Here is a 72089-nt window from a genome sequence, read left to right as displayed (position 1 = left end):
AGATTGGAAATTGACTAAATTGAGTATCAAGTATCCTTAATGCCTTATAATCATATCAATAAAAGATCGATGTAGTTTACGGTAGATCGACAGAAAGTTAAAATAAGCATTATACTTTTCAAAAAAGATCAACTCTAGCAAAGTTAGGTCGACAGAACGATAAGCTGAAGATGCAGATCGGTAAACAGCTGACATGACCCAGAAGAATATTCATAATTTAGATAATAAGCTGTTGCCACGTGGTCAAATGATGAGATCGGATTATATGTACCAACAACATCAATGAGAAGTTCCAGACCTTTCCCTCTAGCTCACTGAAATCAAACAACATAGATCGGGAAAAAAGAAGGGCAAACCTCAGACCCTCATGCCGTATGTAGGGCTAAGCAAATAACCGAAATCCAAAGAAATCCACCCAATCTGATCCAATAAACATTGATTTTAGTTGGTCGAAAGATATAAATCGGATGGAATCGGATTGGGATTTGTAAAAAATCGATTATTTATGGTCGAATTCGGTTTCTACACTTTTAACCCGTATAAAACTGAATCCAACCAATGTAGTATTTTATAAAGTCATTTTCATGTGGGGATGGCGTTGTTTAGACTTCAATACTTTATTCTAAAAAAATATCCCATCATCTATTTGGATTCACAAAAACATTAATATTGAATTACTGATGGAAGTACATCAATTTGAGACAATTCTAAAGTGAAAGCTTTCAGATGTAGTTGCTTTCAGATGAGTAAATCTTTTTTTTTCTATTTTATTTTGTACATATTCAAAAATAAGTCTAAAATTCATAACATATAAGGTTTAGACTTTCTTTACATTAAATTGTCAAAAAATAAGTAATCAAGCTTAAATGGGTCAATATTAGACTTAAAATCAATATTGGATCAATATTGTAGTCCAAATCAACACAATCCATCCGAATCTGCTATAAACCATTCACTTCGATTTCAAATGATTTATATATGTTAAACGATCTGTAGTGAATTAAATTTTTTTCATTCCTATTAGATTTGATCGAATAAATTTTTTTTTTCAATCTAATTGAATCCAATCCATACCCACTCTCCATCGTATGTTTTCTTTTGATGTTATAAGTACCTTAGAAAAAGATAAATATTGAAACGCAATTTATGAATTCATGTAGATGCAAAACCCACGTGAGGCTTTGGACGACGTACAAATCCAGCGACTCCACATGAATCAGATTAATGCTTGATGTGTTCCTTCAACTAGACCGCTTGTCTTGTGTTGGTAGTTCTTACCCTCCAGCAAGGGCATCACTCATGACAGGATGGTGAAGTGCCGGGTTCAGCCAGCAGGCTTGCTCTCTGTGCGTGTGGTTGGAAATAACTGCAGGGCATTAAATACTTAATTATCAAATCTAGCCCAGACAACATCTAACAATAATTGCAAGACTTCTTTATTAAAAAAAAAAAAACCATTCATTCACTCATCCATCCATTCAAAAAGACGTCCTAACAAACGTGTCCATAGCTGTGGCCCCTCTGTTTCCATTATCTTCTCCCGGTTTTCCTCGACTCATCATGGCAGCATCCATTGTGCTTCCATTCCTCGTACTTCTCTTGGCCAGCTCTTCCCTCTCTGATAATATCGATTTTACCTACAACGGTTTCAAATCAGCAGCCACCAATCTGAGCTTAGATGGCTATGCTCACATCACATCCAATGGCGTGCTTCAGCTCACCAATGACAGTTACAAAGTGACAGGCCATGCCTTTTTCTCCTCACCGATTCAAATGCTGCTCAATACTCCCTCCGTGACACCCGCTGCGATCTCCTTCAGCACCATCTTCGTCTTCGACATCATCACTGTTGGGAACGGAGGCGGCCATGGCTTCGCCTTCGCAATGGCCCCTACAAAGACTCTTAACGGCAGTTGTTGCCAGTACCTTGGCCTCCTCAATACGAGTAGCAATGGAAATTCTTCCAACCATGTCTTTGCGATTGAGTTTGACACCGTTCAGGGGTCAGATATGTTCAAAGACATCGATGATAACCACGTCGGTGTCGATATAAACAGCCTTGTTTCCAATATTTCGAAGCCTGCCTCCTACTACACTGATAATTTCAAGATGGTGGATTTTGAGCTGGAGAGTGGGCAACCAATTCAGGCCTGGATAGACTACGATGGTATTGCAAAAATTCTGAATGTGACCATTTCTCCCTTCTATGTAGACAAACCAAGCCGACCTCTCATATCACACGCCATCGACCTGTCACCAATTTTTAAGGAATACATGTACGTTGGTTTCTCTTCATCGACGGGAAAACTCTCGAGTTCTCATTACATCATGGGATGGAGCTTTCGGACCAACGGCATGGCGCGCTCCCTTGATCTATCTCACCTTCCCCTTCCTCCACAACCAGCGAAATCTTCGTCAATTTCCAAAGCCACTGGAATCAATATTGGGGTCATATCTTCTCTTGTTACGCTTCTCTTGGTAGCTTTTGCATTCTCTGTTTCCTGGTACTTATGGCGGAGGGCAAAGCTGGCAGAGACTCTTGAGGACTGGGAAATAGATTATCCTCATAGGTTCCCATATAGGGACCTTTACAGAGCAACCAAAGGATTCAAAGAGACAGAGCTTCTCGGCTCGGGTACCTTTGGCCTTGTGTATAAAGGCATCCTACCACGCACTGGAGAAGAAGTTGCAGTCAAGAAGATCTCCAATAATTCCAGGCAAGCGGTGAGAGAATTCGTAGCAGAGGTGGTGTGCTTGGCCCGCATAAGACATAGGAACTTGGTGCCGCTACAAGGATGGTGCAAGAGAAAAGAAGACATTCTTCTGGTTTCTGAGTTCATGCCAAATGGTAGCCTCGACACTTTCCTCTTCGAAAGTGAGAGGTGTGGGCTGTTGAGTTGGGATCAACGGTTTAAGATCCTCAAGGGAGTTGCTATGGGACTCGCCTACCTACATGAAGAATGGGAGCAAGTGGTTGTCCACAGAGACATCAAGTCCAGCAACGTTCTATTGGATGCTGAAATGAATGGAAGGTTGAGCGACTTCGGTCTTGCTGGAGTATACGAGCGTGCCAAGAATCCTAGCACGACAATTATAGTTGGAACCTTGGCATACATTGCACCAGAATTGTCGCGCACCGGCAAATCCATGCCCAGTTCGGATGTCTTTGCTTATGGTATATTGCTTTTAGAGGTGGCGTGTGGTCGGAGGGCAATCGAGTCCACTTCTCCAACGGGAAAGCTGCTTCTGATGGACTGGGTGAGGGAATGCAAAACGAGAGGCCGGCTATTGGAGGTTGTGGATCCCAAGCTTGGTCAGTCCTATCTGAGGGAGGAAGTAGAGCTGGTACTAAAGCTAGGACTGGTTTGTTCTCAGTCCATTCCGGAGGTCAGGCCTACCATGAGACAGGTGATCCGATATCTCAATGGGGATGACAGTCTCGCAGATGATGTGGCCCTTGTGTTCTAGGAGGCTGATTCCTTGGATTCGGCGTCACAAAGCTCATACCCTTCATCCTTTGATGTGGTGTCTTCCAGCTCCCTCCGTGGGGGTATGTAGTAGGTGTGAGAGGGTTCCGTGACCGGTATGTGCAAAGGCTTTCATGGGTACTTTCGAATTCCAATTAGTTCGTGGCGACAGGTAAGGATGAGAGCCGGTATTCCAAATGTTTCTCCTTTCTGTGCCGCCTCTGTCTAGCTTTTCGTGGATCAATTTTCCTTTTTTTTTTCTCCCCTCGATGATGGTAGAAGTTTTTTTTTCTTTTTTTTTTTTTTTTTTTTCATTTTTAAAGTCATCGTAACCATAAACATTGTATCTCATCTCAGCTCGTGACTCAGCTACTTATGTGAATACGTGGATTGGACCGAGCTTCATCTAATAATTTAAATAGTTCATAAATCATAATTATGATTAGAATAAATTAACTCTTGGTGTATAATTAATGTTATAACATTAATCTTCTTTGTTAAGTAGTAATAGCCATTTTCTTTCATTTTAAATGTCACTATGAGAACAAATATCGCATCTTATCTCAGCTAGTCACCCGACTACTTGTATGAATAAGTGGATTAGACCGAGCTTCTTTGAATAATTTGAATACTTCATAACATTATAATTTCGATTAGAATAAAACTCTTGCTGTTTAAGATAATGGTATTATTTTTTTTCAAGTATTGATAGCTGTTTTTTCATTTTTAATATCATCATAAGAATAAACAATATATTTTTTCCCAACCAGTGATCCAACTATTCATGAGAACAATTGGATTGGACTGACTTTCTTCTAATAATTTGAATACTTCATAAAAATCATTATTATGATTGGAATGAACTCTTGGTTTTTAAGTAATGTGGTAATGCTTTCAAAATTTTTATTGACTTCCAAAATTAGATTTTCTTATGTAATGATTCAAAATCTTACCTAAAAAGAGTAGCCGGAAGGTGTTATCAGGGTCCTTGATCTTATATAAGTATTCAAAATCTCTTCAGTACATAATCGATATTGGACTAGCATTAGCCAACTAAACATCCAAATCTTGTATCATTTATAACAATCTAAAATCCTATTCAAAAAAGCTAGCAGGAAAGTATTATGTTGATTTCGTAGCCTACATAGGTACCTAAAATCTTCCTAGCACATAATTAATGTGCAACTAAATAAGCCCACATGGTTTCTCATAACTTAATGCTCCTATTTTAGCATAATATGCGTCATAGGTCATTTTTAAGATTTTGATGATATTTAGAAAATGGAGGGTTGGCATTTCAGTCATTTTCTGGCATTGTCAATCTATATTATTGGTGATTTTTTTTTTTTTTTGTTCGGAGACATCTAACCACCTATTTGGGCACCATCAAAAGTCAGTCTAGGTATTTATCACCTTATGCAAAATCCGATATCGGATAAGATTCTTTGTCCATAAATAAAATAGATTTAGGTCCAAGGGCATATATCCAAACAGACAAGATTTTTTTTTTTTTTAATCATACTATTAGTTATAAGATCATTCAACTATATCTAAAGACTAAAACAGGAAATTTTGAATTTTGCTTATCGCCTACTACTCCAGTCATCCGTTAGTTAGCTTTATTTTAATTGGAAATTCAAGAAAAGTTAGGAAGACTATCTATAAGAAACAATCAATCCCTTCCTCTCTTTGCATTTTTTCCAACTAAGAGGACTAAAAAGAAACAGATCACAAATCCATGTCACTATCTCTTTTTTCCCACCCAAAGAGAGATAGAGATGTATTGAAAGGGAGACTCTTTTTGAAGGTACTCCTTTTCACCTCTTAAATATTATCTTCCTGTAATTTTCTCAAACCTTCTTTGATTTGATTGATTTTCCAAAATAAGCTTTAGTTTTATGATTATTATAGCATTCACCATCAAATTAGCTTAGGGTTTTTATTTTTTATAGTTTGATTTTTATTTTATATAAATCTTGTTATAAATCTTATTGGAGGTAGAAAATGGACATAAGAGGATAGTCTTCATACCCATTTTATGTAAATGAAATGTGCACTAGTTTTTCGACGGGTTCTCAAAAGGAAGAAAGAAAAAGGCAAAAGGTAGCCTTTAAGAATAAAACTAGCAGTTAACCCATATGGATGCATGTTTCATTTAGAAAATACACTATATTTAAAATATTATTTTTATTAATTATATAATTATTAAAAACAATACATATTTTATTAATATCTAAAATATTTTATTTTATTAACAAATATTTTATTAGTTTTTAATAAAATAGTATTTTATTAATGTACTAAAATATTATTATCATTATTAATATTCTAAAATTATTACAAATAATAAAACTATTATTTTAATAAAATATATTATTTTTATTAAAATACTATTAATATTATCAGTATTGTTAATATTGTTAATTTTACTATTTTTACTAAAATTTTATTAATTTCAATTGATATAGTAAAATATAATTCTCTGGACCTGTCACCTATGTACGTCTCTTTGAAGCTATCCAATCCAGCAATATAAATCATCAAACAACAGAAAAATTTGTGCTTTCAATCTTTCATCTAATGCTACTTATAAAAGGATCTATATTTTAGCAGGAGAATGATTTATAAACAATTGGGTGCGATGCCGGATGGACTAAAATATCCTCATTTTATTCCTCATGGCTCTTCTTTGCTCGTCAACATAGTCCGGCCTCCTGTATGGGTAACAATTTCTCCCTTTTATTTTTTTCTATGGAAAAACCAACAAGGAGCAGCACACGAGGAGTAAGAGAACATAAAAAATAGGCATTTGTTTTAAAAGAAATCATCTTCCTCTTCATTCTTTATTAAAAATAGGAGTCATCCCTAATGATTTCTATATATATATATATATATATATATATATATGTATGTATGTATGTATGATGTATACATATATATATATGTACGTATGTATGTACACATACATACATACATATAAATATACATACATATATACATACATACATATACATACATACATACATACATACATACATACATACATATATATATATATATATATATATATATATATATATATATATATGCATGTATGTATGTATGTATGATGTATACATATATATATATATATATATATATATATATATATATATATATATATGTATACATCATATATATATATATATATATATGTATACATCATATATATATATATATATATATATATGATGTATACATATATATATATATATATATATATATATATATATATATATATATATATATATATATATATATATATATATATATATATATATATATATATATATATATATATATATATATATATATATATATATATATATATATATATATATATGATTTGAAGATCCCTAGCCCTCTGCGTCAAGTAGTCGAAAATTAGATAATCTAAATAAAATTGAATTAGATGTATTTTTTATCACTTGATGCACCGATTAGGAGTCTTCAAATCATATGATTTTTTGTGTGCAAATAATTTTGAGGTAGTGGATTGCATCCAATGGTTTGGATCGTAGATATAGGACCCCTATTATTCAATTTTGACCTAATCAGATCTGAATCCAGATCTGATCAACCTTATCCAAGTTTGTCCCTATATATATGTATGTAAAATGTACACAATCATATAGATACAGCTATAAATATAAATTTTTATAATAATATAGATGATAGTATTAAAGAACCATTATCTCTACTTTCTGAAGATATAGTTAACATAATAGGTACAGTCCCATACTAGGACCTATGAATCAAAATGTCATATGCCTTATTCAAAATTTTCTTCTACTGATGATTTCTCCTTTATAGAATCAACCTAATCATTAAAAAAAATTCACATAATGTGTATTAACAACTTGAAACTTCTACATCAATTACTAAATCTCTTGAATCCCCTTTTTTATAAATCCCTTAAACTATCTAGTGAGAGAGAAGAGAGAGAAAATAAAAGAGAAAATAGAGGGAAGAGAGATAGCTCTCTCTCTCTTCTTCTTCTTTCTTAAAATAGAGCAACCCCTCTCTTCCTCTCTTCTTACCATCTTAACAGTATAAAGGAGATGACCTCAGCCAAGGCCACTAGTGGTAGGTGAAGGAAAACAAGAAAAAATAGGCATCAAAATAGAGAAAAATATTTTCATATTACTTTAGTGAATTACTGGACCAAATCAAAGCAACGACGATAGCCAAAACTCAATAAAATGAAAAGAGAAAGGTCTATCAACCTTACCTTCGCCACCGATGAGGTCTCATGTCCGAAATTACGATGAACTCCTCCAGCATAAAGAATCAAAAATTGGCTCAAATCAAGAGATCTCAAATCCAGATTTTAGATGAAGGGATAGAGGACTCTTTAAATAGACAAAATCAAGGTTCAGATGAGTTTGTTAATTTCTCAGTTGGACTCAAGAAAGAAGAGTTTGATTTCCATCAGACTCAAGGAAGGAAGGGGATTCCCATTAGGAATCGTATTTTTTTTTCTTTTCCATGCTCTGAGATTAATACGGGGGAAGTTTGGACTTGTGAAGTCTTTTGGTTAGATCATTACATTCTCCACCCCCTAAAAAAATTAATTTTATTCATAAAATTAGCATATCTCAAAGCCTAAACTTGAGGGTACACAAACCTTATCTTATCCTTGAGGTCCTAAATAATCTCATTTATTGAGGAAAGAAACTCAAGTCCTTTATCATAACATCTTTACTTAAACCACCATACTTTTGCTACACATTCTGATTTAACCCACCAAATTTCTTAAGATTTGGCAAATAAATTTTGAACCAATAAAATCATATATTGTCAACCCCTCAAATTATAGCTTGAGTTATAAATCATCCATTAAAAGACAAACCTTGTGAATCACCTCTACCGCAGCCTAATGATCATAAATATAAGTTTTCAATATTGGTTATGTCATGCTCAAGACACTTATATTAAAGTCTCAAATGATCATAACCGATACTCTGATGCCATTCTATCACATCCCGAACTCAACATCCGAGTCGATCATATGACATGACTACATGAATCCTAAAGTCAAGTCCTAGAGATAATGTAAGACCTATAAGGTGACTCCATGGCTAGAACTTTAGGTCAAATCCAATCGAAACTGTGTATCCTATAATTCTGAAAAGCAAAGAAAATGAGGGTTGTAAGTTTTATAGTCTAGTAAGAATCCTCCATACTTACACCAATGTGAATATAAAATATCTTTTAATAAATAAAAATAACAGATAGAAAAATAATAAGATTAATAGGTCATCAATTTAATAATATCATAAACATGTCACATATCCTAATCAGCAATTCTACTTAACAGTAATTCAATGAGATTATTTATCATTAAGTGGTTATGACCATTCTGATGTTGACGATATTATTATTCCAGTACTAGACTAGGCCCATCTATACTTCAGTCCATGGTAGGCCAAACATATACCACATTTTCACTTATGGCCGGCAACTATAAGTCAGCCCATGGTTGACATCACATATATCATATTTCACACGTGCCAACTAGTTTAGATACCTTTCAATTTGTCACAATTCATCATCTTAATTTGATTATAGTGCTGGATTACTCACAATCATGCTTCAGTCTATAGTAAGCCAAATACACACCATGCTTTTATCCGTGGGCAGTAACCATAATATCACATCTCAGTCTGTGGCAGATATGCTATATTTCATACATGACCGATTAGTCCACATATTATCCTTTTTTTACTTTTATAATTATATAATATTGTATTTATCTTTTCGATATTAAATTAATTACAATCATGTTCTAGCCCATAATAGACCAAACACAATGCTATACCCTTGTCTAAGAGTGATCTAACTTATATACCATATTTCTTACATGGCCAATCAATCCAAACACCATCTATACTCTATCTATATTATTAAAGTCATAATCTAATTTTTGATATTAGATTAGTCACAATTGTGGTCAAACACATGGCAGACCAAAAATAATACCGCATCCCAATTCGAGGCTGATCCAGCATACACACTACGTTTCTTGCATGATCGACTCATCCAAATACAACCCACAACCATCAATTATATTAAATCATGTTTCTTATTACTCTATATGACATCGGTAATTAAACATCAATTAATCATGAACCATACAATATCAATTCATTAACCCATAATACATGAACCTGGTGTATATATGTGTGTGTGTGTATATATATATATGAAACATACACAATTATACAAGTATAGCTATAAATATAAATTTTTATAATCATGTAAATAATTGTGTTAAAAAATTCTTATCTTTACTGAATACATATATAGTTAACACAATGGGTACTATCTCATACCAGGACCTATGAACCAGGGTGTTGCATACCCTACTCAAAATCTTCTTCCGTAGATGACTTCTCCTCTACAGAATCAACCCAATCATCAAAAGAAAATCACATAATGTGTATTAATAACATGGAACTTTTACATCAATTACTAAGTTCCTTGAATCTCCCTTTTCTTACAAAGCCCTTAAACTCGCTAGTGAGAAAGAAGAGAGGGAAGATAAAAGAGAAAAGAGAGGGAAGAGAGATAGCTCTCTCTCTCTTCCTTTTCTTCCTTAAAATAGAGCAATGGAAGGATCAAAGAAGCAGATGGAGCTGGTGTAGGCATCCTAGAGGTAGGATCTAGATCTAGCCTTTGAGAAATTTTTCGCTAGCTTTTCCTCCATCTTCCCTCTCTTCCTCTCTTCTTCCCATCTTAATAATGGAAGGCACAAGCTAGCGGTCAACAGTAGTGCCCAACGATGGAAAGGAGATGACCCCAGCCATAGCCACCGAGGATCGATGAAGGAAAACAAGGGAAAGTAGGCATAGAAATAGAAAAAACATTTTCATGTTACTCCAGTAACTCGCTGAATCAAATCGGAACAATGACAATAATGAAAATTCAGCAAAAAGAAAGGAGAAAGGTCCAGCAACATTACCTTCACCATTGGTGTGGTCTCACGTCCAAAATCATGTTCAACTCCTCTAGCAAAAAGAATCAAAAATCAGCTCAAATCGAGAGACTCTAGACCTAGATTTTAGAGGAAGGGGTAGAGGACTTAAATAGGCAAAATCAAGGTTTGGATGAGTTTGTTTCTCAGTTGGACTCAAGGAAGAAGAATCTGACTTCTATCGAACTCATAGAAGAAAAGTGACTCCCATTAAGAATCTTATTTTTTTCCATTCCATGCTCTAAGATTCATATAGGGATGTTTAGGCTTATGAAGTCTTTTGGATAGATCATTATACTACCATAGTTAAGAGTCAGTAAACTTCGGGAAGGAGAAACTTTAACATAGAAATGCATCATATTCCACTTAATTACGAGCAAATCAAGCGAGCTGCTCACAACCTGCTCAAATTTGACTTGTTGGGTTAGAAAAAGAATCAAGGTGTTACAATTTGCAAAAAGCAAATTTAGTAGATTATATATTACTATTGCTACTTAATATTTCAAATTATTATGATTAGAACTACACAAATTGTACTGGTCACTAGCTTATAGAGTCATTGTAATTGGAAGTTTCGAGCAAAAAAAAAAACTTGCATTGAGTGACTCCTTTCAATTATAAAGATAAAAAAATCACTCTCAAAATAACCAACCACTGAAAAATTAGTTGCACATGGCTCAATGAGTTGGCTCAAGCTATAAATTCTATGTCTCTCCAACAAAAAAAAAATCGTCATATGGGAAATAACATCTGTTGCTGCAAGACTCTGAAAGATAGATGACGAGATTGGTCTTAGACTGAATTGGACTACTCTTTGGTTGAATTTGGTGACGTCTACAACAAATCCTATAAAGAAAAGTTCCAAAATCGATGGAGTACTCTTCAATTTAGGATCCTCCAATAATTAAGTCATTTGAGAGCCTTGAGAATAGGTAGTGAAAATGAAAGAATAGAAGGATGAGAGAAGAGATTGTAAATATATGGAAAGACTCTTGTTTCCTTCAGTGGAGGAGCTAAAAATGATTCAACAAAGTCTTAGCTCCATGAGTTCTGACTTGATTATCTCCTAGAGAGTATCCTGCCCTCTTTTATATAGAAAGAATTTGCTTAAGTTGTTAGGTCATTAGAAGAGTTTGTTAAGCCGTTAGTTTGTTATAACAGAATGGCCAGCTGTATGAAGATCATGGGTTGTTTGCCCACGTAGAGATTAACTGTAAAGTAACTGGAAGACAGTTGATGCTAAATTTGATGACAGTTGCGAGATAATCATTTGCGTCCCAAAATTTACATCAGTGCATAACTGATGTGACTCATCTTAGATTGGAAATTGACTAAATTGAGTATCAAGTATCCTTAATGCCTTATAATCATATCAATAAAAGATCGATGTAGTTTACGGTAGATCGACAGAAAGTTAAAATAAGCATTATACTTTTCAAAAAAGATCAACTCTAGCAAAGTTAGGTCGACAGAACGATAAACTGAAGATGCAGATCGGTAAACAGTTGACATGACCCAGAAGAATATTCATAATTTAGATAATAATCTGTTGCCACGTGGTCAAATGATGAGATCGGATTATATGTACCAACAACATCAATGAGAAGTTCCAGACCTTTCCCTCTAGCTCACTGAAATCAAACAACATAGATCGGGAAAAAAGAAGGGCAAACCTCAGACCCTCATGCCGTATGTAGGGCTGAGCAAATAACCAAAATCCACCCAATCTGACCCAATAAACATTGATTTTAGTTGGTCGAAAGATATAAATCGGATGGAATCGGATTGGAATTTGTAAAAAATCGATTATTTATGATCGAATTCGGTTTCTACACTTTTAACCCGTATAAAACTGAATCCAACCAATATAGTATTTTATAAAGTCATTTTCATGTGGGGATGGCGTTGTTTAGACTTCAATACTTTATTCTAAAAAATATCCCATCATCTATTTGGATTCATAAAAATATTAATATTGAATTGCTGATGGAAGTACATCAATTTGAGACAATTCTAAAGTGAAAGCTTTCAGATGTCGTTGCTTTCAGATGAGTAAATTTTTTTTTTCTATTTTATTTTGTACATGTTCAAAAATAAGTCTAAAATTCATAACATATAAGGTTTAAACTTTCTTTACATTAAATTGTCAAAAAATAAGTAATCAAGTTTAAATGGATCAATATTAGACTTAAAATCAATATTGGATCAATATTGTAGTCCAAATCAACACAATCCATCCGAATCTGCTATAAATCATTCACTTCGATTTCAAATGATTTATATATGTTAAACGATCTGCAGCGAATTAAATTTTTTTCATTCCAATTAGATTTGATCGAATAAATTTTTTTTTTCAATCTGATTGAATTCAATCCATACCCAATCTCCATCGTATGTTTTCTTTTGATGTTATACGCACCTTAGCAAAAGATAAATATTGAAACGCAATTTATGAATTCATGTAGATGCAAAATCCACGTGAGGCTTTGGACGACGTACAAATCCAGCAACTCCACATGAATCAGATTAATGCTTGATGTGTTCCTTCAACGAGACCGCTTGTCTTGTGTTGGTAGTTCTTACCCTCCAGAAAGGGCATCACTCATGACAGGATGGTGAAGTGCCGGGTTCAGCCAGCAGGCTTGCTCTCTGTGCGTGTGGTTGGAAATAACTGCAGGGCATTAAATACTTAATTATCAAATCTAGCCCAGACAACATCTAACAATAATTGCAAGACTTCTTTATTAAAAAAAAAAAATCATTCATTCACTCATCCATCCATTCAAAAAGACTTCCTAACAAACGTGTCCATAGCTGTGGCCCCTCTGTTTCCATTATCTTCTCCCGGTTTTCCTCGACTCATCATGGCAGCATCCATTGTGCTTCCATTCCTCGTACTTCTCTTGGCCAGCTCTTCCCTCTCTGATAATATCGATTTTACCTACAACGGTTTCAAATCAGCAGCCACCAATCTGAGCTTAGATGGCTATGCTCACATCACATCCAATGGCGTGCTTCAGCTCACCAATGACAGTTACAAAGTGACAGGCCATGCCTTTTTCTCCTCACCGATTCAAATGCTGCTCAATACTCCCTCCGTGACACCCGCTGCGATCTCCTTCAGCACCATCTTCGTCTTCGACATCATCACTGTTGGGAACGGAGGCGGCCATGGCTTCGCCTTCGCAATGGCCCCTACAAAGACTCTCAACGGCAGTTGTTGCCAGTACCTTGGCCTCCTCAATAAGAGTAGCAATGGAAATTCTTCCAATCATGTCTTTGCGATTGAGTTTGACACCGTTCAGGGATCAGATATGTTCAAGGACATCGATGATAACCACGTCGGTGTCGATATAAACAGCCTTGTTTCCAATATTTCGAAACCTGCCTCCTACTATACTAATAATTCCAAGATGGTGGATTTTGAACTGGAGAGTGGGCAACCAATTCTGGCCTGGATAGACTACGATGGCGTTGCAAAAATTTTGAATGTGACCGTTTCTCCCCTCTCCGTAGACAAACCAAGCCGACCTCTCATATCATATGCCATCGATCTGTCACCAATTCTTAAGGAGTACATGTATGTTGGTTTCTCTTCATCGACGGGGAAGCTCTCGAGTTCTCACTGCATCATGGGATGGAGCTTTCGGACCAACAGCGTGGCGCGCTCCCTTGATCTATCTCACCTTCCCCTTCCTCCACAACCAGCGAAAGCTTCGTCGGCTTCCAAAGCTTTTGGAATCAAAATTGGGGTCATATCTTCTATTGCTACGCTTCTGTTGGTAGCGCTTGCATTCTCCGTTTCCTGGTACTTATGGCAGAGGGCAAAGCTGGCAGAGACTCTTGAGGACTGGGAATTAGATTATCCTCATAGGTTCCCATATAAGGACCTTTACAAGGCAACCAAAGGATTCAAAGAGACAGAGCTTCTCGGCTCGGGTGGCTTTGGCTTTGTGTACAAGGGCATCCTACCACGCACTGGAGAAGAAGTGGCAATCAAGAAGATCTCTAGTAACTCCAGGCAAGGAATGAGAGAATTCATAGCAGAGGTGGCGTGCTTGGGCCGGATGAGACACCGGAACTTGGTGCAGCTCCAAGGATGGTGCAAGCGAAACGAAGACCTCCTTCTGGTCTATGACTTCATGCCAAATGGTAGCCTTGACACCTTCCTCTTCGAAAGTGAAAAGTGCGGGATGTTGAGTTGGGATCAACGGTTTAAGATCCTCAAAGGAGTCGCTATGGGACTCGCCTACCTACATGAAGAATGGGAGCAAGTGGTTGTCCATAGAGACATCAAGTCGAGCAACGTTCTATTGGATGCTGAAATGAATGGAAGGTTGGGCGACTTCGGTCTTGCTAGATTATACGAGCGTGGCAAGAATCCCGCCACGACGCTTCTGGTTGGTACCTTAGGATACATTGCACCAGAACTGTCGCGCACCGGCAAACCCATGCCGAGTTCGGATGTCTTTGCTTATGGTATGTTGCTTTTAGAGGTGGCGTGTGGTCGGAGGCCAATCGAGCCCAATACTCAAACGGAGCAGCTACTTCTGATGGACTGGGTGAGGGAGTGCGAAATGAGAGGCCAGGCCTTGGACGTTGTGGACCCCAAGCTTGGGGAGTCCTATGTGAGGGAAGAAGTTGAACTGGTACTGAAGCTAGGACTGGTTTGTTCTCAATCCACCCCAGAGGTCAGGCCTACAATGAGACAGGTGATCCAATATCTCAACGGGGATGACATTCTCGTAGATGATGTGGGCGCCCTTGTGTTCTCAGAAGCTGATTCTTTCGATTTGGCATCACGTAAGTCATATCCTTCATCCATTAATATGGTGTCTTCCAGCTCCCTCAGCGGAGGTTGGTAGGTGGGAGAGGGCTCCATGACTTCGTGTTAGTTTATGGCATGTATTCTTATGCTTAGAGAGAACAGGAGGATAGAGGAGCGGGTGCGGATGGATGAGCAAGTTTACTAGCTCTTTCCATGCTGGCACGGCATATCCAAGCCTACTTACCTTTCACTGTACCTTTTTTTTCTTTTGTTTCACCAGTAATAATAGTTTTTTTTTATTACTTTTAATATCATCATTGTTATATTTGTATCCTAGAAGTCAATTATTGACTGACACATTATGTATTTTTAGGATCTAAACTTGTACTTATAATCTTTTTATTATCAATAAAGAACTTTTTCATTCTAATAATGTATATATGTCCATGATTTATCCTAAAAATTAATTAAAAATAATTTTTATATATTCTTAAAGGGTTAAGAATTTGAGACATATATTAATTAGTAGTTAATTTCTAAATGCTTTCGATTAAAAGATCATCATAGAGGACAGTGACCAATCCATTTGAGATCGGTATACGGTTCACCTCTCTTGTGGACAAATAAGTCTCGGATCTATGGTGTAAGAGACACTGGAGTGAAGGTGCGGATGGTTATTAGAGAACAACTTACACTGAGCGTGACCAATACGAGAGCCACATGGATGTCTACTCATTCGTCAGTGATCTTCTCAATGCTGCAGTGATGTGAGTGGTCCTTTGATCTGCAGTGTCATTGGCTATTTGCAGCAAGACTACTGGGTTTGACTGCACGTTCTCTTGATCCCTAGCCATTCAAGTCCTTATTGTGTATGTTGGCTTCAGTAGGTTCAGGTTCGCTGTTTGAAGTAGAATACACCTAGATAGAATCTATCAACCTTGGTAGAAAAGAAAAAATACAATGCGATTTGCGAGATTAAGTTCAGAAAGTCTTTGGCCAAAGTAAGTGTGAATACTAGAAAAAAATTTTTACGGAATTCACAAATAAACTCGAGTCGAACCAATTTAGCATATGACTGATGATGGGGTCTGACGAGTTCTCCATGACCTCCATCAAGTCGGGGCTCACGATAGAAGGATTGAATTATACGATAACTGCACCTAGAGATTCGTTCTTTCATTCTACTGGGTTGCTACTACATACTGCTAGGTGTCACTAGTATATTGTGAGATTCATCAGGCATCATCTTGATGATCGATGGCCCTCGATGGGTAGAATTAAAAATGTTCCAATCCATCGAAAGGAGTTTCGATGATATTGTGATGGAGATCATAATATATCTCACTACCAGATAGAATAAAATCTATGGGGTCACACATTAAGGGATTTAATCTTGAATTTGCCAATTGGACTTATGAAGTTTCAATTGGCCTAGCATTTATTAAAATTCTATTAGGTTTATGAGAACCATGCTAGTACATGGTTAAACCTAATTCTTCTCGAAACTTTGATTTGATCAAGTCTATAGCCTTGAACCTAACCTAAATCTATTTGGATTTAATTGGGTTGTTAATTGTGAGACTTAGAAGATTTGATTAAGTCAATTAGTTGGCATAATTATTCTAACATTATCTCTTCTTTATGTCTTAATTATCACTAAGTGTGTATGTGGAATAGTTGGAAGATTAGATGGCGCATCCCTTTTCTTTTGGTAAATATTGGGCGCCATATCCTGAGGGGCCCACCTCGTCTTATGTGTCATGGCATGGAGGAGAGAGAGTGGGGGCCACACCCCATCTCTTTTGGCTAGAGATCCCTTTGTGGGGCATCAAGAGTTGGCACCCCAACTACCTGACAAGTATTCTATGGATGCCTCTAGTACATGCTTTAAGAGGCTGATTATATACCATTTATATCTGATTTTAATTGACATAAATCAGATTAAAAAGGTAGAAGATTCTTATGAGATAAGAATCTACCTTTTTAAGATAATTGGATTCCTAATATGTGTCAGGATAGTATCTATATAAAGGGAGGTCTCTAGGGTTTCTTGAAGAAAAAGAATTTTCATCAACAAAATTCCTCTCTCTCCCTCTCCACACCTCCTCTCCTCCCTCTCTTCCTTTCTATGCCCAAAGGTTGGGTGCCTCTCTTCCATATGCCCAAAAGTGGTGTTGAAGACTTAGAGATTGTAGATCTAGGAGAAGAAGAAGAAAGCTGTTGATCAAAGAGTTGATCTCGCAGTCCAGATCAAAGAAGTTGATCAAAGTGTTCAAGGTTGATATTTTTCTTAGGAAAAAGAATCTTCTATGAGGAGAAAGAAGTTTGAGATCGATTCCGATGGATATCCGTAGAGGTCGGATACGTGTGCGGCTCAACCTTCTATGAATCTAAAATCATCAAAAGCAGTGAATATCTACCCGCACCAAGATAATGAGATCTGATCTCATAAGTATTTTTTAAATTTTAGATTATTTATATATATATTTTTTTTAGATTTGGGTAGGTTTAGATTTGACATCTTGTATGTGAGATTAAAGGGTTTAACCTGTTTGATTTTTCGCTGTCTGTTTTCAAAGTTTTAAAATCTACACATGCTGCCTACCCGATTTTCTAACAGTAGTATTAAAGCCACAGATTTTAAAAATATATATGATCTAATTTTTAAATTATATCTAAAAGTATTAATGATTTAAAATCAATTTTGTGCTGATATAAGATTATTCTGATATAGAGTTTATCCCCTATATTGCAAAGGTTGTCCTAGCAAAAGATTGATCGATTTTAAAAATTATTTTTAAAATAATTAAATTAAATATTTTAGATCTAAAAATTAACATATGTGATATATTTATTTTGAGTTTAGATCTAAAATTAAAATGATTAAAAATTTATATCAAACTGATATAAGGTTGTCCTGGTATAGGACTTATCTCCTATATTATAAAGGTTGTCCTAGTTTGATATGAATCAATTTTTAAAAAGATATTTTTAAAATATTTTGATCATTATTTTAGATTTGATTATATATATATATTTGATATGTGTAAATTTAATTTTAGATCTGAAATTAATGTATATGTGATGCATATTTAATTTAGATCTAAAACTGCATATATTTGATATATAAAACTAGGTTTAGATCTGAAATAGTTTCAAGATCATAAGTCATTAATTGCATACAATGAAACATAATCTAAAAATTATTTTTAAATTTAAAATTATGTTATTGCATGTGGGTATGGATTGAACAAATTAGGTCTAAGTGAACAAACTACAATTAGGATCTAATTGATTAGATCAGACTAGAATTCATTTTCGATTTTGAGCAGTTGATTGAACCTAATCGATGGATGATTATGATTAGATCAAAGGGGCTCAAAGTTGACTTTAGTGGTAGTTGGTTGCATCGATTCACATTTTGATGTGAGTTGATTGACTCAAGATTGAATTTGGCTCAGTGATTTTGGTCCATTTCAATAGGTTAATCTAATCGATTCTAATCGATCAATTTGATATCTAAAGTAAGTATTTAGATGATGGTTATTTAATTGGTTCCGTTATCTGACCTGATTAATTTTGATTAATGTCTAAGAAAAGCAATAGAGGGACCCCCACGTATCTTAATTTATCTGGCCATCTTGAAGGATTCAGTTTCATATTAGGTTACTTGTTGACTCGAGTTCACCCATGCCAACTAGGATGGTTAGACGTATTGATGTGCTGATCTGATTTAATCAGTCGGATGTCAAATCTGCTAATTTAGAAGAGACCTAAATCCAAATCTTTTCATCAAATATTAAGTCTAGAGGTCTTCCATCATTGTAGAAATATGAGTATCTTCCTGACGTTGATTGTTCTCGGCTGGTTATAGTGGTTCGATTGCATTGAGAAGGTACAACCACTCTATTGACATTTGATATCTCGGGATAGAGATGGGGTTGGGCCTAATAACTGTTAGGTGAGGGTTCAATAACGGCTTTGCGCCCACTGGTGAACGATGGGTCTGACTTAACTAAGAAATATGTCAATAACTGTTAGGTAAGGCCACAGGACTTAGAGACCAAATCTACTGCATCTTGCTTAGAGAAGCAATGGACAAAGTGTTGTCCACTCATTAGTCTGTGCTCACCAATAACTGTTAGGTGAGGTATGTATAGATTAATGGGACTGCAGTATCCACTTGAAACCGATCGCATATAGATTTTCGTTTTTCCACCCAAGGAGTGTGTGAGATTCGAAGAAATAGTGGAATCTTTTGTTTGTTTTTAAAGTTTTTAGAATAAATAACTTTATAAGTATAAAATCTAACTAAAAACTGTTATCTCTGTAGATAATCATGTCGAGTTCAAATCCTTTAACCCGAATCCTCGATACAAATGGGTTGACCGACATCAATTACAAAGACTGACTCCAAAATCTAAGAATTATTCTTAATTCTGAAAAGCTTATCCATGTCCTCGATCAGGAAGCGCCTGTGTTACCTGTTCGCCCATCTGCTGATCAATGAGCTGCACTTGAGAAGTGGATGGACGAAGATAATAAGGTGAAGTGCTATATCTTAGCATCCATGTCCAATGATCTTCAGCAATAGCATAAAGATATAAAGACTGTCAGGGAGATGCTGGTTCACATGCAAGAGTTGTATGGCGAACAGAGTCGCACGGCTCACTTTGAGGTCTCCCAAAGACTTTCAGAGTGAAGATGCATGATGGGCAGTCCATCATGATCATTGTTTGACAATGATCAAGGACATAGAGGAGCTTCAAAAGCTCAGAATGAACATGAACAAGGAACTGCAGGTGGATTTGATCCTCCAGTCTCTTCTTGATTCATATAGGCAGTTCATCATGAACTACCATATAAATAAGATTGATGCCACTTTGCCAGAGTTATTGAATATGCTGGTGACTGCAGAGGGCACCTTGAAGAGTTCAAGGAGTATAGTTCTGGCTGTGGACTGGGCTTCCTTCAAAAGTAAGTCTTCTTTCAAAAAGAAGAAAAAGTTCGTAAAGAAGCAGAAGAATGAGGTCAAGTCCAAGAAACAGGATCCGAAGAAAGTCGACGATAAAGAAAATATTTTCATTGCAACGTTGAAGGCCACTGGGGAAGAAACTGCCTGGCCTACCTGGCAACTGTCAAGAGCAGAAAGAAGGATGGGCTTTCTGAAGATACATCTGAGTTACTTGTTATTGAAACTAATCTAACGGTTTTCTCTTCTTCTAGTTGGATTCTTGATTCTGATTCAAGTACTCATTTATGTACTTCAATACAGAATTTTGAAGAAGCTAGGGGGCTGAAGGAAGATGAGATCACTCTCCGAGTCGGTAATGGAGCAAAAATTGCTGCTGTGACCCTCAGAACCTACCCTCTGCGACTACCATTAGGATTTAGTTTGCTTTTAAAAGACTGTTACTATATACCTGTAGCCAGTAAAAATTTGATTTCTATCTTTGTACTAGCACAAGATAATTATAATTTTTATTTCAATAAAGATATGTGTTCTATTTATTTTAAAAATAAACTTGTGGCACGTACTTTCTTGATTGATAATCTTTACCATTTGCATATAGATACAAGTGTAAACATTAACGAGCAAATAGTGAATACCATAGGATCTAAGAGATATAGAGATAAGATTAGCCAAAAGTATCTGTGGCATCTTAGGCTAGGCCATATTGGAGAGGACAGACTCAACAAACTGAAAAAAAATAATCTTCTTGGATCATTGACTTTTGATTCTTATCCAGTCTGTGAATCGTGTCTTCAAGAAAAAATGATCAAGCTGTCTTTTATGGGACAAAGGGAAAGGGTCACTGAAATATTAGCCCTGGTATATACTGATATATCTAGTCCATTTGATGTACAAGCCAGGGATGGCTATATCTACTTCATAGCCTTTATCGATAATTATTCACAGTATGAGTTCATATATCCAATGCACCGAAAGTTTGAAGCTTTTGAAAAGTTCATAGAGTTCAGACATGAAGTAGAAAAATAGACCAAAAAATCTATAAAGATTTTTCGCTCAAATCAAGGAGACGAATACCTTAGTAGAGAATTTTGGACCTATTTCAAGGATAATGGCATAGTCTCACAGTAGACACCTCCAAGAACATCTCAGCTCAATGGGGTATCCGAAAAGAAGAATCGGATCCTATTAGATATAGTCCGGTCCATGATGAGCTTTACAGATCTTTCTGACTTCTTTTGGAGACATGCTTTGCTTACTGTGATTCATCTTTTGAATCGAATTTCTTCTAAATCTGTTCCTACCACACCATATGAGTTATGGCATCGTAAGAAGCCATCTCTTAGATACCTCAAGATTTGAGGGTGTTCGATCCATGTCAAGTGACAACAGGTGAACAAGTTAGAGGCTAGATCCTTTAGAGCTTGCTTTATAGGGTATCCCAAAGAAATCATGGGATACTACTTCTATCTTTTCGAGGATCACAATGTGATTATGAGTCGTCATACTGTCTTCTTGAAAAAAGAGTTTATCCAAAATAGAGACAGTGGGAGGAAGATTGAGCTCGAAGAGAAAGTCTCTGAAGAGCATCGAGTCCAAGAACCTGAACACAGTAATGAGCCAGTAGATGTGATACATTCTCCATCTCGTAAATCAAGTAGGATCTTCCATCCCGTTGAAAGGTACTTAGGCATTCTTACAGAGGATTTAGAGGAAGCATTTCTTGTGGGAGATAGGGACATTAGGAATGATCCTAAAACCTACGATGAGGCAATATTAGATGTAGACTCTGAGAAATAGATAGAAGCGATGAAGTCAGAAAGTGACTCCATGCATTCCAACTAGGTTTGGTCTTTAGTAGATTTACCTGAAGGTATTGTACCTATTATGTGTAAATGAATTTATAAAAGAAAGATTGGATCGGATGGTAAGGTAGAGACCTATAAGGCAAGACTAGTTGTGAAATATTATAGTCTATAGCCATGCTAAAATCTATCCGAACTCTGCTTGCCATAGCGGTATTTTATAATTATGAAATCTGACAAATGGATGTGAAAACTACCTTCCTAAATGGATATCTTAAGGAAGATATCTATATGGAGCAGTCTCTGAATTTCACATCCAGTGATAGTGATCACAAGGTCTGCAAGCTGCAAAAGTCCATATATGGACTCAAGCAAGTATCTCGGAGTTGGAACACTCGCTTCAATGATATGATCAAAATATTTGATTTCATTAAAAATGAAGAAGAGCCGTGTATGTACAAAAAGATCATTGAGAGCACTGTCACATTTTTCGTATTGTACGTAGATGACATCCTCCTAATTGAGAATGATATTCCCATGCTGACGTCGGTCAAAGTATAGTTGTCCAAAAAGTTCACCATGAAAGACCTAAGAAAAACTTCCTACATTCTTGGTATAAAGGTCTATAGAGATAGATCCAAGAGAATGATAGGACTCTCATAGTATATGTACATAGAGGAGGTGCTAAAGAGGTTCAGTATGAAAAACTCCAAGAGGGATCTTTTACCCCTTAGATATGGCATTCATCTCTCCGAAAAGATATGTCCTGACACACCTGAGGAGATCCAACACATGATCAAGATCTCTTATGCTTCAGTAATAAGGAGCCTCATGTATGCCATGTTATGTACACGCCCTGATATAGCACTTGTCGTGAGTGTCACGAGTAGATATCAGGCAAATCTAGGTGAAGAACACTGGATTGCTGTTAAACATATTCTTAAGTGCTTGAGAAGGACTAAGGATTTGATGTTGGTCTTTGGTGGAGGATCGGAGCTAAAAGTCGAGGGATACATTGATTCAGACTTTATGGTCGATGTCGATGATAGAAAGTCTATATCGGGATGTATCTTCTTGTGTAATGATGGTGTGATTAGCTGAAAGAATTTCAAGCAGCCAATCATTGCGGATTCAACCATAGAAGCCGAGTACATCGCCGCCTCTGAAGCTGCTAAGGAAGTCTTTTGGTTCAAAAAATTCATTGCGGAGCTAGGTGTGATGCCATCAGATGCTATTGTATTGCACTGCGATAACAACGGTACCATAGCCCTTGCTAAGGAGCCCAGGTCTCATCAGAAGTTCAAGCACATAGAGCGACAGTTTCACATCATATACAAATACATCGAGAAGAAGTTTATCAAGGTGCAGAGAGTCGACTCCATGCTAAATATGGCGGATCCACTGACCAAACCTCTCAGCCAGCAGAAAATCAAAGCTCACCTTGAAAAGATGGATCTTAGGTATATGGCCAATTGGCTTTAGATCAAGTGAGAGTTTGTTAGATTTGTATCTTAGAAGCTAATTGTTGGCTGACATATTATGTATTTTTATGATCTAAACTTATACTTGTAATCTTTTTATTATCAATAAAGTATTTTTTTATTTCAATCATGTATATATGTCCATGATTTATCTTAAAAATTAACAAAAATAATTTTTGTATATTCTTAAAGAGTTAAGAATTTGAGACATACATTAATTAGTGGTTAATTTTTAAATACTTTCGATCAAAAGATCGTCACGGAGGATAGTGATCAATCTATTTGAGATCGATGCACAGTTTACCTCCCTTATGGGCAGATGAGTCTTGAATCTGCGATGTAGAGACACTGAGGTGAAGGTGTGGGTGGTTGTTAGAGAATAACTTACACTGAACGTGACCAACATGAGAACCACATGGATGTCGACTCACTCGTCAGTGATCTTCTCGATACTACAGTAGTGTGAGTGGTCCTTTGACCTACGGTGTCATTGACTATTCGCAGCGAGGCTACTGGGTTTGACTACATATTCTCTTGGTCCCTAGCCATTCGGATCTTTACTGTATATGTTGGCTTCAGTAGATTTAGATTCGCTGTTTGGAGTAAGATGCACCTAGATGAAATTTATCGACCTTGATAGAAAAAGAGAAGTCTTATGCGATTTGCGAAACTGAGTTCAGAAAGTCTTTGGCCAAAGTAAGTGTGAATACTGAAAAAGAGTTTCTACGAAATTCATAAATGAACTCGAGTCGAGCCAATTTAGCATATGACTGATGATGGAATCTGACGAGTTCTCCATGACTTCCATCAAGTCGGACTTCATAATAGAAGGACTGAATCATACGATAACTGCACCTAGGGGTTCATATTTTTATTCTACTGGGTTGCTACTACATACTGCTAGATATTATTGATAGATTGTGAGACTCATCGGACGTCATCTTGATGATCGATGGCCCTCGAAGGATAGAATTAAAAATATTTCAATCCATCGAAAGAAGTTTCGATGTATTATGATAGAGATCACAATATATCTTACTACTAGATAGAATGAAATCTATGGGATCACACATTAAGGTATTTAATCTCGAATTTATCAATTGGGCTTATGAAGTTTCAATTGGATTAGAATTTATTAAAATCCTATTGGATTTATGAGAATCATGCTAGCATACGATTAAACCTAATTCTTCTCAGAACTTTGATTTGATCAAGTCTATAGCCTTAAACTTAACCTAAATCTATTTGAATTTAATTGGGCTCTCAATTGTGAGCCTAAGAAGATTTGATTAAGTCAATTAATTGGCAAAATTATCCTAACATTATCTCTTCTTTATCTCCTAATTATCTCTAAGTGTGCATGTGGAATAGTTGGAAGATTGGATGGCACATCCTTTTTCTTTTGGTAAATATTGGGTGCCATATCTTAGAGGGGCCCACCCCCTCTTATGTATCATAGCATGGAGAAGAGAGAGTGGGGGCCACACCCCATCTCTTTTGGCTAGAGATCTCTTTGTGGGGCACCAACTCTTGGCACCCCAGCTACCTAACAAGTATTCCATGGATGCATCTTATACATGCTTTAAGAGACTGATTATATACCATTTATATCTGATTTTAATTGACATAAATCAGATTAAAAAGGTAGAAGATTCTTATGAGATAAGGATCTACTTTTTTAAGATAATTGAGTTCCTAATATATGTTAGGATAGTATCTATATAAAGAGAGGTCTCTAAGATTTCTTGAAGAAAAAGAATTTTCATCAACAAAATTCCTCTCTCTCCCTCTCCACGCCTCCTCTCCTCCCTCTCTTCCTTTCCATGCCCAAAGGTTGGGTGCCTCTCTTCCACATGCCCAAAAGTAGTGTTGGAGACTTAGAGATTGTAGATCAAGGAGAAGAAGGAGAAGGCTACTGATCAAGGAGTTGATCCCGTAGTTCAGATCAAAGAAGTTGATCAAAGTGTTCAAGGTTGAAGTTTTTCTTGGGAAGAAAAATTTTCTACAAGGAGAAAGAAGTTCGAGATCGATTTCGATGGATACCTGTAGAAGTCGGACACGTGTGCAGCTCAACCTTCTACGAATCCGAGATCATCAGAAGCGGTGAATATCTACCCACGCCAAGATAATGAGATCTAATCTCATAAGTATTTTTTAAATTTTAGATTATTTATATGTATTTTTTCTTGGGCTTAAGTAGGTTTAGATTTGATATCTTGCATGTGGGGTTAAAAGATTTAATCCGTTTGATTTTTCACTGCCTATTTTTAAAGTTTTGAAATCTACACATGCTACCTATCTGATTTTCTAACAACTATAAGCATTCATCGTATCTTATCCCAATTGGTAACCCAGCTACTCATGCTAATAGATGGATTGGACTAAGCTTCTTCAAGTAATTTGAATACTTCATAAATTATAATTAGGATAAAAGGTAAAATACCCCATGCATTCTATCCCGATTTGTAAATATTGCCTTTCATTTTCAATTTCAGCGATATCAATTATATACTTTGTAGATTATTACAATATCTCCAACCAACCCTTTAATTTGGGGAAAAGTTCACCGTTAATGCCATGTGGAATATTATTTGGAGTTAGATAACTGATGTAATTTTATTGGATTATTTTAAAATAAAATAAAATATGATGTGGACTTACAATATTCTAATAACTAAAATACCCAAGTTTCAACTTTAACTTCATCTCTTTCCTCAATCCTCAACCCTATGACGGCCGTATAAACCCCATTAGCGATCCCCTAACCACTACCGATGAAGAAAAGAGAGGGAGGGGAAAAATAAAATGAAGAGAGGAGGAGAGAAGGATGGGCCACCATGGAGAACATGGCCAGCCTGCCATTCTTGATCTCCTTCACTTTAAGCTCCGCAAATGCCTCCAGATCATCAATAAGGCCCATAGGATTGAAGCTCCCATCGAGGTACAGCGGATCGATGACCTCATTGGGCAGCCCATCGGTGATGTGGTACCCCTTGATGGCATCCATCAGTATAACTTGGCAGGTCTAGATGGCCAGAATGCTCTAAGAATAGATCAAGCTCAAGTTGTTTACATAGTCCAAACTACCTTTACTAAAGATCTAAGCTCCCACCTTGAATCAGATGGCCTTGCCAAACTTGATATTGTTGTGGGCCAACAACTTCGAGAAGACACATCCGAGGGCACCGAGCATGGCCCACCTATAGTGGATCACCACGAGCTCTTGATTCTCGACGAAGGTCTCAGGACAGCCAAGAGGTTGGTGGTGTCCCACCCATATTCACTGGAGAATTCACTAGTCAGGTAGCATGGGGGCTCGGCGAAGAAGGGGCCGAGGTACTTGACATGGTTCAGGCCATACCACGAGCTGCCAGAGGAGATGGGCTTGGTGATAGTCTTCCGCATGGTGACCTTGCCATTCCCGAGGATGGGAGATGCTGAGGGAGCGAGCTTCACCGCGTTCCCCCCACATCATCTCCCCCATCCTCTCCTTCTCTCTCTCTTTATCTTATTTTCCCTCTCCCTCTCTTTCTTTCATCGATGGTGGTCGGTAGATCACCGATGGGAGTTGTACAGTCATTATAAAGAGGATAGTTAGGAAAATGAATGAAGTTAAGATTGAAGCTTGAGAATTTTAGTCATTAGACTATTTTAAGTTCATATCACATTCAATTCTATTTTGAAATAATTTAATAAAGCCACATCAACCATCTAACTCTAAATAATATGCCACGTGGTTAGGACTGTCAAAATGGGCTTGGCCCACAGGACCGGTCTGATCTAATCCTGTAAATGGGGTGGGCTGAGCTGCCATATGAATAGCCCAAATAACAACCGAGCCTATTTGGCCAACCCCACATCAGTCCAAGGGCTAATATGGGTTGGGCCAGGCTAGCCCAAGTGGGCCATGAAAATTAAAAAAAAATCTTAAAAAAAACCCTATTAAGTTTCTAATTCTAATCCCTGGGAGGCTGGGACCCTATTAGTTTTTTAATCCCGAGCCCCGTTGCCCCACATCGTCGGTCGCCGTCGCCGCCCCGCTGCCCCCACATTGCCGCAGGACGACCGCCTCCGCCAAGCAGCAGGATGACTGCCTCTGTTGGTTCCTCTCCCTTTCGCCCCCTCCTCCTCTTCCTCCTCATCGATGCCGCCACCTACGGCCTTCAAATTCGATCACGAAGCCCTACATCACCGGTCCCCTCCTCCCTTACACCGACGGATGCCCCTCCATCCAACCTTCGGATGATCTCCCTCCTCCTTCGGGCCCCTCTTTCCTTCCGTCGATCGACGCTCCTCCATCCAACCTCCGGACAATCTCCCTCCTCCTTCGGGCCCCTCCTCTCTTCCACCGACGGACGTCCCTCCATCCAACCTCTGGATGATCTCCCTCCTCCTCCAAGCCCCTCCTCCCTTTCACCGATGGACGCCCCTCCATCCAACCTCCAGGCGATCCCCCTCCTCCTCCTTATCACCGGTGCTGCCACCTCCGAGTCAGGCTCCAAGATCAAAGTTTAGTCTCTCCCTCTTAGGCTCCTTGCCTCTCTCGGTCTCTCTCCATCTAGCTTGACCAGAGTTCATCTCTCTCCATCTCGCTTCAAGCTCCAGGACCAGAGTCCAGGCCCTCTCTCCCTCTCGGGCTCGCTCGGTATGATGAAGCTCTCTCTCCGACTCTCCCTCTGCTTTACTGCTTTAATAGAGGATGTTAAATTAATATTAATTATTAATTAAATAACTATTTCATTAGTCATGATAGACTGAATCAATGATACTATCCTTTTGTTTATTATATTTTATAACTTTTATGTAGGATTTTTGAAAAATCATGGAATCTCAGTCGTCAGAAATTTCAATCGAAATTAGAATTGAATCTAATATTTCTGGATTAATGAATAAGAAGCAGAAAATAAGAACATCAGTTGTTTAAATTTTTTTCACAAAAATTGATAAAGCAAAAGATGGAATTGAAAGAGCAACATGTAATGGTTGCAAGCATGAGTATAAAGTTGGTCCTAAACCTGATGGTTCAAATTATGAAACTTCACATTTGCATCATCATTTGCAAAGTTGTAAAATGGTTGAATATCTTAATGTGAGAGAAATGATCATTAATCAAGTAGCAAAAATAAAGTCTAGAAAAATAGATCAAATGATTTCTCGTGAAATGCTTGCAGAAGCTATCATTAAATATGACTTGCCTTATAATTTTGTTGAATATGATAAGATTAGAGCTTGGGCAAAGTATATAAATCCAAATGTGGTGATAAATTTTAGAAATATTGTTGTGGCTGATGTTCAAAAAATTTATTTGAGAAAGAAAGAGAAGCTTAAACAAGCTATGGCTAAGATTCCTAATAGAGCGTGTTTGACTTTTGATGTATGGACAGCATGCACTACTAAGGGTTATATTTATTTAACTGCTCACTTTGTTGATAAAAATTAAAAATTAAATAGTAAAATTCTCAATTTTGCTCGCATGGAACCTCCTCACACTGAAGTTGAATTGGCTTCAACTATATTTGATTGCTTGAAAAAATGAGGTATAGAGAAAATTTTTTTTTTATTATCTTAGATAATGCTTCATCTAATGACAATATGGTAGGTATTTTGAAAAGTCATCTTCGTTTGCAAAATAGCTTATTGTATGATGGAAAATTCTTTCACGTATGTTGCTCTGCTCACATACTGAATCTCATCGTTCAAAAAGGCTTAAAGGTGGCTAGTAAATTTCTATATAAAATTAGAGAGAGTGTCAAATATGTGAGGGGATCAGACGAGAGGATGAAAAAATTTTAAGAATGTGTTAAGCAAATAGGTCTTGATGTAGGAATTGGTTTAAGGTTAGATGTATCAACCAGATGAAATTCAACATATTTGATGCTTGATAGTGCACTCAAATATGAAAAGACTTTTGCTAGTCTCTAATTGGTTGATAGAAATTTTAAATATTATCCAATAAACGATGAATGGAGGAGAGGAGAAAAAATATATGAATTCTTGAAACTATATATTTTATGAGACTACTAATAAGATCTCTGACTCATCTTATCCGACCTCCAACTTATATTTTTTACAAGTTTGAAAAATTGAATATATGTTGAATGATAATTTATATTATGAAGATGGGATTATCTGGGATATGACTCAAAGAATGAAAGAAAAATTTGATAAATATTAAAAGAAGTATAGTGTAGTGCTTGTATTTGAAGCTATTCTTAACCCATGCATGAAGCTTGAATTTTTAAAATTTTATTACTCAAAGATTGATCCTTCTATTACTGAAGAGAAAAAAGATTTTGTGAAGATAAAATTGTACAAGCTCTACGAACAATATGCAAGCAAGTCCAGTGCATCATCAAGTGCAAGTGCAAGTGATCCTCAATCCAATATTTTGCCTAGGCCAAGTAAAGAAGTTAAAACCAAGGATACAAAAGTTTTTAATGTAAATTTTGAATATTTTTTAAAATTTATTATTTTAAAATTTTAATTTCTTTTCAGCTATATGTTATTTGATATCTGATATCTCATCTGTTTCTCTTTTTCTGTTGTGAATGTGTTTAAAATTTTTTAAGAGTTTAAGAAATATAGGAGTGGAACTAAATCTAATGATGGCAAATTTGAATTAGATCTTTATTTGAAAGAGCTAACACTTGATTATGACTGCTTTAGTAATTTGGATATACTTAACTATTGGAGGGATACTACATAATATCCTGATCTTTCAGTTATGACACGTGATGTACGAAGCATTCCAATTACTACAGTAGCATCTGAATCTGTCTTTAGTATTGGAGGTCATATTTTAAATAAGTATAGAAGCTCTCTCCTTTCTGAAAATGCTCAAACTCTTATTTACATGCGAAATTGGTTGTATGGCTTTGCTCCAAATGGTATTTTTTTTATGTTCTTTGGGTTTATTTTAATATCTTAACTAATGATTGATTTTTATTTTCCAATGGGATTGATTGTCTATTTCTTTTATTATTATGAATTTTAGATGAAGAGGATAGCTTTGAGACAAGTGTATCAAAAGCAGATTCAAATATCGTGCAGCTTGAGGAAGAGGCCAATGAAGATAGTGAAATATGATTTATTGTGGATATTAAATTTTAATATTGTACATGGTTTGATGTGATGAATTATTGAATTGATGATATTTAAAATTTTTAATTTCTACTTTATTAATATTTGGATTGAATTTTTGAATTTTAGATGCTTGAATTGATGATGTTTCAACTTTCAATTGAGGATATGTTGATTTTTTTATCAGATTATTGATTTTTTTATTAGTCATTTAAGGTTCAAGGCCCATGGGCTGGCCCGGCCCAGCCCACAGCCCTTAAAGGGCTGGCTGGGCCAGCTATATTGTGTCTCATTTTTTTAGGCCCTTATGGGCTAGCCCGACCTGGCCCAGCCCATTTTGACAGTTGTACATATGGCATTGAGGGTGAGCTTTCTCTCAAATTAAAGGGTCAGTGGGCAACATTACAATAATCTGTAAAGTGTAGGATTGATATTGCTGAAATTAAAGAAACAGAAGGATATTTGCAAATCAGGATAACATATAGGGATTTTTTGACTTTTTATCCTTATAATTAAACTCTTGATATATAAGATATTAATATTAATTTTTTCCTGATAGTAATAGCTCTTTTTTTTTTCATTTTAAATGCCATGATAAGCACACACATCACATCTTATCCCAACTAATCATCTAGCTACTTGTGTGAATAGATGGATTAGACTGAGCTTCTTTTAATAATTTGAATATTTCATAAAATTATAATTATGATTGGAAGAAGCAGCTTGTGCGAATAGTTGGATCGGATATAGTTTCTTCTAATAATTCAAATGTTCCATGAAAATCATGATTATGATTGGAATAAACTCTTGGCATATATACAAGATAATGCATCAATACTTTAAAAACCCAAATATATAACTGATATATAACTAAACATACACTGGCTAAAGATCCAAATCTAATACCATTTATAATGATTCAAGATCTTATTCAAAAAGATTAGCAAGAAAGTATTATTGGATTCCTTAGTCTTGTATAAATACTTAAAATCTTCTAAACGTATAACTAATGTGCAACTAAATAAGCCCGCATGGGTACCCTCATAACTTAATATTTCTATTTTAATATAATATCATTAGAGGACATTTTTAATATTTTGCTGATATTTAGCAAATTGGCTTTTCAACCATTTTCTAACTTTATTAGCCCATATTATTGGTGCATTAATTTCACCTATTTTGGCTTGGTGAAAAGTCAGTCTAAACATTTGTCACCTTATGCAAAATCCGATATCAAACAAGATTCTTCATCCAAAACTACAACAGGTTTAGGTCCAAGGCCACATATCCAAATAAACAAAAGTTTTATCATATTATTATCACAAAATCATTCAATTATATCTAAAGAATTAAAAGAAAAATTTGAATTTTGCTTGTCGCCAAATACTCCAACTGCTCATTAGTTAGCTTTATTTTAATTGCAGATTCAAGAAACATTAGGAAGACTGTCTATATAATATAGCCAATTCCTTCCCCTCTTTGACTTTTTCCAAAAAAGAGACCTAAAAAGATATGGAGCACAAACCCATGCCGCTATCTCTTTATTTTTCCTTCAAAAGAAAGAAAGAGATATGTTGAAAGGGCTACTCTATTTTGCGGTCCTCCTTTTCACCTCTCAAATGTTATCTTCCTTTAATTTTCTCTAGCCTTCTTTGATTTGATTGATATCCCAAAATAAGCTTAGCTTTGGTTTTATAATTGTAGTATGAACCATCAAAGAGCTTAGGGCTTTTATTCTTTCTATTTTGATTTTTGTTTATTCAAATCTTGTTATAAATGTTGTATATAGACATTGGTGGTGTTTGTTGGAGAAAATGCAAATGAAAAACTCAAAATTTTTCTAAATTCTTTTACAAACATTTTAATATTTTTTTAACTTTATCATTTAATTTTTTTATTATCATGATTTTAATTTCTGACCGTTGCGCTCCTAATTACCAACGGTCATGTGTATTTAATCTTATTTTTATTTTCTGACTATTAGACTATATTAAAAATTTTGACTGTTGGAATTCTTATTAAAGATCTTAATGGGTCAATAAAAATCCCAACGATCACAAACGGCCATAACGGTCATATTGATTGGCTATAAAAAGGATCCTTTGGGACCAAATCCTAGAAGTTATCCGAGAGCATTCTAATCTTCTTTTCAATAATTTTCTCTCTTCAGTTACAATATTTATTCTTCTCTTCATCTTCTTGAGTACTGAAAGAGTCTTCATCAACCTTCTCCACGATCGTGCTCATAGGCGGAGGATCCCGATCATATCTTAAGGTAGTTTTTTCGGATATTCCTGCATGAAGGATGGGAATACGCCTTAAGACAGTATCCAACACGTTTCTAAATTTGATTTTTTTTATTTTAGATTTTTTGTAAGTCATTTATAATTTTACAATTAAAAATTCCCATTAGTCTTCTTAAATCACATGTGATTTTTAAATTTTGTTCCAACAATCTAAGGCGTAATCCCTAGATTGTGAATTCTATTACTTAAAAGCTGACATGCCCTCAATTATTTTTGATTGATGAATTTGAGAATTTACTAAGCATGGCATAGAGTTCTCTAGTGAGATGTTGGTGCATGTAAACCGTTCATTTAGGATCTTCATTGGTGGCAGTATAAGCAAGCTGCTTGTTTTTCCAACTGTTATTTCTCTGCCTCCGTGGATTATGTTAGTCCATCTCAATGCTAAGTTTTATTGTCAATCAATTCTGTTTGTTTGCATATCACATAACAGTTAGTGTTAAATGTTGGCAGTACCAAAATCTGACACTATTTTTTTATGGTGTGCAAGCCTGTATGGTGCATGGGGAACTGGAAGGTTTGGCATTAGACTGGATAGCGGCAATTAAACATACAATTATAATTCATTTTGCTGCAGTGTCTTTTCTCTGTTGACCTGTATATGTCCTTGATTTTTTAAAGCAGTTATTTTCAAATTTGCCTACCACTTTGTTGCCTATAATCGTCAGTTTGTATGTATCGATTTAATTTCTAAGCATGGTGTTTGCTTTGTAAAACAGATTCCTACTTCTTCTTTCATTGGAATGGTAAAACTGATTCTTTTGCTGTCAGTTTTACATTTGCTTATTGTAACTGAATTTTAAATGGTAAATAATGCTAATCCATTATATGGGCTATATCTGCTATTACCGTTGAAACGTGTTCACTATTTCTTTGAGAGTTTTTATCAAGTTTCATTTTTCATTTATAACATTTGTGGTTGCACCTGATTAGGAGCACCAGATTTGAGTGAAATCAAACGGTTGTCCCATTTTTCTCCTGTGGCTCAGTTTGCTGACAGTAGAAATGGCATTGTTGATGCCATGTGTTTTGACAAAATGGTAATCATTCTGTTCTCTTTTGAATAATTAAACTTTTATGGTTTTGGTTCATTTTTTCACTATCCTGTGGCCATTGTTTCTGAGAGATCAATATGAACTCCTGTAGAGCGTCAGCAACGCTTGTTATGTGACCCAACTTGATAGATACAGCGGTTAATTGTTGGTTCTGCTCTATTAGATTTAGTATATATATATAATTTTCTTGTGCAACAATCAGGCCTTGCAACAAATCCCTAGTTAATTTGAAAAATCTAGGTTAAGTGAATGATGAGATCAGTCACAAAATCTAATGCAAGGTTGAAATAGTCTACTGCTACCATTATAACTATACCCTTCAAACCTTGAGCTGGCTATCTGGGGTTGACTTTGTGAATCATCATTTGCTAGGCTCCACATCATTTCTTAGGCAACTATAGCTTCTGATTTTTTACTTCTAAGAGAATTTTGTGAATTTTTTCACTTCCGCCTTCCCTCTGTATGGAAGTTGGAAATCTAAGACCCGTAGGATAGGACAACTAGTCATCCTAATGGTATGTCCGATCATGATGAAATGCCCTGTTCTTCTCTCTTGTTTATGTAACATATGGTCATTACTTTTGCTGACTTGTTTAAAATTGCGGTGCATCTTTGAGAATTCTTTTAGTTATCTGGCATTATGTCATACATTTTTCTCATTTGTTTGATTTGTCCACTATATATACACATGCCATTGCATGCTTTGCAAGATTATTCTTCACTTTAGTTTCAGTGTACAGTTCATACAATTATATTTTGATCTAGCTGATGTGCCTAACTACTTTCAAAACAATTTGTCACAGTATGACCAATGAATTAATAACAATCACAGTAAGTTATTTCTGCCATCGTTATATATCACTTACACTATCATATATTTAATTTACATGGAACTGCATAGGCAAAGGAACATATGGCATTGCACTAAAGTCTATTAGTAAGTAATTTTTTGGCCCTTGGCTACTTTCGTTATATGGCAGATACACATATTTAGTCAGTCAAACATGAATTTTTTGTTCCATATTAGTCTGACTGAGCAGTTTAAGGCTGAAAATAATATCTTGATAATAAACTAACAAATTTTAAGTTGCTTTTTCTAAATATATATGCTATTTGGTCATAGAAAAATCATGGCTTTCCATTAATGTGTATACGATTGCTTGCACATTTTATGGTGCCACTAAAATTGTGATATATAACTTTGGTAATTTTATATTTTATTATTCAAAAATTATGGGGGAAAAATCCTTTTATATCAGCTTGCTTTATAAAGGTTTAAATAGGACAAAGATCCCGCAGTCATCGAGGGGGATGAGGTTTTGCTTATAATGGACCTTCCAATAATGAAAATCCAACCTCTGTGATAGAAAATTTTTTGAAAGAGGTTCAATATGGTAACAACAAGCTAATTGGTTGGTCAAAGAGTACATATGAGTAATAAACTCTATCCCATCCCTATGATGATTAGTGCTCTTATGTAGTGGTTAGGAAGAGCTATAGCTCTGAATGAGATCTAAATGTGGTATTTTTCATGAGATGTGATACTATACATATCACTAGAGGGGCTCACCTATATGACAATATCCGTATATGGCCACGGATATGAGATTTAGGCTATCTCTAAAAACTCTCATGAAAAATCAAGATACTTGTGCAGGGCCACTAATGCACAGACTAGCGATAAAGATACTAGGTATTATGTGTGTGATAGTTAGAGTTTAGATCAAAGGAATGTATTTCAAGATTTGGTTCACTTCATTTCCTTCAAATGGAAACTATGCACACTAATTAAGGTTAAGTCGCCTTACCTATTGCATAATATAAGCATCCAAAAATTTATGTTATTTTATTTTATCATTATTTAAAAAATTTTGAATTTTGTGGGGAATTGTTGGAGAAAATCCAAATGAAAAACTCAAAATTTTTCTAAATTCTCCTCCAAGCATTTTAATATTCTTTTAATTTTATCATTTAATTTTTTTATTATCATGATTTTAATTTTTGACCGTTGAGCTTCTAATTACCAACAGTCATATGTATTTAATCTTATTTTTATTTTCTAATCGTTAGACTATATTAAAGGTTTTGACTATTGGAATTCTTATTAAAGATCTTAATGAATCAATAAAAGTCTCAACGATCACAAACGGTCATAACGATCATATTGGTTAGCTATAAAAGGGGTTCTTTGAGACCAAATCCTAGAAGCTATCCAAAAGCATTCTAATATTCTTTCTAATGATTTTTTCTCTTCAGTTATAATATTTATTCTTCTCTTCATCTTTCTGGATGCTGAAAGAGTTTTCATTAACCTCTTCTACAATTGTACTCACAGGTGGAGGATTTCAGTCATATCTCGGGATGATTTTTTCGGATATTCCTATACAAGGGATGAGAATACGCTTTAGGATAGTATCCAACACGCTTCTGGATTTGATCTTTTTTATTTCTAAATTTTTTGTAAGTCATTTACAATTTTACAATTAAAATTTCTATTAGTCTTCTTAAACCACATCTGATTTTTAAATTTTGTTCCAACAATGTTTAGGACTCTCCTTATGTAAAGAGAAGAGTGGAGATTAAGAGTTGACCAAGGTGAAAGTTTCATCTCTCCCTGCTTTCTATTTGATCCCCCTCTCCCTTTTTTCCACCTCTTTTATGGTACTTTTAGTGGTGCTAGGCTCCAAACAGCCCCATCTTTGTACCCATTTCATGTAAATGAAATGTGCAGTAGTTTATCAACTGATTCTCAAAAAAAAAAAAAAAAGAATAAAGACAAAGAATGCTTTTAAAGATTAAAATTACTACTAATCATTTATAAATAATATTTTATCTTGCTAGATTTTCTTGTTTGCTATATTTGTGGCTTTCTTTAGTACAACTACTAAAAAAATAAGCATGGGAATAATAACAATTGCATGTAACGTAAGCAATGAAGGAGCATCTATCGAGTCTTTCTTTGAAGCCGAAGGTTATTTATCCCATCTTTTACTAATTATTCCATCTTATACTAATTTATCCCATTTATTAGAAAATTAAAGATTTTCACAGACTCATAGCTTGTGGTCGGCCAAGTCTGAGGTTAATTTAAAGTTAAAGATTCCACGATGGCCCGTTATCTACAGAATGTCAGAAAGCTATCTGAAAATTTTGAGAAGCTTGAAGTGATCCAAATCCATAGATCAAAAAATGTTCGGGCTGATGCTCTACCGCATCTCGCCATTTCTAGTTTTTCTGAACTAAATAAAAAGTATTAGTTGAACAGTTAGACAGACCTAGTATTGAAGTTCTATCCATATTTCAGGTCGGTCGTGAGTCGAGTTAGATTAATTCTCTCATGGATTACATATCTAAAGGCATCTTGTCCGATGATCTGATCAAAGTCAGAAGCATTAAAAGATAAGCTCTATGTTATGTTCTCTAAGAATGTCATTTATATAAAAAATCTTATTCTCTTCCTCTGCTTCGATGCTTAACGTCATATAAAGCTGACTACGCACTTCGAGAGGTGCATAAAGGTAGTGTGGGAATCATTTGGAGGCAGATCACTTACTTACAAAGTAATCTGACAAGACTATTACAGGCTAACTATTCAAAAGGATGCAGCTAATCTTATTAATAAATGTGATCAATATCAAAGGTACACTAATATCCAATACCGACCTACCACTAAACTTATATCTATTACCACCCCTTGACCTTTTGCAATTTAGGGAATAGATATATTGGAGCCTTTCCCAGTGGCAGTAAGTCAAAGAAAATTTCTAATGGTGGCTATTGATTATTTTACAAAATGGATAGAAGGAGAACCATTAGCCTAAATCATAGAGAAAAAGATGCAAAATTTTATCTGAAAATCCATAATCTGCCAGTTTAGTTTATCTCAAATCATTATTACTGATAATGATCGATAATTTGACAACCCCAAGTTCAAAGAATTCTACTCTAAGTTTATATTAATTACCGACCCACTTCTGTTGGCAATCCTAGTCGAATGGTGAGGCTGAAGTAACCAATAGAACTATCTTCATGGTTTGAAGACAAGGCTCACTGATGCTAAAGATTTGTGGGCCAAAGAGCTGCAAAATGTACTGTGGGCATATCGAACCACATGTCGAATTTCAATAGAAGAAACTCTTTTCAGATTCACTTATGAGACTGAAACTGTGATCTCGATGGAGATTGGTTTATTGTCTGATAGAGTCAAAAATTTCTATGAGGCAACCAACTTTGACCGGTTGAGAACTAATCTAGATCTTCTTGATGAGGTATGGAAACAAGCCCATATCAGAATGGCAACCTATAAGCAAAGAATCACTAAGTATTACAATGCCTGGATAAAGTTGAAGTTATTTCAGAAGGACGACCTCATCTTGAGATGAGCTAAAGTTTCAAAGCCTACTGAACAAGGTAAATTGGCTCCTAATTCGAAAGGATCTTATCAAGTCACTGATATAATTCGTCCAGGGGCTTATAGAATTGAAAATTTAGATGGATCTGCTATTCTCCGCATCTAGAATTTTAAAAATCTCAAAAAATATTATCAATAAAAATGCCCTAACAAGCTATGTTTTGAACATCATGTCCTCTCATATATCTAAATTCAATTCTTTAGAGTCCTGTAGTGCATCATATCTTAATCCAAAATCAAGTCCATTAAAGCCCTGAAGGGCATGATGTTCTAATCCAGATTTCAGTTCGATAAAGCTCTGAAAGGACATGACGTCCTAATCAAAATTCTAATCTGATAAAACCTTGAAAGGGCATGACATCCTACTTCGAATTTCAGTCTGATAAAGTCCCAAAGGGCACAACATCCTAATCCAAATTTCAATTCGATAAAGCCCGTAAGGCACAACATCTTAATTCGGATTTCAATCCAGTAAAGCCCCATAAGGTATGATACATCTACCTGGATTTCAATCCGATAAGGACCCAAATGGCGTATGCATTCCTCAATGTTCCTTCAAATCGCGGTGTGAAAAAGTCCTAGAAGACTTTATTCCCCTAACGGTCGATGACTTAGGCCAGATACAAAATCAGAGAAGTTTTACATTAGTTTCTTACCAAGGTTACATTGATATCTAGGACAAGATCATCTTTGGGTTCTCTTGAAAACTCCAACTTTTGGATCTAATTTTAAGACTTAATCCTTCTGTGGTCGCACAAATAAAGGTACGTCTAGTCCATTTTTAATTAATCGGTGGTAGGTGAACTTAAAGTTATCAATCTTCAATTCTGTTGAATTATTTAATCAGTTTTTGATTCTGTCGAGTTACAAAGACATATATAATTATTTCATCTTGATGAGCATAAGGTTTGTTAAATTACATGACTCAGATATGCTTGAAAAAGTATCCTTTGTATTGATATGTAAAGAAATTACAAAGACAAGGACCTACATCGGGTTTACACATTTTAGAAAAGAACCAAAAGATCTGTATCAGGTCGGTACATCTCGAGAAGTGTTAGCAATAGCAGGTTCCATAGTTGGGGTAGGATCCGGTTTCTTACCTGCCTCGAGATCTTTAATCTCCACCAGAGGTACCATAGATATGGACTCCGCAGCAATGGCCTCTGTTGCGTTCACCTTGATAGTTGGCCGACCCGATTCCTTTGTTGGTCCCTCTACCACTTCGGGGGACGATTCAAGATCTCCCTTCACACCCATCTCGATAGCCACCTTTGGAATGACCTTGGAGATATTTATCTAGGGATATAACTTCTTGATCAGATTACGGCATTGGCTGAAGCCGTAGTCATATACACCCCTGGAGCTCTCGAACACCTCATCCTCGAACTCCTCGGAAGCCTTGTACAGTTTCATTGCCTCCACCGCCTTGTCCTGCTCCTTCTTTATTTCTCTCTTCAAGGCCTTAATGGCCTTCTCGTGGGCTTCATTGGCTTTCTTCGCCTCATTAAGCTTCGGCTCCAATTCTTTATTTTTCTCAATAACAGTATGCAGGTCGAAGATCTTTTTCTCCTGTTCATTTATTTTTTGCTGAAGGTCCAACAAGTTTTGATTCTTTCCCTTCAAAGCCTTCAGATTCTCTTCGAGTTGGTATTTGAGTCTGACAGTAAGTTCGGACTCCTTCTCCTCTTGGAGGATGATTAATTGGCATCCATGACCTCTTTATTCTTCAGTAGATAGGCCATGTTCTCACACACGACTTCAAAATCTACAGCGACCTGCAAGATAAGAAATTCAGATCAGCCATACACCGAAGTGAAAAGAAAGGAAAAAAAAGAGAAGGGTACTTACATGCATGTGTTCAAACCCATGATTGGCGATCTCCTTAGATTTATTCTTCCAACGTACCTTCAGATCGATGGTCAGCATGATGGATTCGAGGAGATCTCGACCTAGTCAAGGTTGCTCTAGGAGTGACATCCTTATGACGGTGTCCCCTTTGGCCAAACTTGACAGTGCCCCATGGCGGGTTGGTGAGGTAGTTCCAATAATAATGCCCCGAGAGGGTTCTGTGGTCTCTAAGAAGCTTCACTTCTTCCCGAGGTGACTGGGGAGAGAGTTGCTGAGGATGATCGAGATGGCGCTGGGGCAGGAAGAGGATCCACACCTTTAGCTCTTTTCGGTGCGAGAACAGTAGCGGACGATTTTGGCTGATCCTTCCTCTTGCTCTCCTCCACCTTTGCTAGATTGAACCTCATCTCTGTATCAGATATATGTTTTAGAATGTTAAAGGCAAAGAAAAAAAGTAAAAATAAAATAGTTCGATCTTATCCTGAGGAGAATATAGACTGATTCTAGCATCATCAACATCTGATCATTTATCAAAGTAGAAAGCTTGGGCATTCTGGTGGTGGTCAGGGTTGAGTGAGCCACTTCATCTTCAGAAAGAATTTCATCATGAAAATTATGTTTGATCACTACAAGGAATTTGACTTTTAATGATGAAATTTTAGCGATGAAATTTATTTCATCGTAAATAATTAAGCTTTTGCAACAAAATTTAAATTTCATCTCTAAAAATTAGGTATTTACGACGAAAAAAATTTCGTTGTAAAAAGTTATATCTTTTGCAACGAAAATTTTATTTTTGTTGCTAGAAGTTGATCTTTAGCGATGAAATTTTTTTTCATTACAAAAAATAATTTTTTTTGGGATGAAATATTTTTTTCATAGTAAAAAAATATTTTTTTACGACGAAAAAAAATTTTGTCGCAAACAAAATTACATTGTTTGTGACGAAATTGATATTCTGTTGCAAAAAATAAGGGCTTTTCCAACCAATTTTATTTATATTTAGCGACAAAACTATTTCATCGTTAAATTTTATTTTGTTAAAAAAATTTGAATATTATATGATAAAATTTTAATTTTTATTGCTAGAAATTGATCTTTAGCGATGAAACTTTTTTTCATCATAAAAAATTATTTTTTTTGGCGACAAAAAAATTTTTTGTTGCTAAATTTTTTTTTTTTGCGATGAAAATAATTGCATCATGAAAAATTTGATTTTGTGTGATGAAATATTTATTTCATTGCAAAAAACTTGATTTTTATGATAATTTTTTTATATTTGTGACGAACTTAAATTTTTGTTGCAAAAAATTAATCATTTGCGATGAAAAAATTTTTATTGCAAAAAATATATATTTTTTTGATAAAATATTTACTTTTCACAATGAATTGATTTCGTCGCTAAATATTTTTTAATTAAAAAAAAAGTACTTTGAAATAGGGCAAAAATTTGCCCCAATTCAAGATAAACCTCTTGTTCTCTCCTTTGCCCACGCCGCCGCAGTCGTCAAAGATCTTTCTCCCTCCCCGATCTTCGAGACAGTCCTCCCTCCCTGATTGTCAGTCATCCTTCCCAGTAAGTGCTCTCCCTCCCCGCCACCATCCTCTCTCTCTCCCTCCCGACCACCATCCTCTCTCTCCCTCCCCGCCACTATCGAGCCCTCCCTCCTTGCCACCATCGCCGCTCGAGCCCGCCCCCCATCGCCGATCGAGCCCACCCCCTAGCGCACCGTCTCCCTCCCACCTCGCTCCCTCTCCTCCATGCACCATTCTATTTCTTTCTCTCCCTCTCGGTCTCCACTGTGTCACCGCCGATCGAGTCCTCCCTCCCCGCCACCATCACCGGTCGAGGCCTCCCTCCCCCATGGGTGGTGGAAAGCGTCACTCCTCCACCACCTCCACCTCTGGGAAGAAGAGTAGGCCCTCTCCCAGTCCCCCCTTCACTGCAGAGGACCTCACGCCTGTCCTCTCCCTCCTTACCTCCACCGTCTCCCTCCGCTTCCTCTCCGACTCTGACCTCCTCCTCCTCCCCTCCCAAACCCTGTCCCTCGAATCCTCCCTCTTCTCCGCCTCCTTCTCCCTCTCTCGCCTCCTCTCCCTCCTTCCCTCCAGTTCCCTCCAATCCCTCGAAACCCTAACCCTAGAGCCATCTCCTTCATCTTCTTCCTCCTCTTCTGCCCCTCTTCTGCCTCGCCCACGCTGCCCCCTTCCGCAGCATCGCCCGCCGCTTCGGCCTCCCGTCCCCCACCGCCGCCTGCCGCGCATTCTACCTGGTCTGCAAGGCTGTCACCACCGCCGGTCAACCCCTCCCTCCCCTGTCTCCCTCCCTCATTTTCTTTCTCAGTCTCCTTCCCTTACTTTCTCTGTCACTCTCCCTTACCTGGCTTGTCTGGTTTCGTAGGGCCGCCACCGTCGGGCCGCCACCACCATCATCGATTGCCGTCACCATCACTGCATAGCTGTCGGATTCACGGAAGAGTTAAAGGTGAGAATAATTTTTTTAATTTATATATTTTTTAATTTTTATTCTTTTTTCTCAATTAATTTTAGCCATTAGAAGTAATTATTTATTATTTTAATAATTAGATATAATGTTAGATATAATTATTTGTTTGATAAAATTAATTTTAATCATGATTTAAAAATATTTTAAAAATAAAAATAATTATAATAATAATATATTAATTATAATATAATAAATTTATAAGCCTTAGAATTTTTATTCGAGGATAGCGTGCATAAACCAATATTTTTTTATGAAAAAAATATTGGTGCTTTACACACTATTCTCGAATTGTGCTCGTGGACAGTTTGGGCACGTGAATAAATTTAATATTGCAACACATGTGCTTCTACATCGTAGAGTTTTGTTGGTATTTTCGATCATGTTCTCTGGATATATAGCACAACTTTAATGCTTGTGTATCTGGAGAACTGTGTCGAAATACTGTCGAAATTTTTTTGGTATAGAAGACATGTATTGTAATATTAAATTCTTATGTTCTTGAATGGGATAGGACCATCACTCTATAGGTAGGAGATATAAGGCGTTAGTCAACTATTATTATATAAAATTGATTGTATAGTTTGCATCATAAATATGTAGGTATGGATCGTGGTTGGATGTCATTGCGTGATAAGTTTTGTCCCGAGTATATTACGGGTATGACATCTTTTATGAATGTGGCATCCAATCATACTAGAGAAGATGAAAAAGCTCATTGTCCATGTTGTCAATGTAAGAATTTATTTTGATGTACCTTATCGGATATTCAGAATCATTTATACGAATACGGTATAGATGTGACTTATAAGAGATGAACTTGTCATGGTGAAAATTTGCCGACTAGCTCGAGCATGTTATCCAGGAGTCCCATAAATTCATCGTCAGTCGGTGGATCATGCAGTTGTGAAAGATAAATACTCAGTGCAGAAGATAGAGAAATTTTAGAGGACCTCTATCCAAAATTATTTGAAGTAAATATAGAAGCGAGAGCAGAACATCAGCATCCCATTCTGAGATAAGAAGCTGAAGAGGACAGTAACATATCTATAAATGATAGATTCGAGCGTCTATTAAGAGATGCACAAAGTGATGTTTATCTTGGTTATAAGAAGTACTCTCTGTTGTCTGCCGTAAAAAAGTTATTACACATGAAGATACTTGATAAGTGGTCAAACAACTCGTTTAATTGGTTGCTCAAATTTTTGAAGGACTTACTGCCAGAGGGAGAGTTACTTCTGTCAAGTCATTATGAAGCCAAAAAATTATTGAAAGGACTCGGTTTGGGAGTCGATAACTTGGGCCTACCCTGTGAAAAGATACATGCATGTCCGAATGATTGTGTTCTATTTCGAAAAGATAAAAAAGATCTACAAGCATGTCCGATTTGTCATTCAAGCAGATGGAAAGAAAGTCGTGGTAAGGATAAGAAGAAAAAAAAAATACCATACAAGATTTTGCGATACTTTTCGATTACGATATAGTGGTCTTCGACGGATTGTGTTATTCAAGTATCGATGGTATGACTTAGGATGACATAGGCCAATTGTTATAGATCCTCAACTCGTCAGTGTCCACACTGATCATGTATGGTACGAAAGTGATCCTTATATTTTTGCAAAGCAAGCGAGACTAGTGTAGTATATTGATGATAACAAAATGAAAAAGCCTTGGCGAGTTGCAATAAGGGCTCAGCGTAGATATTTGTTTGATCCCGCACTTTTCACATGCCCGAATGATGAAGATCTAAAGAATGAAGTCCATGCAATTATTGAAAACGAAGCATATCAAATGCAAGCACCAGATAACATATTAGTGCCAGATGATACGATTGACATAGGACAATTACAAAAAGACGACTATGAACCTGAGGATGTTTCTATTGTTGGATCGTCGATAAGGGCACGGGCACGAGCACGATCCAATAATGACTTCATTAACGACGATGATAATAGCACTTCAGGGTTGAAGTCTTCTATGACTCCCATCGAAGATAACTATATGGACACGAGTTTAAAATCTGAGAACAATAATTAATATGAATAAGTAATTTAATTTATTTTTTTTGTTACATAATATAATACTTGAGTTTTTTTGATTACATGCTGATTTAAATTATTTTAATCATTGCAGCATCATGACTGGTCCTGGACGTTGACGTTCACAGGGTAGGCAACAGGCTCCACTTGATGATACACATCCTCACTTTAGCATTTTGCATGATGAGTCAGAGGATTTAGATGAGACTCAGTTGTCCGAGTCCACAGAGCAGACTAGTGCTCAGCCAGAGCTTGTCTAACCGGAGGTCATGGCACCGCAGCATCATCCTCTTACAGGTACATCTCTATCAATTTATAAACCATATATATTTTTTTGTTATATGCATTTAGTGATACATGATATATGTTCATTTCACTAATTTTTATATGCAGGAACACAGCATCGACGTGCAGTGCATGGTCCTAGTAGGGGTCTTATTTTGGAAAAATATGTGCATACGCACAATGAAAAGCCGAAGGTACAGATATTTTGAGATCATCCGATTGGCATAGAGGCTAGTATCATCGCAAATAAGATCAGTTTGTATATGTGGAATCATTTTCTGTGGGCTGCTGAAAGTTTCAAGCATGTAACTCCTCGATAGTGTGATGCTCTAGTCTCTCACATCAAGGTAAGAATTAAATTTGGATGTCTTGCATATCATTACATGATCCATATTATTTTTTATTATATAAATAAATTTTTTATTATATGAATAATTTCATGTATTTGTTTTTTGGTACGATGACTGTGTCGGATAATATTGACTTCGAGGATTGCACCGACGAAGAAGTGATGGCATGTATTCTCAAAATGGCTGCAAATAGATACAGAGATCGGCGATGTAGGCTTCATAAATACTGCAATGAGCTGCAGGCAAAGGAGATTGATCCTGTGACCCAGCCATACAGAAATTGGGCTGGGTCTAGTGACGATTGGCGGTGGTTATGTGAGTATTTTGGAAGTGAGGCATTTCAGGTAAGTCTAGTGTTTCAAGTTATTTTAATTTTGTTATGTCTTTTATTGGTTATAATTGTATGTATTTTGTAGCGATGATCAGAGGTGAATAAGGTGAATAGGAGTAAGATTGATTCTATTCACACGCAAGGAAGTACCTCTTTTGCATAGGGAATGAAGAGGATGATACGTAACTACATTTGTAATCATACTTTGTAACTTCTTATTAAATATTTATATTATTTTGATATCTTTTTTTTTATTTCAATAGGGTACTATCAGAGTCGACGCCTATGCTAAATTCTATCAAAACAAGAGTGGCGAGTTCGTGACCGAGGAGGCGAGGCAGCGTCATGTAAGTATCATTACTCTACATTTTGAATACTTTTAAAGAGTCTGAAAAAAAATTATGATTTTATTTGGTTTATTGTGAAGGAAAAAATATTATAATTGAGAGAGCAGGAGATGAGGGAGGTTGGATCTGACGGTGATACTGGATCACAGCAAGTTTGTTTGATGATAGATGATACGATTTTGGATACTGTCCTCGGGTGGCAGCTAAGATCTGGTCATAGCATGCGGTCCAAAAAATCATGCAGTTCGTCATCCGTGATACTTACATGAGCATCGGTGCCAGAGACAGTTAGGACATCCATGAGCATGATGCAAGATCAGATTAGTTACTGGATGAATCGTAGTCAGATGCTCGAGAAGATAGTAGCTGTGATGGCAGGACAACTCGATATTGATGCTTCTGAGTTAGCACCTCTATAGTCACATGATGCTGCCTCTGCACCACCATCGTGACACATATCGGGTCAGAGATCGACGCCTGGAGAAGAGAACGAGACCAACAAGTAAGATCATACCTAGTTTGTAGTTTTTTTAAATTTAAAATGGTGTATGGACTTATATTTTTGTATATGACAACGATGGTTATGAAACTTTTTGTTACTTGAAATTGGTATTTTAAATTAGAATATTTCTATTGTGTTAATATATTGTTATGTAAAATATGTTTGATATGAGAATTTATATTTGAGTAGATTTTTTTTGATAAAAAAATAAAAATTAAATTTTTTATCCAAAATTTAATTTAGCGACAAAATATTAATTTCGTCGCAAAAAAATTTTGTGAACCCAAAAAATAAAACTTTTATTATACATTGCGATGAAATTTTTTATTTCGTTGCTAATTTTGCGACAAAAAAATAGTTTCATCGCTAAAAATTTTAATTTTTTGCAATAAAATTTTAATTTCATCATAATTATTGTGATGAAATTTGTATTTCTTTGCCATTATCGTGATGAAATTTTAATTTCGTTGCAATTATAGCAACGAACATTTTATTTCATCGCAATTATCGTGACGAAATTTTTGCGACAAATTATTTTTGCGATGAATTTTGTCATCATATTTTACGATGAATTTATTTTTTATCGCAAAAAATTATGATAAAAGAAAAATTTTATCGCAAAAAATAAGAGGATATTTTTTTTAATCACTATATTTAGCAATAAAATTATTTTCATTGTTAATATTTGTGATGAAATTCAATTTTCATCGTTAAGATAAAAAAATTTAAAAAATAAAAATTATTTTTTATGCTGAAATTATTTTTCGTTGTAATTTTAGCAATGAAAATTTAAGCTCTTGCGATAAAATTTTTTCATCGCTAATACAGCAAGTACTTCATTGTCTAGGTTTACTATTTTTTGCGACGAAATAAAATCATTTCGTCGCTAAGGTCTTTTGCTATGAGGCTTTCTCTACAAATTTTTAGTGACGATATATTTCATCGCAAATACTTTTAGCGACGAAAATATGATTTTTAGTAACGAAAAAATTTCATCGCAAAAAATTAAATTTCTTGTAGTGGATGTCCAGATGCCCCCATCAAATCCTAAAATCTGATGGGATAGGAGCTCGGATAAAGAAAAAATGACCTTTTCTGTCATGAATAGAAGAAGGCAAGCTGGGTCTGAATTTATAATCCTTCCGAGATAAGAAGTACCACTAGTCCTTCTCATTCGGATGCCTTTTTAAAAGAACTAGAGATCTAAATAAGGAGATCCTAAGGTCTATATGAAGGAAGTCACATATAATGATGAACACTATAATCATTCTAATAACATTTGGAGTTATTTGAGTGGGGTGAACTCTATAGAAATCAAGGACATTGTAGAAAAAAATGCAAGAAAAATCATAGGCCGGACCGAAGAGACTCATCGTAGAAGGCTATGCAGCCTTTAGGAGGTTCAGAGACTCGACCTTCCTGATCTGGCACTAACATTTCATATTCATCAGGTATGTCGTATTTGTCTCTATGTACTGTGAGATTTTTTTCGGTCAGGATAGATCCCTCTATCTCTAGATCGAGGTAGTCCGTGAGACTATGCATGGGAGATTCTGCACTGTGATCCAAACTCTTCTCACCTAATAGGTCGGTCTCAGGGTCCTGAGTTGCATTTCTTAGCTCTATGGCTAGTAAGGGCTGGGTCAACCTAATCTATGGCTCATATAAGGTCTCCTTTCCTTTCCTAGTTCTGTGAGACATGTCTCTCGAAAGAAAAAATACAAAAAGAAAAATAAGAACACTCGAAAGAAGAAGGGAGGCTACCTCACGATTGAAAAAGAGCGAGTGAGAGAGAATTGGTATCTAAAAAGAGATTGATGAAACTCTCTTAGAGATGAAATGGATTCCTCCTCTATCACTCTGACGAACTTCCTCACAATCTCTGGTGATCGTTCGACATTGAAAAGTCTCTGAAAATATTTCAACAGCACCTCTACAAAGTAATAGGGAAAATGAATAGTGATCGAGAGGTAAAAAAATCTTTTATAGGCGGACCGACGGTCAGAATTGGTTAGTCCTCTTGCCGATTTGTGCCACTTGGCATCAATCCAACACTCAGTCAGATGGTGGTTAGATGCACGTCTCCTCATATCTTGCCATGTCGAACCGATCCATGCTCGAGCTAACAATCCAATCGAACGTTGACATTTGCCGTGCTTTTATTTGATATATTCAAATCACTCATCCAATCAATGATGAGAGAAGATATGGTAGATCATTTCCTGAAAAGTCAAGTCCCATCATTTTCAACCAAGCAATTAATTTTTGTGCTCTCGAGGCATGGCACATTTATTCCATGTGGCAGCGACATTAGTCCGAAGAATCTTAAGGTAAAACATGGAGATAAAATCTCCTAGCTGGTAAAAAGTTGATCCAAAAGTCAAATACAGAGATGAGATCTTCTGACCGATGAAAACTAAATCAAAAATTCGAGCATGGAGATAAGATCTCTTAATCGGTGCAAAAAAAAATCGATCCAAACTTCAAACATAAAGAGGAGATCTCCTGAACGGTGAATATCTGGGCTAGAGGAGATTAATTTGGAAATAAGATATTTCGACCGGTAAAATTCAGCTTTTATAGTGAATACTTTCTAAATTGATGAAAATCTTATGAAGATATTCTTACTTCCTAGTCCGATCATAAAATTATCACCTCGGACATAGAAAGTGGGGGGGCAAAGTGTTCGTGCATAAATTCAATCTCGAGACATGTGGCATCATCATATGAGATCAAATCTTAAAGCGCCTAATACCAACATACTAATTCACCTGTAAAGTAGATTTAGATTGGTATTTTATTGATCCAAGCAAAAGACGCCCTTATATTCTCCAGACCTCTGCTAGCAGAAATGTTCAGATCGGATATATACCGATATGAACCTTTCTTTATCGTGAAATATTACAGCATCCTTATTTTATCCCGATTTTCTGTCGAGGTGAGCTATTTTTATGACGAATTTGACTATTAACTTGGCTATTCTGCAAATGCCCACTGTAGTTTTTCCAACCAAGTCACAGCTGGCTGTGATCTGATGTCCAGCTCATATACACAGCTGTATGCCAGCTCACTTACAGGTAGCTCTATAATCGCTTAACAAATTCTCCTAACGGTCTAACAAAATTTGAAACGGCCTCATCATTCCCTCTATAAATAGAGGTTTAAGAATCCTCCATCGGTAAGTTTAACTCTCAAAAACTTGAAGAAACTCTATCTATCATATCCCGAACCCAACACCCTAATCGGATACGTGATGGCTACACACTCCTTGGAGCAAACCCTAAAGAATATGCAAGGCCAAAAGTAATTCATTACAACCTCAACATCCATAATATCTAATTCTAATAATAATTAGTAAAACTTGCATGATTACAAATTAAATTTCTTCAATCCTCTGATCAGGTATCGTGACACTCTATCTATTCATCTGCTCACCCGCAAATCCAAACCATAGTCAATCATAAGCATCCTGTAACTTTGAGAAGAAAAAGAGATATAGAGGGGTGTGAGCTTTGCAGCCCAGTAAGAATCCCACATATCACACTAATATAATAATATAAACTGAAAATAAGGATAAGCAATAAAATATAAAATTTCATATTCAATATCCAAAATAATGTAAACATCCATAAATTATCTGTCTTGTCAAAAGAGATGCATCATCATATGTTAACAGTAAAACACTTTTATTCAACATTTGTTTCATGTCTTATCCTTTACTTCTCTTTTCATAATCACACGATCTTTAACCTTTTTCTTTCTGATTTTGGACTAACCAAGACTATGTCTCAATCTCCATCCGATCAATTTTTACTCATAAGCCTGTCAAGGCTGTTCCAAGCATGAGCTCCTGATGGGCTATCCCAGGCATAAGCTCCTGACCGGCTGATCCACATATAAGCCCATGGGGCTGCCCAGGCATAAGCTCCTGACAGGCTGTCCCAGGTATAAGCTCTTGACGAGTTGTCTCAGACATAAGCTCCTGGCAAGCTGATCCACAAATAAGCCTATGGGACTGTCCCAGGCATAAGCTCCTAGCAAGCTATCCCAAGCATAAGCTCCTGATGGACTGTTCCACATGACAAGGCTAGTCCATACCATATATCTCTTTTTCATTTAATCATTATGTGTTGATTTCATCAAATCAATTCCGACTTACATTATGATCAATTTAGATATGTCATATCCATATAATCATGTCATCAATCTCTGATACATATGTATTGACATAACATACTCATGGTCAAAATCAAATAACAGTATCTCAGATATAATAAATTCATCGATCTCAAATCCGACAATGCAAAACTAATGATGCAAGACCAACAGTAAAATAGCATATATATAATGGTGATCATGTACAAGGATTCTTACCTTTATCGATGATTGATCTAAATACAAAAATTGATGAGCTCCTCAATCTACGTATCCGAAATCAAGATATTTTACTCCATATCTTCTTGTATAACAATTACATCTCTACATAATCAGAGTTAAACATAAAAATCATATATGGAGAAATTACAGATAAACGATCCTAATAACATAAATCCAGGACCTCTTCTAGGATCAATCAAAATTGAGATTTGTCTAAGTATCTGGACCCTCCACTAGTCTATAAGACTTCTAGAGAGAGAAAATCCATAAAGAGAGAGAAAATTTCAGAAAAAAAAATTAGAGAGAGAATTTTAGAGAGAGAAAGTAAAAAGAGAATCTTTATATCCTTCAGATGGGGTAATCATGGTCGAGATCATCAGAGGTCATATCAAGGTAACTCACTATGGATAAACTATAATCAGATGCTATAAATTTTGAATAAGGATCAAACTGGGATCCAACCTACTACACGAATTTTGAAGCGATTTTAGGTCATCTTATTTTTATCTCAAGTTTATCCTAAGATTCGTGATACAGTTAGAGAGAGAGTAGAAAGATCTTAGAGAGAGAAAATTTTAGAGAGAGAAAGTAGAGAGAGAATCTAGAGAGAGAAGATGGAGAGAGAAAGGTAGAGAGAGGAAAGAGAGAGAACTCTCTCTCATTTTTTTCTCCTTTTTTTCTTTTTCTTTTCTTTTTTTCCTTTCTTTTTTCTTTTTCTTCTTTTTCTTTTCTTTTATTTTTCTTTTTCTTCTCTTTTTCCCGTTTCCTTCTTTCTTTTCTTCTTTTCCTCGTCCAAAATAGGGGATCCGATCCCCTTCTTTCTTCTCTCCCCTCACGCCACCAAAGAAGGCCGACTCCGACCACCACTGGCAACTCCTGACGACGATAAATACATGGCACTGGCAACGACCCTCAACAGCGGTTGTTGCCAGTGGCATGCGGAGAAAAACAAAACAAAATAGGGACAGTCCTGTTTGAACTCAAACCGGTAGCTTACTGGCTTCCCTCGCACGCCGGTAATAAGCAAAAACCAAAATAGAGAAGAGAGAAAGGAACTTACCTTACTCCAACGGTCGAGAAGAGCTCCGTCAAACCCTCTTTTTTCCATCTAAGAACCCATGGATCCTCCTTGAAAAATCCCTCCAATCTCTAAAAAAATCTCTCCAAATCTCGTTGTAGAGACCTAGGGGAGGGGAAGGGGTTTTATAGGAGAGTTTTTCTATCCTTTGTCGGACTCTATCGGTCCGATTTTACCAGAATCGGAGAGGAAGAAGACTCTGGTAAGGAGTCTTCCTCCTCCCATCGGGGGCTCTTTTGGGCTCTCCAAAAAAAATGTCAAGTCCAAGAGCCTATGGGCTGGGCCGTGACACTACCAGTAAGAAGTCAAGTCAGGCTCTCGACTTCTACTGAGTTATCTTTCAGTTCCGTTTGATTTTTTTTGCTTTTCCACTCTTTTTCACCTTTGATCTCAAGGCTTGGACTGACTTAAGCGTCGGAGGGTCAAAAATCAAAGGATCCCTATCCAAATTTTTGATTGATTTTGCAGGATGGAGGAGTCTTTGTCAAATCGCAAGGATTACGCCATCCCTATCTTATCCAAGTCGATTCACTCTATTCTAAATTTTGAATCCTGAACCAATACAAATAAATCTATATCTCAAACACAAATATGTAAATTCAGAAATTTAGTAGAAAATCATAATTATAAATGTTTCAAATACGATAACAAAACCACCATTTACAGAATTCTTAAAAGACATAACTAGCTTCTATTTGGTTAACACCACATGGATCATTAACTTCAAAGTCACACGGTCAAAGTTCAAAGACAGTGCTATTGCATTAATTTCCAACAAATTCAATAATATTTTTAATTTTTTTTGGACCAAATACCGAAATATATAGATAGCTTTCTTGGTGCAAAAAGCTCTTCATTCAAGGGTCTATTCTAGTTCTTTTTGTAGCAAGACTTATTGACCAAAGCAGTCCATTAAAGAATTTCGTGAGGTCTTATCAAAAAAAAAAAAAAAAGAAAAAATTTCGTGAGGAATGAAAATATAATATATGTGCATGTATATCAAAAATTTGTTATAGGAATACCTTTAAATATACTCTGTCCGCCTCCCTCTCTCTCTCACAAGCACTCACAATTTCTTTTGTTGTTCGCCTTTTGATCATCTTTAGGACTTTTGGAAATGTCTTTCAAAATACTTATGAGATGGGGCAAAGTTAAGATGATGCTGTTTATATAGAAATTTCAGGAGAAAAGCATTATGCAATATTTAAAAGTTCATAATATTCTCAAATTATTGCTTTTCCTATCTTTTGTGATATTTGCCCAACGATGGAGGAATCTTTTTCTCAATATCATGTTAATATATAGTAGCATCTTAGGTATGGAGATAAACTTCATTGCTGAATGCATCTATTTTATCGTCTATCCTAGATGAGTTTCTTAAAATAATCAAAAAGTTTTTTCAGCGATGATAAGATAAGGATTTTAATTTGTGATACTGCTTGTAATATCTGGTTGGCAAGGAATGAGCTTATTTTTCAAGTTATATGGCAAAGTACTAGATTATTTTTTTTAAAAGCTTCTGCTCAGACTTATGATTTGTGATAATTCGGCCCAATTGGGCCCAAAACCAGCCCACAAAGCCCACCAGAAAAAAAAAAAAAAAAAAAAAAACAGAGCAGGGAGGAAGACTCCCGATCGGAGTCTTCCTCTTCCCCGTCTCCGATCAAAAATCGGAGTCCTAGGGCCATTAAAAGACCCTAGGACGAGCTCTATAAGAACCCCCTCTTCTCCTCTAAGTGTAGATCCTTCGGCCACCGATGATTGCCGGAGATTTTTCTCCGATTTTTCCGTTTGAAGCCGCAACTCCTCGACCTGTGTTCGCCGTGATTTCACGCCGGTGGGGGTCACCGAAGGTTGTGGTAAGGTCCCCTTCCTCTTCCTCTCTTCTCTCCCTTCTTTCTCGTGCCTGTGAGCATGATGGCCGGCGACGGGTGTCGCCGGATTTAATTGGAAAAGAAAACCCTCCTGTTCACGCCGCCTCTTTCCTCTGATTTTCTGACGCCGACGGTCACGCCGACCGCCGGCTCTGGCCTCTCCGAACCCGGGAGAGTCGCCCGGTGCCGCCGGCCACCGTCGGGCATGATATGGCCGTGATCGGCCGGTCAAGGCACGGGGACCTCTAGGTCCCCTGTTTCGGCCCAATGAAAGCTCGGGAAGAAGAAGAAAAGAAAAGAAAAGAAAAGAAAAAGGAAAAAGAAAAAGAAAAGAAAAAAGAAAAAGAAAAAGAAAAACAAAGAAAATGCAAAATAGAAAAAAAAATAATAAATAAATAATAAGAAAAGAGAAAATTTTCTTCTCTCCCCTCTTTTTTCCTCTTTCTCTCTCTTTCTCTCTCTATTGTCTCTCTCTAAAAAGAAAAAGAAAAAGAATATATATATATATAATAAGAAAAAATATATATATATGAGAGAAAATTTTTCTCATCTCTCTCTTAAATTTTTCTCTCTCTAGAATTAGACTTTCTCTCTCTACTTTCTCTCTATATTTTCTCTCTCTAAATTTTCTTCCTATTTTCTCTCTCTAGACCTTTCTCTCTCATTATGGATTTCATCTCTCTAGGGTCATTCACTCTCTCTGATTACATCACAGACCCTAGGATAAACTTGAAATGAAAATATGATGATTTGGGACTGCTCCGAAATTCGTGCAGTAGATCGGATCTCGATCCGATTTTTTTTCTTAATTGATAATATCAATCATGGTCAATCTATATTAAGTCACCTTGATATGATCTCTGATGATCTCAATCATGATTGCCACTTTTAAAGGATACGAAGATTCTCTCTCCACTTTTTCTCTCTCTACTTTCTCTCTCATGACCGACTTTCTCTATCTAAAAAAGATCTATGAATCCTGTATCAAGTCATACCTTCATCTTTTAGAAGCTTATATTGACTCTAATAAGATGATCTGAAGTTGCTTTGATATCCGTGTTGTATGACAACCTCATCTGATCGTATCAAAGATCTTTCAAATTTATTATTAAAGAACCCTATTGATTGATCTTGACTTTAATTCGATCTGTGCCTCATGATTTCTTGATCAAGTCACTTGAATCTGACTCTCAGATAAAAGATCCTGAATTGTCCTGGTATCTGGATGGTCCGACACATCCGGTCAACAGTTCTCTTTCCTTATGATTTAATCTTATTATATTTATGGAATAGAAATTGATGATGATTTGATATTTTAAATAGGATTAGCAGATTTTTCTAACGAAGTCTGAAGATCTAAGATGAACGAGGTAAGTAGATCCTATGCTCCTTATTTATTTTTAAATGATCATGTTTTTATGCAAAGAATTGCTATTGATGAAATCATAATTTTTCATAAAATAAGGATCGGCATATGTGATATGAAAAAGCATGTTTTATTATGAGCATTGATTTTATGAATATGTCTTATGAAAATAGCATGATTATGAAGCATGAATTTCATTATTTTTCCATCTATGTATATGTATGCTTTAAGAAAAAGATATAATGATTTCAAAGGCTCTCAGATGGCTATGAATGAATCCCTTCGGGAAGGTCGACATCCGGAGCTAGCATCCACACGAAACATGGCCCTGCCAGCGGGTATAAAATTGGCACATGAATTAAGAACTCTGTCGATTAAGAAACATGGCCCTGTCACGGGTATAATAGTGACCTTAGCACGAATATCTGTGAGCAATGTTTTGAAACATGACATGAATACATGATGAAAATGATTTACGATTCATGATTGTGAAATATACATGATTTATGCATATATGATGAGTTTATAACTTGTTTTGTTATATGCTCTATGAAATGCTTTATTTTGTATTATCTGTTATTTTCTAAATATTGTATTATCATGAAAAACTTATGCTTGATCCGATAAGGAAGTGCAAGTTCTACTTACTGGGCTAGTGTAGCTCATATTCTTTTTGTTTTCTTTTTGTTTGAACAAAGAAATAAGGTTAGGATCGGCAAAAGGAATCCAAGCTTGAAGATCGGCATAGCAAGCTGAAAAATTTGACAACAGAAGTTTAATTTATTTTATAATCATGAATTTGTAGTTATTTATGAATGTTGAGATTCGGGTTAGTACTTGCTTTTAGATTTAGATGCTCTGGACCCATATTGGTTCGATTATTTGATGAATAATAGAATTGAATCTTTTTATTTGACGGATTTTAGATGATTATGATGAATTGGCTTCGTGTTATCGTGGGCTCCATCCCTCGGTAGCATGGCCGTGTTATGTCCTGGATTTGGGGCGTGACATTTTATGGTATCAGAGCTTAGGTTATAATTATTGGGGATTATGATATAAATGATATAAATGATTAGGATATGATAGAATAATATCAGAGCTTAGGTTTAAGATCATTGAGATTATAAAGTGATATCAAAACTTTATGTATGATCAATAGGATATGACCGAGTGGAGTATAATGGATAACATCAGAGCTTAAGATTATGATCATTAAGGACGTGATAGAATGATATAAAGTTTAGATCATGATCACTAGAAAATATGACTTAAGTGGTATTTGAGCTTAAGGTTAGCATTATTCGAGATTGTGACTTTAATGATATTTGAACTTGAGGCTAAGATCATGAGGAACATGATAGATATAAAAGAAATGATTCAATAATTTAATTTCGAATCAATAGGTATTATGATGAAATTTATGCATAAGTGACATATGAGGTATATAATAGAATTGATGAGTTATATCATAGATTTCAATTAGCAAGGTTGACCTGAGTACGAGAAGTGCTGACCCTAGAATGAAGTGGGAGGTATTGATATATTATGTTAGGTATATTTGATGATATTGGAATGCTAAACCTATATGGATAAAGGATATGATAATTTTACTGATTTTGATGTTAATTTCTTTGCAAAGAAAGGTTGGTTTGGAAGTTGTCTAAATGATTGTAAAGTAAATCGAAGGTTAACTCAAATTAATTCTAGACATATTGGATTCTTGAGGAGTGGCGAAGCTTATGTAATAAGTTCAAGCATAGAAGGTGGATGAAGATTTAATTTTGATGAGCTATGCCTAAGAGATAGTAATGACAAGGAAATCTTAAATTTTACCCTTAATTGTATATGAAATCTGAAAGTTGGATCTATCTCTGATTGATTTAATATACAAAGATATCTTTTATTTTTGATAGACTTAGATAATTTGGTAAGTTGAGATCAGAGTGCGCAGCAAAAACGTGGTGGTCTGAATTGATTAGAAATATTAATCCTTTAAATCTAAAGATATTATGAAATACGTTAGTTGTAAATAAGGAAGGATTTTACTGATAATAAATGGATGTTAGAGAGAAAATCTATCTGATCAAGAAGAGACTCAAAGCAGTATAGGATAGACAGAAGAGTGGGCAGATAGAAAAAAAAGAGAATTAGAATTTTATTTTGATGATCATATTTTTCTAAAAATATCACCTATAAAAAGTGTCATGAGGTTTGGGAGACATGGCAAACTGAGTCCATGATATATTGGACCTTTTGAAATCTTAAATCGAGTAGGAGATGTTGCTTACGAACTAGTCTTACCACCAGATTTATCCAAAGTGCATAATGTCTTTCATGTTTCACTACTGAGAAAGTTTGTACTTGATCCAAACAGTGTGATAAAGTATGAGCCATTGCAAGTTCATGAAGATCTAACCTATAAAGAATTTTTCCTCTGAATTATTGATCAAAAAGAGCAAGTTCTAAGACGGCGTATCATTCTGTATGTAAAGATTCATTGGAGTAATCATGAAGAGAAAGAGGCTACTTGGGAGCTTGAAGATGATATGAAGACGAGATATCCATACTTATTTGAAAATGAAGGTATGTTAAATTTCGAAGATGAAATTTTTTTTTTAGGGGGGTAGAATGTGATAATCCGGCCCAATTGGGCCCAAAACCAGCCCACAAAGCCCACCAGAAAAAAAAAAAAAAAAACAGAGCAGGGAGGAAGACTCCCGATCGGAGTCTTCCTCTTCCCCATCTCCGATCAAAAATCGGAGTCCTAGGGCCATTAAAAGACCCTAGGACGAGCTCTATAAGAACCCCCTCTTCTCCTCTAAGTGTAGATCCTTCGGTCACCGATGATTGTCGGAGATTTTTCTCCAATTTTCTCGTTTGAAGCCGCAACTCCTCGACCTGTGTTCGCCGCGATTTCACGCTGGTGGGGGTCATCGGAGGTTGTGGTAAAGTCCCCTTCCTCTTCCTCTCTTCTCTCCCTTCTTTCTCGTGCCTGTGAGCATGATGGCCGGTGACGGGTGTCGCCGGATTTAATTGGAAAAGAAAATCCCCCTGTTCACGCCGCCTCTTTCCTCTGATTTTCCGACGCCGACGGTCACGCCGACCGCCGGCTCTGGCCTCTCCGAACCCGGGAGAGTCGCCCGGTGCCGCCGGCCACCGTCGGGCATGATATGGCCGTGATCCGCCGGTCAAGGCACGGGGACCTCTAGGTCCCCTGTTTCGGCCCAATGAAAGCTCGGGAAGAAGAAGAAAAGAAAAGAAAAGAAAAGAAAAAGGAAAAAGAAAAACAAAAAAAAAAGGAAAAAGAAAAACAAAAACAAAAAAAATGCAAAATAGAAAAAAAATAATAAATAAATAATAAGAAAAGAGAAAATTTTCTTCTCTCCCCTCTTTTTCCCTCTTTCTCTCTCTTTCTCTCTCTCTATTGTCTCTCTCTAAAAAGAAAAAGAAAATATATATATATATATAATAAGAAAAAAAATATATATATGAGAGAAAGTTTTTCTCATCTCTCTCTTAAGTTTTTCTCTCTCTAGAATTAGACTTTCTCTCTCTACCTTCTCTCTACATTTTCTCTCTCTAAATTTTCTTCCTATTTTCTCTCTCTAGACATTTCTCTCTCATTATGGATTTCGTCTCTCTAGGGTCATTCTCTCTCTCTGATTACATCACAGACCCTAGGATAAACTTGAGATGAAAATATGATGATTTGGGACTGCTCCGAAATTCGTGCAGTAGATCGGATCCTGATCCAATTTTTTTTCGAAATTGATAATATCAATCATGGTCAATCTATATTAAGTCACCTTGATATGATCTCTGATGATCTCAATCATGATTGCCACTTTTAAAGGATACGAAGATTCTCTCTCCATTTTCTCTCTCTCTACTTTCTCTCTCATGACCGACTTTCTCTCTCTAAAAAAGGTCTATGAATCCTGTATCAAGTCATGCCTTCATCTTTTAGAAGCTTATATTGACTCTAACAAGATGATCTGAAGTTGCTTTGATATCCGTGCTGTATGACAACCTCATCTGATCGTATCAAAGATCTTTTAAATTTATTATTAAAGAACCCTATTGATTGATCTTGACTTTAATTCGATCTGTGCCTCACGATTTCTTGATCAAGTCACTTGAATCTGACTCTCAGATAAAAGATCCTGAATTGCCCTGGTATCTGGATGGTCCGACACATCCGGTCAACAGTTCTCTTTCCTTATGATTTAATCTTATTATATTTATGGAATAGAAATTGATGATGATTTGATATTTTAAATAGGATTAGCAGATTTTTCTAACGAAGTCTGGAAATCTAAGATGAACGAGGTAAGTAGATCCTATGCTCCTTATTTATTTTTAAATGATCATGTTTTTATGCAAAGAATTGCTATTGATGAAATCATAATTTTTCATAAAATAAGGATCGGCATATGTGATATGAAAAAGCATATTTTATTATGAGCATTGATTTTATGAATATGTCTTATGAAAATAGCATGATTATGAAGCATGAATTTCATTGTTTTTCCATCTATGTATATGTATGCTTTAAGAAAAAGATATAATGATTTCAAAGGCTCTCAGATGGCTATGAATGAATCCCTTCGGGAAGGTCGACATCCGGAGCTAGCATCCACACGAAACATGGTCCTGCCAGCGGGTATAAAGTTGGCACATGAATTAAGAACTCTGTCGATTAAGAAACATGGCCCTGTCACGGATATAATAGTGACCTTAGCACGAATATCTGTGAGCAATGTTTTGAAACATGACATGAATACATGATGAAAATGATTTACGATTCATGATTGTGAAATATACATGATTTATGTATGCATGATGAGTTTATAACTTGTTTTGTTATATGCTCTATGAAATGCTTTATTTTGTATTATCTGTTATTTTCTAAATATTGCATTATCATGAAAAACTTATGCTTGATCCGATAAGGAAGTGCAAGTTCTACTTACTGGACTAGTGTAGCTCATATTCTTTTTGTTTTCTTTTTGTTTGAACAGAGAAATAAGATTAGGATCGGCAAAAGGAATCCAAGCTTGAAGATCGGCATAGCATGCTGAAAAATTTGACAACAGAAGTTTAATTTATTTTATAATCATGAATTTGTAGTTATTTATGAATGTTGAGATTCGGATTAGTACTTGCTTTTGGATTTAGATGCTCTGGACCCATATTGGTTCGATTATTTGATGAATAATAGAATTGAATCTTTTTATTTGACGAATTTTAGATGATTATGATGAATTGGCTTCGTGTTATCGTGAGTTCCATCCCTCGATAGCATGGCCGTGTTATGTCCCGAATTTGGGACGTGACATGATTTTCTTCAGACTGCTGCCGTTGAGGAATCTTTAACAGCAGAGATAAACTGTAGCTCTCTTATTGCAGTTTTTGTGTCTCCACAGGTAAGAAACTTTTCTTGGAGCCACCAACCCCTGTTTTCTTAAACTGGCGGTGTTTCACTGCAATGTATGATGTCGGGATCTTTAATACAATAGTTCTAATTGCAAAATTACATGTAGCTTGAGAAGAATTAAACTATGCTATATACACGTTGGGGGCTTTACAAGTTTTTCTAAAGGGTGATACTATGACAGTTGTAAGATGGCTTTCTAATCCACCTCTTGTTGATGGTAGTTTGCATCCACTGGCATATTGGACCCCAATGTCTCCTTGACAGCTGCCAACAGAGTCCAAAATTTTGCAAAAATTGAAGCAGCTGATTCCTTAGCTTTGTTGAATTCTGCAATGGTAACATCCGGACCAAATGCATTTTTCTGGGAAGTTTTAATTGCTGCCATGGTTAGATAAATCTGTCCTGTGTTTCAAAAAGATATATTTGATAACAAAATAAATAATTGGAAACGAATTAAGATCGACAACAATAAAACTTCACTAACTCTAAACACTCTAGTCCGTTATTGGTGAAACACACTCTCAACGGGAAAAATGCAGCACATAGATGAAAAAGCGCCAGCTGAATCACTTGATAAGGTCCGCTTTGGTTTTGTTACTTCTGCAGAAGAAATGTAAAGATTACACAGTTGTTGAATAATTGATTGCAACAAATGCTTGCGAGACAAAAGGACCAGTTTCTGATTGTATTTACTGAACACAGAGATATTCTCAGTCCATTTAAGTCCCGGGCAATGGTCCTGTGCTCACTAAAGGTTCCACACAAGAGCATGTGATGATGTTTCATGTTCACTAAATATCAAATCTTAGAAGTCGGTTCTCAAAATCTAATGGACAGGTCTATCTTGCTAGATGTTCACCAAAGATCAAAATAGTTCTCAGTCGAATGGACAGGAATGGCAAAGCTAATAGTGCAGTGCAGTGCTGCCAACCTGAGGCCCTCGACTCAAGTTAACTAATGCCAAGCTGCCAATCCACTTCATTAGCTTGGAAGCAGGCCACCGCAGAGTTGCAGGTTACATAACAATTAGGAAACACAGGAAAAGCAATGTGAAATTTGAATGGATGCACATTGCAGAATTGTCTTCCACAAAATATCACAATCAAGAAGTGTTCCCTAAGCTAACAGTAAAAGAAAAAAAAAAAAAGGTTATGTCGGACCATCTCATGGAATGGTAGGCCAAAGTGCAAATCCAATTCCAATATTCAAATTTTAGCTTTAAACCTGAAGAACATAAGATTCAATACAACCCGATCACAAGTATCATTTCACAACACCATGCTACCCTATAACCAGCTCTCAGATCGAATGATACCTTATTATCATCTCAAAGTAAGAAAGCACTGCATTAACCCAACCACCAAGTACTTACTTTTAAGCCTCTGCAATGGGCAAAAGTTGAGTTCACCTATAGCAGGCTAAAAGTCTGAGGCACTAAAGAAAAGGGAGACTATATAAATGACATAGGTCCATGCTGTCTCATCTATTTCCCTTGAGCCGGGCCATTGGGGACTTCAGCAGTTGCAGCCCCCATATTTTCAGATGGGTTGAATTCATCCCAGGCCTCAATCCAGGTGACCATGGAATCTGCTAGCTTGTTGAAGTAAGGGTCCAGCTTCCCAAGCCTTGCCTTAACCTGCTTGGAGAGCTCAATGTAGCATTTCTGAACAGTGGTGCACCCCTTCGGAAACTTTACGGATTGGAAGAAGGGTACCATCTCTTCCTGCCAGTGGATTCCATTGTACTCCTTTCTGAGGTTCGCAAATGGGTCGCTTGCCTTGCTATGCCATATATAAGGCAGACCTGTCTTGACTCCCAATGCCAAGTGATCACAAATCACCTGCAAAATCACAACATAAGAGGTCAGCAATGTCGGACAATATGTTCCTTAGAATTAGAGGACTTCTTTTGATGATCGCTGACTACTGCAAGAAGTGCATAAAGACATGATACAAGTCTTTAGGACATTCTATATCATTGTCGGCAGTAAGAACTATTTTATGAAATAAGCATCAGAAACTACAAAGCTATCATAATCCAACTCAGAAATAAGATAACAGCACAATGCACGAAATCAAGATTTAAAATGATTGACCTTAGAACACCATCCTGCCCACATGTCATCATAACGGCCAATAGGCTGGCCATCACCCATGAGTCCAAAGTACATTGCAGGGCCAATCAGCTCACGGTTGAAAGCCAAATTCATCCCACACATGGGAAACAAAGTTCCCATTGGAATTGTGAGAACTGCATCCACATACCTGTCCAAAAGACAAGTAACACAGAACATGAGTTTCAAAGCAGTTTTAACTTCCACAACAATACCTCCCATGTTAGTATCCGCTACCTGGTATTTCTCTCAAGGGGCTTCACAAGCTGGGTGGGTGCATCATAGTCCGGAATGTTGAGCCACAAGCCATGAGACACAGCAGTTGTAATACCTTCACGGAGACTGAAAGGATATCCACGAACAAAATCTGCACCTTCACGGAAAGGATCATACAAAGTATTAAAGAAGAAGGGGGTCGAAGGGCTAAGGAGATTCTTTATATGCTGCTCAAGTGCGTTGATCTCTTTGCCACTTGGATCCTTGGCAACCTATTTAAAAAAGAACAGAAAACATTTCTTAGATTAACAAAGGCTCAGTCATATTCATATTAAGAATGAAGTATGTAATCAAGTAATAAAGCTATCTGTTACTCGTACGTGATATGGATTAAAGAAAGCCTGGTTGAGTAAAAAGTCAAATGGTTCTCACATAAGATCATGCATCCTTTAAAATGAAGCCAATCAATTTAAATTCCAAGAAAGAACATAATCATGTCTACAACTGGCAAAGGTAAATTATAAAGAAACTCAGCAATCTGCAAACCACACACGAGGCATTTTATTTTACATTCTCCGATCCAAAACTATGGGCTCAAATTTTTAAGCTTGCTTGTTCATGCTTCACATTGCAATCATATTAGTCAACAGCCCAAAAAGAATTGTAAGGGCACGTCTACAAGAAAATGACTGATGATTGTCATATGCTTTGACATTGTACACTTACACAGATCTGCTTGTCTCACTATTCATGGGAATATTAACATAATGAAAATAACCGCTCTTACTGCATTACTGTCTAAACATGCAAAATTCATGACTATTACTATCTTATAAAATCAAAGGATGATCATTCATCATTAGTTGTTCATGTAGGCAGACATGACACAAGAAGTGTAATAGTTTTTGTAGAAAGCCTGATGACTTGTACATCTCTCCTGATAGCATCAAATGAAAGAATTATAAGAACAAAGAATGTACTATAGTACAAGCATAGTTATGCAGGTAAGCCAAATTATGCACTTCTTGCAGTAGTCAGCGATCATCTAATGTACAAGCATAGTTCATAAACAAACAAGAAATGGATGAGGTAAGCCAAATTATGTGGATTGTAAATCTTAGAATTAAACATGTTATGCAGGTGCCTTGCCCATAAGAGGATTCTCTTCATATCATATATGAAAGATATGTCTAATTTTGGGGCGAAAAAAAAAGTATTACATCAACAATGATCTCTGAGATGTCTCTGTTTCTTGCATGTTTCAAAAATCGAAAAGAACTAATACATTTGACTTGTCTATAATTCATTACATTGTATTAGATCCATCCAGATGCTGATTAATCTTTAAGTTGCAAAATATACCCAAAACAAAAATGACCCACTTTCATAATCAAAGCTCCCTAAGATAAAGAATCCGGGTGTCTATGCCAACAACTAAGATCCTATGTCCAACACTGCGACAGACTGACCAGTACACAAAAAACAAAAGGTATTGCAGATTGAAGAAGAAGCAAAGCTATCTATTTCAAAACAGTAAAAATAAGGACATTAGTATTTTCCTTAAGGAAGTTGGAGATCCATGCTAATAGATAATAGCATACATTCATTACTAGTCATCATGGAAACATCTGTTGCAAAACGGACAACTAAATATCCAACCAAAATCCTTCAATTTCTATAATATCAACAAGGAAGATCAACAGCAATTATCTGCAGCAAAAACTTCTCACTACATGCTTCTAAATTTTGAGCAAGGAAAATCAATACCACGAATATGCATTACACTGCAGGATTAGAGATCGAAAGAATTCAATTCAATAACCATGATCACAAGCACTTCAAACACAATTATTTATTTTGAAAATAAAAGAAAAGAAAAACAATCATCATCAACTTCAAAATTCAACAAAGATGCAGAAAAAGTTAGTATAAAATATGACATACAAGAAACATAGGATTCATCAAAAGAGAAGGTATTGAAACGTTGAGCAAAATTAAAGTAACAAGCAGATCCAATGAACACTCTAGATTTGTAACGAAACTCATAAAACAATAGATATTTTCACAAAATACTCAGGAATAACCAGTACAAGAAAATCCCGAAGAATCATAAAAAAGACACCCGTTTGAAAAAAAATGAAAAAAAACGATTTTTAAAAGCAAAATGAAAATTTTGATCTACAGAACACAAAAGCAACGGTGTATTTCACCAAAATTGTTCAAATAAAAGCATTCCTCCCCGCGACATACCAATCCAATTCATCAACAGTATTCCCTCCTAAAAAAAAGAAAAAAAAGATCACACCTTTCTCCCAAAACCCAGAACCAAGAAACGAGCAACAGGGTAAGGGAAGGGAAGGGTTCATCAATTCATCACTCACGAAGCAGTCGTCGTCGATTGTGAAGATGTACTTCTTCTTGGAGACGAGGAAGCCGAAGCAGCGGCAGGCGGAGTCCTTGACGGAGATGCAACTGGCCTTCGGGCCAAGCATGTGGTTGATGTCGTTCCGGTTGTAGAGCTTGTAGTCGAAGCCCTCGGGAACCTTGATCGTCTTAGAGGGGTCCCCGTCCTGGACGATGATGAGGTGATAGGGCTGGAAGAAGGGGCGCCACATCTCGAGGAAGTCCAGGTTCCGGATCGTCGGAATCACGATGTCGAGCTCGTCCTTCAGCAATGGAGTGCTCGGCACTGCGCCGTAGAGCCCGCTGTCCACCATTGCTCTCCAAAGATCGAAGCTTTTTCGAGATCCAAATCGAGAGAGAGAGAGAGAGAGAGAGCGCGCGAGCGAGAGAGAGAAGAGGAGTCCAAACGGGCGAGCAGAACGAGAAGAGGGAGCCTGGGACTTTTAGAAGGAACCACGTGTCGGGCACGTGGAAGGGGGCCGGCGCGGTACGATGTGGTTGGCAACGCGCTTTTCTTTTGCAGGCCTTCTGGGGGTTGGACGGGCGGGCCGTCCGGACCGGCAATATCTCTCCTTTCTTGAGAAACGAATGGGAATCGGCGGGGGGAATCGCTTTCTGCGGGGGTAAGCTGCCCCAACATTAATTGCCATTATATAAATCTTATCTCGTTGCTCTTTGATTTCAATAACTTTACATTTAGTCACTGCTGCTGCCTGCATTTATGCACAACTATATTACAGAAATTGACAAAATTATGTTTTATTCACTTCTGATAACTCTCTTTATTACATGTTTATTAAAATTCTTGAATCTCCATATAAAATATTTCAATCAACTATAAATTTTTATAAAAAAAAATAGATAATATAATATTTTTATTCATAATTATATTTTTATTTTAATATTTTTAAGAAAAATTAATCTTGGCAACATTATGTCAATCTCAATGTCGGATATGCATTAATTGAGGGGATGTTTGGTTCGTAACCGAAATTGAAATGGGAATGGAAATCGGAATGGCTTGGAATCAGAATCGGAATGGTTAAATCCTTCAAAGCATTTGATTCGTGATTGGAATCGAAATTGGAATAAAAATTTGAATTCATAGAAGAGAGTAGGGATTGAGTTCTATACAAATTGACACGTTCTCATTCTACACTGGAATCGAAATCGAAATAGGATTCTTTCCAACCAAATGATTGGAATGGAAGTCATCCATTTCGATTTCGTTTTCGATTTTAGATCTTCACTTTCTTCAATTAAATACTCTCTAATTTTTTTGTTGGAGCAAAAATCTCTGCGGTCATCTTCTCTCATTTTACATAGTTATATCATAAAGAGTTTATATATAGATAAAACATGCAAAATCCTTTCCATCTCACCGGAGCGGTGACGATAAAAGGATATTTCTCCTTCCTGAGGTCCGACACCCTGCAAGACTCCACGACAGTTGGGAAATGGCCTCTCAACCGTTCGATGTTCTAAATTAGAGCCCGAACCGTCGGTGGCGGCTCGGGGACTCGGATCACGCGGGTCGCGTGAGAAGCCGCTAATCGTGGCGTGGCGGAGTACAATATTCCGTTCCGCCAGTCGGCAGGCGGAGAACAAGGAAACGCATGGAAAGATCCCCACCACCGTGGGATTAGACATTAGGGCCGTAACGGTGAAAATAGCGTGAGGTATGGCTCGCTAGAAACTGACACGTTGGCCGGCAGGTTTCCGTGGACCCGACTTTGGATGGCTCAGAACAAGTCTTGGAAGGACCGCGGACGAACTAGGATTAGTTCTTCTCTTGTTTGCTCTATTTTGTTGACTCGTGTTATCTGATCAACTTGCACTGGTGATTCCTTGCTAGCTCAACTATGGTGGCACCCATGAGTCAAAGACATGGTTCTCAACTTCCAAGGCAGAAGCATGACTATGTTCTTGACTTAAAGTGCTTCCTTATTGCCCCGACAATCTAAGGGAAAAGTATCTGCCTTTTGTACTTTAGGTCTTGTTAGGTTTGATCAGATGTTCTTGCCTATTTACAGAGTGGATGATCATAATAGCTTTCTTTGGTCATTACTTATGTTTTATCATTTATTTATTAGATAGGAAGATCTAGGCTCTGAAGTGACTAGTTAAGCTCAAGTAATAAAAAGTAACATATTCTTGTGCATTGGACAAAGTGAGAGGAGGAGCTCATGAAAAACTAGCTAATCGAGGAGTTGAGTCCCAAACTGAATTTTTGGAGATTATAATTTAGACATATGATATTCAATTAAAATAATTTTTTAATTGAGTATGTTGGAATAAGTCAGTCGATCCCTGACTCTGACTCTACATCGGTCATACAAGCATGCTACACCGATTCATAGTCGGATCAACCGACCGATAGTCGGCTATTATCGACCAACAACAAACAACTTGATCAACCTCCGATCGAAGACCATCGGCATATCAGAGTTACCAACCGATGGTCATTCAGATCTTCTACCAACTTACTGCTACTGACCGATATACAGTCGGTTTATCTGTCCAACACATTTTAACTGTTGTAAATGGTTATCAACTGCGTATTATGATAATTAATGAGAATTAATGATCCACTAACTCCACAATAATGGCCTATAATTTAGTGTCATAAAAAATGAGACCACATACTCGACGGTTACATCAGAATCATCTATAAAAGGAGAGTAAGTGAACAGCACCAATAAGATACTTCTGAGCCAGAGCTCTGCTACTCTGAATATTCAAATCTACTGTTCGTCAATTTTTTTCTCTGACTTAAGTATCGGAGGATCCATGCTAGACACAACTCCAGTCTGTGAGGATGTTGTTTTGCAGATACTCATCACCGACGATAGGCGACAGAAAGTTGGCCGTAACAGATTGGCACGCCAAGAAGGAGGGAAACTACAGTCAACCATGCTGAAAATCAGAGCCCAACATTTGACCGACTCAACCAGGCACTCTTCCCACTGAGAAGATGCTCTTCCTCCCCCATCTCTGATAGTAGAGCCCAGTTCTTTACATCCTGTAGTCATCACAGACGTCTAGATCGCTGCACTTATACAGCAGATGAATGTTTTGACAGAGACGGTCAAAAATCTCCAACAACAACAAATCCAGCAATAGCAACAGCCACCGACGGAGCAACCGGTGGCACAGTCGGTGCCATCTAGGCATAGCCACCATCCTCCACGGCGATCACCTTCTTCCTCTCTGGAGCGACTGTTTCGACGCTCCCGTCGAGACAGACAATTGTATTCTCGACACTCTCACTGAGCCACCCACCATTCACGACGTTCTCCCTCTCCTTTTCATCTCCATAGTGTTAGAAAGGGGAAACGACTGCGGACACCTTCTCTTTCTCCTTCAAGCTCGTCGAGAGGTTCCACCTTCAGAGTTTTTTAGCAACGATGATTAAACGACTATAAATGCAAGTTTTGAGAAATTGACCACCGACTAGCCTGACTTTAAGTAGAAAGTTAGAAGTCCTCTAGTGACTACGACTTTCACACTGTCCAGCCTCTCTCTTAGCACATCTTAGATGAGCCGATCCCATCTCGGTTCAAGATGCCATAAGTAGAGCCATACGATAGCTCCATCGACCCAATCGATCACTTGGAGAGCTATAAAGCTCTCATGATGATTCAGAGGGCAATCGACGTCCTCTTATGTATTAGCTTTTTGGTAACTCTTCGGAAAGCTGCTTGGGTCTGGTATTTCAAACTTCAGTCAGGAAGCATTGACTTCTTCGAACAGCTTGAGTATTTTTTCGTAGCCCACTTTAGCACTAGTCGAAGGCCATCACGAACATCCGACAGTCTCTTCTCGATCAAACAAGGAGAGACAAAGACATTAAAAGACTTTATGGTCCGTTTCAATACGGCCACGCTTGAGGTCAGAGACCTCACTGAAGATATGGCTATATTAGTCATGAAGAGGGGTCTGAGGAGATCCAGATTTGCATACTCTTTGAACAAAACTTTTCCTCGGATCTATGCTGAACTTCTCGAACGTGCGTATAAGTACATCCTTATGGACGAGGCTGCTTCTGACCGATATCAGACAAAAGGTAAAGGTCAGAAGAAGAAACATAAGAAAAGTAGAGGTCTGACCAAATTAAGTCGGCCACCTCTCAATAAGTGAGTTTCACCCCGACGACAGAGTCCGAAGCCGAACTACGACAGGTATGACTCCTATTCTCTTCTCTCTGCTCTCCATACGTAGATTCTTATGGAGATTGAAGGAGAAGAATACCTACGGCACCCCCTACCGATGAAGGCACCATCGAGGAACCCTGATCGGAGGAAGTACTGTCGGTTCCATCGTGATCGCGATCACGATACCAAACAATACATTCAGCTTAGGGACGAGATAGAGGCCCTGATCTGACGAGGTTACCTCGAAAAGTATCGAAGGGATCAGCCGACTCAACCTCCTACCGACTGATGATCTCAGCCGCAAACTAAAGAGGCTATCAATAATCAACCGACTGTAGGGATAATCAACATGATCTCCGGACGACTGAACTGAGGGCAACTTTCGAAGAAGAGTCGGTGAAGAGGCGATGACTCAATAATATAATAACTTTTTTAGAAGAAGATGTTCGGAGAATTCAAACTCTCCATGATGATGCTGTTGTTGTTTCGACAATAATAGCTAATTATGATGTAAAAAAAATTTTTGTAGATAATGAAAGTTTGATCAATATTCTTTTTTACTTGACTTTCTTCCGAATGTGACTACCGACTGATCGACTCAGAAGAGTCTCAACGCCATTAGTCAGTTTTACTGGGGATGCTGTTATTGTGGAAGAAAATTTTTTCTCTCCTTAACCGCAGGAACTGAACCACAGTAGAGCACTATTCTTGTGACATTCACCATTGTCCGGATTCCTTCGGCTTATAATGCCATATTCAGACGACCTAGTCTTAATGCATTGAGAGCAGTGGTCTCGACATATCACCTACTAGTTCGATTTTCGATAAAAAATGGAGTCGAAGAGATGCGAGGAGATCAACAGCTAGTCCGACGCTGCTTCTTAGTCTCCACATAAAATAATAAACTTGAAGACTCTCTGTCCGTCGACAAATTGAATCAAAGAGAGAATCAGAAGAGGGGTGAACCAGCTGAACAATTGATTTTCATCCCATTAAAAAAAGAAAATCCTGAGAAGACAGTCCAAATTGGATCGTAGCTGTCTAATTCGGAGCAATAGCAATTAATAAATCTACTAAGAGCAAATATCGATATTTTTGCTTGATCGGCTACTGACATGTCAGGCATCTCTCCAGAAGTAAAAACTCACCGACTCAACATTAATCTAAATATCAAGCCGGTGAGATAGAAGAAACGATCTTTTATCTCCGAAAGATAGAAGGTCATTGATGAAGAGGTCGATAAGCTCCTTGCGGCAGACTTCATCAGAGAAACTACTTATCCCGATTGACTAGCCAACATAGTGATGGTGAGGAAGGCCAATAAAAAATAAAGAATCTGCATCGACTATACAGACTTGAATGAAGCTTGTCCAAAGGACAGCTTTTCATTATCGAAGATTGATCAATTGGTTGATATGACTTCAGGCCACCGACTTTTAAGCTTCATAGATGCCTTCGCTAGATACAATCAAATTTGGATGGTGCCTGAAGATGAGGAGCACACAGCCTTCATAACCGACAAAGACATATAGTATTATAAAGTGATGTCTTTCGATCTAAAAAATATAAGAACCACCTACCAACGGCTTGTCAATAAGATCTTCAAGACACAGATTAGACACAACATGAAAGTATATGTGGACGACATGCTAGTAAAGAGTCCCCAAACTTCAGAGCATGTTCGGGACTTAGAAGAGGCCTTCAGCATACTTTGATGATATCAGATGAAGTTGAACCCGACTAAGCATGCATTCAGAGTGACTTTCGAAAAAATTTTTGAATTTCTTGTATCACAATGAGAAATTGAGGCCAACCTTAAGAAGATAAAGGCTATCATCAACATGAAGTACCTCAGCTCGAAAAAAGAGATACAGCAACTCAATAGAAGAATTACCGCACTCAGTCGATTCATTTTTAAATCGGTTGAAAGATGTTTGTCTTTCTTCAAGACCCTACGACAGACAAAAGATTTTTCATGATCGGATGAATGCCGACAGTCTTTTGAGGACCTAAAGAAATACCTTGCTTCCCCACCATTGCTGATAAAATTGAAGGTGGGAGAAACACTGTATCTCTATTTGGCAACTTCAATAGAAGTGGTTAGTTCGGTACTCATCCAAGAAGATAAAAATCGAATCCAATGATCGATCTATTACACTAACAAGATGCTACACAATACTGAAGTGAGGTACTCAAAAGTAGAGAAGATGATCTACGCTCTGATTATATCATCGCAACGGCTTCATCCGTACTTCCAAGCACACCCAATTATGGTCTTAATAGATTAGCTATTGAAGGCAATCTTACATCGATCTGATATATCAGGTCGAATGGCAAAGTGGATAGTAAAGCTTGACAAATTCGACATACAATATCGCCCACGTCCGTCAATGAAGACGCAAGTTCTAGCCGACTTCATCGTCGAATGTATAATACCTGACAATAAACTTGAGGATGAAACTAATGATATAATAAAACACACCCCGACTCCCGAACCCGA

General features: G+C 36.7%; 3 protein-coding genes and 1 pseudogene across 3 annotated transcripts; 2 read left to right on the top strand and 2 right to left on the bottom strand.

Moving 5' to 3' along the window:
* The first annotated feature begins 1483 nt into the window (after positions 1–1483).
* On the top strand, positions 1484–3923 carry LOC105058112 (L-type lectin-domain containing receptor kinase S.4-like). The gene has a single exon (XM_010940909.3). It carries the CDS (start codon positions 1561–1563, stop codon positions 3466–3468), a length of 1908 nt encoding a protein of 635 aa, XP_010939211.2. The 5' UTR covers positions 1484–1560; the 3' UTR covers positions 3469–3923.
* A 9323-nt stretch (positions 3924–13246) lies between these two features.
* LOC105058111 (L-type lectin-domain containing receptor kinase S.4-like) lies at positions 13247–15657 on the top strand. The gene has a single exon (XM_073249616.1). The coding sequence runs from the start codon at positions 13347–13349 to the stop codon at positions 15345–15347; it is 2001 nt and encodes a 666-aa protein (XP_073105717.1). The 5' UTR covers positions 13247–13346; the 3' UTR covers positions 15348–15657.
* Positions 15658–26269: 10612 nt separating this feature from the next.
* Positions 26270–28476, bottom strand: LOC105058276 (chlorophyll a-b binding protein 91R, chloroplastic-like; annotated as a pseudogene).
* Positions 28477–61888: 33412 nt separating this feature from the next.
* Positions 61889–65858, bottom strand: LOC105058110 (UDP-arabinopyranose mutase 1). Its single transcript, XM_010940908.4, has 4 exons — positions 65414–65858; positions 63054–63304; positions 62799–62967; positions 61889–62543 (listed from the first exon to the last, which is right to left on the bottom strand). Exons 1-4 carry the CDS (start codon positions 65747–65749, stop codon positions 62187–62189), a joined length of 1113 nt encoding a protein of 370 aa, XP_010939210.1. The 5' UTR covers positions 65750–65858; the 3' UTR covers positions 61889–62186.
* Positions 65859–72089: the final 6231 nt, after the last annotated feature.

This window comes from Elaeis guineensis, chromosome 15, assembly GCF_000442705.2.
Source record: "Elaeis guineensis isolate ETL-2024a chromosome 15, EG11, whole genome shotgun sequence".
Classification (NCBI taxonomy): Eukaryota; Viridiplantae; Streptophyta; class Magnoliopsida; order Arecales; family Arecaceae; genus Elaeis; species Elaeis guineensis.
This window is presented reverse-complemented; position numbering and strand designations above follow the sequence as displayed.

Coding starts and splice junctions, on each gene's coding strand:
- LOC105058110 (XM_010940908.4), bottom strand. CDS start 65,749: ATGGTGGACAGCGGGCTCTACGGCGCAGTGCCGAGCACTCCATTGCTG. Junction 62,968..63,053: donor CCCCTTGAGAGAAATACCAG/GTAGCGGATACT, acceptor TCTTTTGGACAG/GTATGTGGATGCAGTTCTCA. Junction 62,544..62,798: donor GGGCAGGATGGTGTTCTAAG/GTCAATCATTTT, acceptor GTGATTTTGCAG/GTGATTTGTGATCACTTGGC.
- LOC105058111 (XM_073249616.1), top strand. CDS start 13,347: ATGGCAGCATCCATTGTGCTTCCATTCCTCGTACTTCTCTTGGCCAGC.
- LOC105058112 (XM_010940909.3), top strand. CDS start 1,561: ATGGCAGCATCCATTGTGCTTCCATTCCTCGTACTTCTCTTGGCCAGC.